At 34.4% G+C, this 72,089-nt stretch overlaps 1 long non-coding RNA gene across 1 annotated transcript; it reads left to right on the top strand.

The window, feature by feature from the left end:
- Positions 1-41,439: 41,439 nt before the first annotated feature.
- Positions 41,440-66,953, top strand: LOC116525238. Its single transcript, XR_004257631.1, has 3 exons — positions 41,440-41,665; positions 57,983-57,988; positions 66,942-66,953. It is a non-coding gene; the product is annotated as an uncharacterized LOC116525238 (long non-coding RNA).
- The last annotated feature ends 5,136 nt before the right edge of the window (positions 66,954-72,089 follow it).

The following is a 72,089-nucleotide window of genomic DNA, read 5'->3' as shown; positions in this document are numbered from 1 at the left end:
GATTCCTGTCTTCCTTTTTCTGGCTAGCTTTGTCACAGTTGAAGGATTGTAAATTTCTCAAAGAAAGTCTTTTGCTGTAAGAAAAGAAAATGACTGTCTTCCTGACAGAATAATATCAGGATCATCAGCAAAGGGTGAGAATACACTATACTGAAATTTTTAGTGTGCTCTGTTTCTCTGCTTTAAAGTACTATTCAGAAATGTAAGCTTTAAAATTGTTTCTTAACTGGAAATTGTAGTGTTTGGGATTTAAATCTTTACTGGTGATATGTTAGCTATTATACCATAGCAGGAGATGAATTTGGAATTCTCCTCTTATACGTTTAAGTAATACATAACAACTTTTCTCAATATATGTGATTAATATATTTGAATTACGAAGCAGAAAATGTCATTCTGATTTCTCCCTCTCTTAAATACTTTGATGTGATTATTGCCAACATAAGCAATCTGAAAAGGATTTCAAATACACGTGGTTGAAAAATAAGATTTCAGGGACAAGGTTTATTTATACTAAGAAAAAATGTGATAATGTAGACTAAGAATGTCAAAAGTAGGACAGAATATCATTTGTTCTTTCATCTCTGTAAGTTTCTAAACAGAAAATAATGTGAAACCATCTTAGGACAATAGTAAGCAGAAATCTAAGATTCTGAGTCATTTCTTTGGAAAATCTCTTCCTCTTGAGTATGGGAAGAGCCAGTGACTTCCTTCTAGCCAATAAAACAAGGCAAAGGGGACAGGATAGTCATTCCATGATCTTGGAGAATTGGAAGAAGGACCTTCCTGCTTGCCTTGAAGAAACAAGGTGCTATATGTTCTTAGAACTGTGCCAAGCATTTCGTAAGGGGTATATATGTTCTTTAAACAAAAATAGAATAAATAACTCAAACTACATTTTAAAACTTTGAGTTTTCTTTTCATTTTCAGTTATTTTCTACTCATGAACTATTTTCTTCAATCACAAAAAAGTACAAAGTAAGGCAAAAGCATTTAGGCATTTTTCCCCTCAAATTTTCTGGTGTTTGTATTACGTTCACGGCTGCCTCGTTTCAGGCTATTACAGGGTATGATATATGAGATTAGGTAATGCATTATGTTTTCAATTTAGTGGCTCTTTAAGCTCTGCGTTTATCATGATTAGTTGCACTAATCACATTTATTAGATAATTGGCAGACATAATTTTATATAAGTGGATATTTTTTAAACCAGGAAAAAGATGATTTTCAGAATTCCATCATACTTTGTCATTTGATTAAGAGAATCTTATATTTTTTTTTATCTGATCATAATACTTTTCAATAGAATTCCCTAGAGAAATTTGAGTTTGGTTGCATTAAAAAATCCTTGTCCAAATCCTTTGTCACCACCTTTGAAAGCCATGGAAATGTTCTGAAAGACATCAAACATTTGACAGTAGTTGGACACTGTGAAGTGAGTCCAAGCAAATGCATCCTGATTCTCTCTTATCTGTGTTGTCTCTGCTAAGTTTTAGAAAAGCAAGCCCAAGGCTGGCTCTGAGCAAAATGTCAAGTTGGAAATATTCAGCCTTTTGTTCAAAGCCTTGCACATTTTGTCCCTTCTCTACATTTTCAGTCTTAAAGCTGATTTTCCCTTGTGCCCCAGGCTGTCCTTATTAAATTTCAGGCTGTCCTCTGAAACGTCATTCCCCTTTCTTGCCTCTGGCTTTTTGCGCAAGTTGTTACTTCTGCCTAAAATACTTCTTTGACTTCATATAATATTTTTTTCCTTGCCCATTCACATTTACAGTCTCCAAGATGCGTTCATGGATATACCCAAGAATTTTATGTCTCTCTTGCTTCTTCATATATTTTTCCATCTCTATTGCAACATCAGTATGATCTTTGAACCTAATAATATATTTACATGTAATGATTTGCTTCATGGTGAGCTACTGAGACTCTGTATCTGTAGTTATCATCTACTGCAGTCCTGTGTGCAATGCTTTGGAAGGGGTGCCTGTTAAATCATGCTTGCTGAATAGGACCATATTGAAAGAACCAAGGTATCTAGATTTGAAAGCCTGAAGGCATAGATTGTTTTTAGTCTTTATCATGACCAAGACAACCTCAGATTGAATTTGCTTAATCGATACAAATGCAAACTGTCTATATTAAAGGACATAATATTGTGAAAGTATTTAGCAAGCTACAAAATGTGATGTAAGCATCGATTACTGAGATTCCACTCGCTGCATTTTTTGGTGCTTTCTCCCTTTGCTTCTATGGTTTAGGGTAAAGTTCCACATCTCAAATTTGTCTTACCTTTATTTACTGAAAACATTTACTTTAACTAATTCTTAATTTGATAATGCAATCTTTAGTTGGAAGTCTATGTCTACACTTCTAGTTTAAATATTATATTTAACATTTAGAAGTCCAATGATACTCCTTAACATACTTGTTTCTGTTAAACAAAAGGGTAACAGCATTGTAACGACCAATATAAAAGTGTAATATGTGCTATTGGAATAGTGGAGACATAGTTGAAGAAGGGAAGAATAAATCTTTTATAATAACTATAGGAAGGTAAAATTTGTGACCATACTATGAAGGGGATGCTGTGATTTCAAAAATATGAACTAAAAGTCACTGAGGTATTTCCCCCTTTCCACCCTCTTGTTTTTTGCTGTCATTTCTATCTCTTTTGTAATGCTTATGAGATTGGGTATTTAAGTCAGCTTACAGTTTGTGTTTTCCTAGTGATGTGAACCCGAATTCCCACCACTCTAAAATGGTAACTGAAAAAAATATATACACCTCATAGACTTGCTTGAAGGATCAAATAAAAGAAAGTCCTAGCACATAGCAAGGAGTGTACACTTGATATTATTATTAATTATTTATAACAGAATTAGACATCTTCTACATACCTTTAAGGTTCTTTCTCTAGGTTCAAATATTTTACAGTTAGGGGAAACCAGTTATTTAGGCAAATAACTCTTAATTATTTGAGGGAGTAATTAAGCCATTTTACATAATCAATATTTCTTTGTGAATTATGCTGAATGTAACAATAGTTATTAAGCAAAATAGATTTTAGAGAAGGAAAATAATACATCCATTGCACCAAAGTGTGAATTATTAAGACTCATATGTATCTCATTTTTCATATTACATTCATTTTCCTATATTACCATTTTTATAATGGTTGCAATATAGTATAGGGAGCTAAAGCAATAGAAGGGAAATATAGAGCAATCACTCAATTTGCTTCTTATATAATTTAGTTTTAAAAATGTTGAGCAAAGAGAAAACAAAAACTGAAGCACAAACCATTCCTGTGTATGATTTCTGTGTATCCTAGTAATGGCTTGAAGTGATTAAATATTAAAAGCCCAAGTAGCAGACAAATATTATTTTAATGATTTTTCAAGGTAGCTATGACTGCCTATTTTGTCTGGGTATCATTTCCAACTTATATTCAATCTGAAGGTCATCTTTGATGCTGAACTGAGGCAAGTATAAACAAAAACTGAAGCACAAACCATTCCTAGATGGTCTATATATTATTTATAGAAAACAGATTATACATAATCTGATTGTATATTATATATAATCATGTATAATATATATAAAATCAGATTATATATATTAAAAAATCTGATTTCCTCACTAGTATCGATAATCACTTTGACCATATTAGTAACACAATAAATACATATATAAAATTATATTATATATATAATATATATACAATCTCTTTTCCTCACTAGTACTGGTTATCATTTTGACCATATTAGATAAAGCAATAAATACAATCTTCAACACTTGTTAGCTGCAGAATCTTAGACTCTGTGTGTTTTAGTTAAAGGTTTATCTTGATTACAATGTGGATAACAATTGTCCCTCCTTCCTGTAGCTAGTTGGGATGATTAAATAAGATAATGATATAGAACAACTGCATTATCTCAGAGTAGGTGCCACATAAGTATTTCCTATAATGATTGTTGTTGTTGTCAGTATTATTATTATACCAAAGTTACATGCTATGTCTCTCAGAAAATGGGAGAAGAAAAACATTTCTAGAAAATTGTATCATGAAAAGTCCAGTTAAAAATATTTCTTTTGGAGTTAATTGCTAGGAATTAAGCTTCTCTAAGAACATACATATTTTCTGTAATGATTGTCTTTTGATTTGCCATTAAGAAACTTTGAAATAAAAATCACATCTGCTTTGGCAAATATGTAGTAATTTACAGCTTACTTATTTTTGTTTTGGTCTCTTTCTCATATCTCTATTTTGAATATTAATTTATAGTTCCAATAGTCCTATATTTTAGTTATTATAGGGGGTTTAATATCTTTATTATATGTAATTATACCATATATCTACTCATTTGTGTAATATATATTGAGTGTGCTATATATAGTATTTTGTGCTAGGTGCTTGGGGTTCAATGGCAATGACAAGAAAAATTACCAAAAAAAATAGACAAAACAAAAATCCCTGAACTCATAGAAATTATAATATAGTCAAGGAGATTGCCATTAACAAATAATTACAGAAGTAAATGTAAAACTCAAATAGTAAGTACTATAGACAGATGCACGGTGCAGTAGGCATATTTAACGAAGTAAATAGAAGTTCACCAAATGCTGACCAGAGTGCAGAGGATGTCAAAGAAATTCCCCCTGAGGAATACTAATTCATCACTGGAGTATAGCAGCCCTTCAACATCTGGAGAAGAGCTATAGCATGAAAGAAATCTCCTCAGTTGTAGGAAGTTGGGAATGGCAGCGGAGAGCAAATAGAACCCCACAGGGACCTCCGGTAGAGGTCCCTTTCCCCTACTTCCCCACCCCCTACTCCCGGTCCCAGAAACACTGGCATTGAAGTTATAACAGCAAAAGTCTCACACAGTTTAGAAAGTCAATGGCTGAGAAATACAGCAAAAAGCACTGGACATTTCTGAATTCTTGTGAGTGCTGAGAAGCCTAGCAAGAGGCATGTATTCTACTTTGAGAAAATTTACACCATGCTTAAGACATAAAAGTGTTATGAGATATATAAAGAAGCAACAAAATGTGATACAATCAAGAGGAAAAAAGTTAATGTAATCGTGCATACAGGTGGCTTAGGCGTTAGAAGGACTAGAAAAGAACTTCAAAAATAATTGTAAGAGTAGTTCTGTTCATAATGCAGACTTAGTCAAAAAAAAAAAAAAAAAAGAGCATTGCTTGTTCCAAGGCTCCAGAAAAATCTAGATAACTCATAGTTTTTCGAACTTACCAAAGAGCTGAGGAAACAAAGAAGCCTAGTTTAATTAAACTTTAGAAACTGACAAGTCAAACATAGGACAACAGAGTCCAACAGTTCTTATCTTCCATGGCAGAATAATTCAAAGAAGAACTTACTATAGATAGAGATTAGTATAATCCAGACAAACTTTAACCAAATTTTATATGTACTCATGAACTGGCAAAAAAAAAAATGCTTAGAATCCTGACACAAAGAAATTCTGAACCCACCAAGCATTTCTTTTTCATGGGGTTTTATGGAGGTCTTGGGAGTCATATCAGAAACATTATCATAGCAAAATGTCTCAAGTGCTTCCTTCCCCTCTTACTACCAGTGTGACCATGATTTCTGTGTATCCTAGTAATGGCTTGAAGTGATTAAATATTAAAAGCCCAAGTGGCAGACAAATATTATTTTAATGATTTTTCAAAGTGGCTATGACTGCCTATTTGGTCTGGGTATCATTTCCAACTTATATTCAATCTGAAGGTCATCTTTGATGCTGAACTGAGGCAAGTATAAACTTTAAGTACCCCTTCTCTCCACAGCACCTTTAAATACCAATTCAGGAAAACACCAGACATTGACACAAAAACAAAGAGACCTGTTCGAACAGATGGTATACTTAAGAGAAGAACGAACACGCATTAAAAAATTGCAGCCTCACATTAAAAAATGCTGTTCACAAACAACTATCGTCAGGCTTTTTAAATGCACATTGAGGAAACAAAATATTCCTAAAATTTGAATCTGTGATTCAGCCACAATTAAATTTGAGCAAATGCTTACAAAGATGTTATTTTCTCTGTAATTATTAGTAAACAACTTGATACAGAAGGATGCCATTTTTCAAATCAGATGTGGGACAAGAACAATGGGGAGTCCAAAAAATGAATAATCAGAAAGTACAGGCTTATGTGTCTCAGGCATTCTGCCTGCCACATTCACTACTTTCCCTAGCACAATCTTAGAAACTGCATATAGCTAGAACACGTAATCAGATTTAACTCTGTATTAACTGCATATATATACTCAAATAAGATAAAACACTTTTTAAAATAAAATTTTATAAGTGATAGCATTGAGCAATTTTTTATATTTTGTAATTTTTAAAAAAGTGGATAGTGAGGTTTATCCAGTATAGGTCTATATAAAAATCCGCATCACTCTATATAAAATATCATTGGATGTAAACACCACAGTAAAGCAATATTTGGCAACTTCTTTCTCTTGCAAATTTTTGATAAAAACAAAATGATTTTCTAGAACAACTGAGTCTGCTTTCAAAATGCATACTGTTATAAATATAAATATACCACGCCTCAAAAGAGATCTGTTACTTGCTTCAGTGCTAATTTCTGATTCCAATTCTGAAAAACGTTTTAAAAATTTCTTAACCATCTTGATTAAGGGAATGCTTTCTGGTTTATATGTCATCCCCATTTTGCTTTTAACATTGTTTCTGCCGTATACATTTTTTCTAGAATATTTTCTACTGGTGTTGAAATTAATCATCGTATCCTTTTAGTCTTTACTTAGCACTTTTGTTCTGGGATGTGTTTGAGATTTTCACTTCTCTCTTATTAGCTATGACAATTATCTGCTGTCTTATATGCTTGCTGATGAGATGGAATGAGTAGAACTGGGACTCTGGTCCCATATTCCTCATTCTAGTTCTCACATCAATGTGAAATACAGTATGTGATGATCACATGGCCCAGGTTACCCACCCATTCCAGGGGACATAGCAGTTTTCACATAACTTGTGCTAGCAATTAGATGTTCTTAGAACTTTTGGGGGTTGGCTCTCCTCAAGCTTTCTTAATTTTAAATGTGAGGAGTGACCTACTTCTATTCTGAAGATACTTTGCCCTCTTTCGTGTCTGCTACCCCATGTTACAGTAGTAAATGTTCTAGAATCCTCAGAGAACCTGAGGTTTCCTGATATCCCATCTTGCATGGCCTCTCTTTTTTCCCAGAAGCTAGTCATGGCACTCCGATGTTGTAAATACCCTGTTAGGATATTGTCTACACCAGGTTTTAAGCCCCCAATTCTCCTCCGCCTTGTTTCAGCCTCTCCTGCTGTTAGAAGAATTATACTGCCTAATATCTAAGGCCTGTAATGTTATAATTTATAACTTCTCATTTAAATAGCTTCCATTCTCCTAATTACCTGAAGCTTAATTGTGCATAAGTAAATATCCAGAGAGATGATGAATATTCATGATGTAATTGTATTTTTATGTCAGTCAGTATCATATACCTTGGAAATAATACATTGGAATTCAGCATATGCATTTTTAGTAGATTTTCTGAACTATACAAAGTTCCCATTTTTTTATTCCCTAGACAAACCTTATCTTTATATTCCCAGTCCTTGTATATGTTATAAATAATCAAAATTTAACAAAGCAAAGTTCAGATTTCTTTGCTGAGCCAATAAGATAAAGCTGTAAAGAAGCCCTAAGTGTTTGTCTTAATGCTAACAGCGTGCTATTAAAGTGACATGTAGCAATATTTATGTATTTTTCGAAAGAAACATGGACTGGATCATTTAAGAACTAATTTGAAGCTCTGCAGCAACTTGCATAAAACCGGTATTTCAGAATATATATTCCTCCTAATATGTCAATGAGGAGATGGATCAACAAGTCCCATGATTTCTACAAAGTTTAATTTACTTTTTATTATAACAATTCTACCTAAGTAGGTGGAAGGTCTCATACTGAGGGATTACCAAGCAACTTAGACAAAATATGTCCTTAGAGCCTGACTGAATTTAAGCAAGTTGAGAAATGTAAGATTTTGCTAAATCTATTAATTTCTATACCATGGGGCAAAGCAGAGAGAACTGCAGCTATTTTCTAGAAGCATGCTGGTTACAGTGGTTTCACAGAAGGTAAAGAAAAATGAATCAAGATATAAAAGAGCTCCTATAGAATAAATATGTTCTACTAAGCAACAGCAACATGAAGTATTATTCTTCTAGGCATTTAAGTCAGGAAACATTAAACTATCCTGGTCTATCATCTCCAAAAGCTTATTATCCTACATCTCTGCATATTTTATTACTTAATTATTATATATTTTTTCACAATAAACAAAGCACAGTCATTCCCAACAAGCAGAGATTTTGCAAAGCCCTTGAGTGCCCACTGATATCACAAGAAAATTCATTTTCACACTTTTCAAAATATAGGTTGTAGGAAATAAGAAAATAGTTCAGAGATCATACATAATTTGTTCAGAGAGGAAGACCATCTTGATTTTTTTTTATAAGTAAAAGTGTTATGTTTGGGGGAAGAAAGCCACGTAATCTATTTTCTTATTTTCACAAATGCCAGCTTTTATGGGATTAAATTAATATTTATTTTTTTATTGACCAACACCAGGAAAAAATAAAAAATGAATGAAAGAAAAATACATTAAAAAATAAAATGCTATATTCATCTTTTTGAAAAAGAATCCAAAATTTTGCTCTCATTTGTTACAGCAAAAATGGGTTGTCAGGTGAATTACAGGTTGGTTTTTTGTTTTTTCCTCATTTAAGTTTATTTCATTGTTTAGGCAAACTATGGAGGGTTTTTTTGTTGTTCTTTGTTTGTTTTTTCTGGTTTCTATAAAACATTGAATCTTGGTTTGGAAGGCAGTAGCAGGCAGTTGGTTTGTCTGAGCACCCCAAGCTCAGACAGTGGTGTCAGTTGGTGGATGTGGGTGGAACCCCTGAGCCCCGCATCCCCGAGGCAGCTGACTGTGCCACCCCTACCCTTGCACAGCTTGGTAGGGCCTGCCCAGGACCGCCTCTAGACCTGGGGCCTCCACCCTGGACCCACGTTGCCCTTCTTGCTGTCTGCTGCTGTGGGGAGGGCAAAGGGAGGAGGTGGAGCTGAGGCTGCGCTTCTGATTAGGGTGGGAAGTGAGAGCAGAGCACACTTCAGGGACCCTCCGGCAGGGCAGTGGGCCCAACTGCCGAGGGCGGGGCTTCCTACAGCTCAAGAAAAGGCTCTGAACAGGGCTGTCAGGGGCCATGTCCCTGGGGTCCACCACAAAGGGTGACTGCCAGTCTTGACACTCTGGAGGGCCAGGCCTGGGGGCCGAAATCTGCTTCCAGAGGCACCCTGGGCAGGGCCACAAGCTGGGTGAGGGGGAGATCCTGGCCACCCCTGTGTGCTAGAGCCACTGGTGGAGCTTGCAAAGATACTACCCCTACCCTGGCTGCCAGCCCAGGCCCAGTGAGGTCCTGGAGTACCCACCCCAGGCTGTGAGGAAACGTGGCTGGGCTGCACTCTCCACAGAGCCAGCAGGAGGCGGGAGCAGGCAGCAACCCAGCTCTCCCAGGAGGGTGCAGCTGCAGTTGCCCAAGTCAGGACTGTGGACCCAGGCTTCCCCATGCTTTTGGGGGTGAAGAGCAGGCAGGAGCTCTGACCTGCTTCCTCTCACAGCTGCAGCTACCCAAGTGCAGGCTGTGGACCCAGGCCTCTCTGCACTCTTGGGGGCACATGAAGACCAGCCCCCATATTTCCCTTCCAGGCTTGGAGGTGCCTGATCCCACTGCCTGACTGTTTCCTCCTCCCAACCCCAGCTCTGATCTCATAGGAGGGTTGGGGCTGAGCCCAGGAGCTGTCACAGCCTGGCTGCTTGTACATATGCTGAGGCCCTGCCACTGTGGCCCCTTCCAGACTTTGGGCGCTGAGAAGCATTGGTAGGGGAGGCTGAGGGCAGGGCTGAGGGCATCTGGGTTAACATTTTTTCTTATGTCTTCATTGCCTGTCTTAATAATTGATCTACAGCATAGTTATTCCTGGGACTGATATACTGAGTCAGCTCCAAAGTCGGGGAGGTGATGGTTGCTGGGCAACCTTATCCACGACTGATAGGTTGCTGGACCTTTTAGCCTCTAGCACATTGTTTGGGAAGAATGAGGGAAGATTCTCTTTTAAGTTATGTGGCTTTTGGGCTCAGAAAACACAGATATTGAGAATATAACTTAAAGTGTTAAAAAAGATTATCAAAGAGAAAAATAATCTACTTTCTAAACAGGAACAAAAATCTATGTTTTATTTTTATTCTTCCACACCAGGTGACTTTCTAAAAACACAAACAATCAAACAAACAAACAAAAACCCAAATACCTGCACAGTCTTTTGTTACATATATAATATTGTCACTGTTTTATAAAGATCTTAAAGAAAATTACATATGTAATTTTTATTACTAGGTTATTCTGGCAGGCTTTTCTGTTTTTCAAACCACAGCCTAATAATTATTTCATGTATCTTAAACTTAAATACAGATTAACTATTCATTATGAGATACTTGGAACCAAAACTGCTTTAAATTTTAGGTTTTTAATTTTAATTTTAAAATATTTACATATACATAATGAAATATCTTGGAGATGGGACCCAAGTCTAAACATAAAATTCATTTATGATTCATATACACTGATAAATGTACCCTGAAAATAGTTTTATACAGCATTCTTCATAATTTTATGCATAAAATGAAGTTGGTGCTAGATGTTTATGTCTGAAATTTTTCACTTGTGGTGTCCCGTCAGCACTCAAAAAGTTTCAGATTTTGGAAAATTATAAATTTTGGATTTTTGGATTGGGGGTGCTCAATGTATAATATCATAATTATAATTATTTGTGTTGTAACAAGCTATTTTTAATTGTAAGATCTTACTGAAACATGAATTATTATAAACAAATTCTGAGAATATTTATTGTTCTATTTTGGATGAACCAATATACTGGGTATTTTTACAGGACCTTAAATTGACTATGAATCAATACAAGGGAGAGATAAAGCCAGGAAAAAAATTAACTATAGAAGTAGTAAATGCTGGTATTTGACTAATAGCCAAATGTTTTTCAGTTTTTAAATATAAGTATTTTCTTAAGGGTGGATGTGTGAGGACTCTCTATTAGTCAGTTTAGGCTGCTATTTGGTTATAGTACAATTATACTATAGTACAAATATGTACAACTCTTATGTATCTGTAAAATGTAATAACTAAAGTATAATACATGGGATGGTTTGATCAATAAATGTTTATTTCTCACAGTTCTAGAAGCTGTAAAGTCCAAGATCAAAGTGCCAGTCCATTTAGTTCTGGTAAGGGCCCTCTTCTGGTTTGCACATGGCCATCTTCTTGATATATCCTCATGTGACAGAGAGAGAGGGAGAGGGTTCTGGTCTCCCTTTTTCTGTAAGGGGAATAATTCTACCATGGAGGCCTCAGCCTCAACACCTCATCTAAATATAATTACTTCCCAAAAGGCCAACCTTCAACTATAAATCACACTGGAGATTCGGGCTTCAGCATATGAATCTCAGGGGGATAGAAACGGAAAATTTCATGTCTTCTTAATAGGACCTCAAAGCTTGAGACTCAAAACCATGACGCAGTGTGTCAAATGTGGTTTGCACACAAAGGCAATAAGGATGCTGTTCTAGTAGTTCTGTTTACTTGCTTGTTTTTCTGAAATTGAGGAGCTGATGAATATGCAGACATGGCAGCAATTAATAGAAAAACAGAAACAGTTGCTAAGAATTATACTTGCAGGGTTTTCTTCAGAGTATTTTTAAGAAAAATTATGCAAATATTAGAGTTCATATTTTGTTGAGGTTTCCTTTATTTTCATCTCCAGAAAACTTACTCCTAAGTCAGTTTTGTTCTTCTGTATTTAAAAGTTGTATGAGAGGCCAGGTGTAGTGTCTTATGCTTGTAATCCCAGCATTTTGGGTGGCCAAGGCAGGCAGATCACAAGGTCAAGAGATCAAGACAATCCTGGCCAACATGGTAAAAAACCATCTCTACTAAAAATACAAAAATTAGCTGAGTGTGGTGGTGCATGCTTGTAGTCCCAGCTACTCGGGAGGCTGAGGCAGAAGTATTGCTTGAATGCAGGAGGTGGAGGTTGCAGTAAGCTGAGGTTGAGCCACTGCACTCCAGCCTGGGTGATAGAGTGATACTCCTTCTCAAAAAAAAAAAAAAAAAAAAAAGTTGTATGAGAAAGCCAGAATCATCAGGCTCACTGCTTGTAATGAAGTAGCTCTTCCTTGACATTGGAAGAGAAAATTGACAGAGAAAATTAGCACATTAATTGGGGAAAAAATAAAGTACTTTGACAGAGAGTCTCCCTGTATATATGTTTTCCACTTGGCAGAAGAGATCTAAATAGAGACATTATCTACATAAACAGGCATTTTGGAAGATATGGTACTGGTTATCTGTGTGGCACCGATCTTTATGTCCAAAATACCATAAATATAAAAAGGTTAACGATAAAAAGGCAAAGATAAATATGAGAGTTTAGTATTTTGACTTTGGCAGGATGTACAGTTATCTGTTCTAAAAATTCTCCGTGTAATAAGAATTTCAAGGCAATTGATACCCTTTTCAAATGCAATATTGTATCCTCTACTCAACATTGCTATAAATGAGATTCAGTCTCCAAGGAAGCAGCTTAGTTTGCAATGATAAAAATAAATTGTTTTCATTTCTGCAGGGAAAAGTAATTCTAGGTAGTGAGCCTGAAATTCTCTTAGCTCAATCTGTTATTCAAAAAACACAGAAAAACATGAGAAAAATGTGACGTTGGCATGAATTATAGCTATATTTATGAAGTTAGAATTTTTATATGAAATATGAACACACATCTATACAATCAAAAACATACATCAAGAGGAAACTAAATAATATATATGTTTTAAGTGTGTTAAAATTTCTAATGTAATGATGTGCAACTTTGTTTCAACAGTTTCCAATATCCTCAGACTTGGGGTTACTGGTGTTGACAATAACTCCTACTAAGAAAAGAATTATCTAGAAGATTGTCCTTTCTTATAAAATTAAAGAGAGGAATAGAACGCTCAAGGAGGAAAGCAAGATAAAACATAAAATAATATGGGACGTAATGTGTAGGGCCCTTCACTTTACAATCTTGCTTCCACGGTTTCTTTATACTTCTTACGGTAAGAGAGTCCTTAGGAAGAACATCCATTTTTGGAAGACCTGAGCTCACCAAGCCAATGCCAGTATTTCACAGAACTTCCTCCCTTTGATCACGAGCTTGTACCATAAAATTACTGACATATCTGGAGTCTTATTGGTAACCAGATGTACTTTATTCACATTAGTTCTGATTTAGTTTCAAATGCCATATTTGAATCCTTTTCATACTTTATTTTTAAAAATTTATTTATTTTAAGTTCTGGGGTACATGTGCAGATCATACAGGTTAGTTACATAGTTATGCACGTGCCATGGTTGTGGTTTGCTGCATCCATCACCCCGTCATTTACATTAGGTGTTTCTCCTGATGCTATCCCTCCCCAATCCCCCCACCCACCCCCTGCTATTAATCCCTTAGCCCCCCACCCAACAGGCCCCTGTGCGTGATATTCCCCTCCCTGTGTCCGTGTGTTCTCATTGTTCAACACCCACTTATGAGTGAGAAGATGTGGTGTTTGGTTTCTGTTCTTGTGTCAATTTGCTGAGAATGATGGTTTCCAGTTTCACCTATGTCTTTGCAAAAGACATGAACTCATCATTTTTTATGGCTACATAGTATTTCATGCTGTATATGTGACACATTTTCTTTATCCAGTCTATCAATGATGGGCATTTGGGTTGGTTCCAAGTCTTTGTTATTGTGAACAGTGCTGCAATAAATATACATGTGCACATGTCTTTATGATAGAATGATTTATAATCCTTTGGGTATATCCCCAGCAATGGGATTGCTGGGTCAAATGGTATTTCTATTTGTAGATCCTTGAAGAATTTCCACACTGTCTTACACAATGGTTGAATTAATTTATACTCCCACCAACAGTGCAAAGGTGTTCCTATTTCTCCACATCCTCACCTGTTGTCTCCTGATTTTTTAGTGATCACCATTCTAAATGGCTTTAGGTGGTATCTCAATGTGGTTTTGATTTGCATTTCTCTAATGACCACTGATGATGAGCTTTTTTTCATGTTTGTTGGCTGCATAAATGTCTTCTTTTGAAAAGTGTCTGTTTATAACCTTTGCCCACGTTTTGATGGAGTTGTTTGTTTTTTGCTTTTAAGTTCTCTGTTGATTCTGGATATTAGCCCTTTGACAGATAAGTAGATTGAAAATTTTTTTCCCCATTCTGTTGGTTGCTGGTTCACTCTATTGAGTTACTTTCACTGTGCAGAAGCTCTTAAGTTTAATTAGATCCCATTTATCTATTTTGGCTTTTGTTGCTATTGCTTCTGGTGTTTTAGTCATGAAGTCCTTGCCTATGCCTATGTCCTGAATGGCATTGCCTAGGTTTTCATCTAGAGTTTTTACGATATTAGGTTTCATGTTTAAATCTTTAATCCACCTATAGTTAATTTTTGTATAAGGTGTAAGGAAGGTATCCAGTTTCAGCTTTCTGCATATGGCTAGCCAGTTTTCCCAACACCATTTATTGAATAGTGAATCCTTTCCCTATTGCTTATTTTTGTCAGGTTTATCAAATATCAGATGGTTGTAATTGTGTGGCACTCTTTCTGAGTCCTCTGTTCTGTTCCACTGGTCTATATCTCTGTTTTGGTACCAGTAGCATGATGTTTGATTACATAGCCTTGCAATACAGTTTGAAGTCAGATAGCATGATGCCCCCAGGTTTGTTTTTAATTTTTTTGCTTAGGATTGTCCTGGCTATGTGGGCTGTTTTCTTAGTTCCATATGAAATTTAAGTTGGTTTTTTCCAATTCTGTGAAGAAAGTCATTGGAAGCTTGATGGGGATAGCACTGAATCTATAAATTACTTTGTGCAGTATGGCCATTTTCACGATATTGATTCTTTTTAACCATAAGCATGGAATGTTTTTCCATCTGTTTGTGTCCTCTCTTATTTCCTTGAGCAGTGGTTTGTAGCTCTCCTTGAAGAGGTCCTTCACATCCCTTGTTAGTTGTATTCCTCAGTATTTTATTCTTTTGTAGCAATTGTGAATGGGAGTTCACTCATGATTTGGCTCTCTGCCTATTATTGGTGTATAGGAATGCCTGTAATTTTTGCACATTGATTTTGTATCCTGAGACTTTGTTGAAGTTGCTTATCAGCTTAAGGAGATTTTGGGGTGAGATGATGGGGTTTTCTAAATATACAATCATGTCATCTGCAAACAGGGACAATTTGACATCGTCTCTTCCTATTTGAGTACCATGTATTTCTTTCTTTTGCCTGATGGCCCCAGTCAGTACTTCCCATACTATATTGAATAGGAGTGGTGAGAGAGGGCATCCTTGCCTTTGCCAGTTTTCAAAGGGAATGCTTCCAATTTTTGCCCATTCATTATATTAGCTGTGGATGTGCTTTTAGCCATATAATTTGAACAGTAGAGAGATTTGCAGGTACATTGGAAGGTTACCTTAGAAATGCCTGGTCATTACTGCTAGGAGCCAGGACTACAGGAAGCAAGCACCAAAGAGTGGTCTTTTTTCTAGACCAGTCAGTACTACAACAATTATTAGAAGGAACTAAAAATGTGTTCTGCTGGGCAATTCTTACCAGTGATCTGTGTCCAATACCCTCTTCTCCATCAAGGTATTTGTATTTCCACCACGGTGGTTTAACTGTTTTATTTCTTCATACTGAGAATCCTTGCAATTAAGAGATGAAAGAAGCAGCATGAAAACTAGTTTTGCTGTTACTCATGTGTAGTCTGAATTCTCCACACAAAAGCCCATTTTTTAAAAATCTTGGTTTAACATTTAAATATAGGACAATACTTTTCAAACAGAAAACATTATGTTAGGTATTTTAGGATTCAAAAGGTAATTGTTAAATATCTTGCTAGAGAAAATTTACAGTGATGTTTAAAAATTTAATATATGTTTTATACATATGTGTGTATATATATAACATATATTAATATGTATGTATAAACATATATTAAATTTTTGTACAAACGTGTGTGTGTGTGTGTGTGTGTGTGTTTGTGTGTATGTTAATAAATGTATTAATGAATTGAATCCTTTGCTTAACTTCTGGAAAGTTTGATATATATATGTGATTATATACATATAGGTGTGTGTATTTATTTATGTTTTTATATAAATATATATTTTTTGCCAACTGAAGAACTACAATTAGAATGAGAGATGGAACTGAGAAATGTTGAGATGAATTGTTTAAGGCCACACAGCACAAAGCCAATTGGAGTCAAGGCAAGGAAGAGGACAAGGCCTGGCTGATGTCCTACCAAGTACTTAGTTACTCTGTAAATAATTGCTAAACATATTGAACATGTAGAAATATTAATTATAAAAATTTATTAGGTATAATTTAATAAGCAAATCTATGTTTCATTCATTATCATTATTTAATTTGTTGTATATTTTTCTTGTTTTCTAATATATTAATGGTTTTCTAATCTTTTTTCCTCCACTATTCGGAAATATATTTATTTTATTGTATACTTTTAGAGGCTACTCCTATATTTTAAAAATATATGCTTAATTAACTTTTTCTAACAAGTCTGAAATTACTCATTATATGATATGAATCTGTCACTCTTTAATTACCCATTTATTATTAAAATAACATTAAGCTGCCTATCTTTCCCTGCTTACAACTTTACTGTACTGCTTGTGTAGAGCAGAGCTTAATTACTGTCACGTATACTGGGATAAGTCAAGACATGGGCTAAAAATATGTTGACCTCTCTATGCTTTCTCACATGATATAGCAAGAGATAGAAAAAGTAATAGATACAAAAAGAGTCAAATAATAATAATCTGTATGTGTATATGTTTACATACATACGTATGTTTACAACACAATAATCTGTGTGTATATACATTTATATCTATGTATCCAGAGCCAGTCTTCACATACATTTCTAAATTATTAAGGTTCCTTATCTGAAAAATAATATAGACAGATAAATGAGAGTCTATTTGTTGCTAATTAAAATTAAATATTATTAAAAGAGCTTGAGAAGTTGGCACTTTTTTCTAAGCTTTATATATATAGGTAAATCTTTTAATATTTGCTATGTTAACATAATTTTGCATTATCCAACTATTGAAAGTAACTGTTTAAAAGAGGAAGGAGACATATTCATAATAAATATTTAAAATTTAATACATTAATTCACTTCCTTTTTCACTTGCTACTTTCTTTCCATTATGCATCCACTCATCTCTTGGGTGATTTGTGTATTCAGATTTCAATTTGAATGCAGAGTATTATATATAAATATTTTTAAATTAATTTTAAAAATCATAAGTTCAGGAAAAATAAACACACATTTGACTTCACTTTTGATATAGTTTTAAAATTGAGATTGATTTAATTTTTCTTTTAAAGGAACATTTTTGGAGGGTATGTTTAGATCATTGAGTAGTGACTAGTAGGTCAAGCTACTGTTAGCTGAGTGATTATGTCAAGGGAGAGATGTTTTGAATCTTTAAATGAGTGGAAATTTATGTAGCTGAATAATAAACATAAGAATGTATTCTAAGAATATGTAATTTGTTTTAAAATTCAAAATAAAAGCAGCAGTCATGAAGCTCTGACTTATGCAGTCTGTTATTCAAACTATTCTATGTGCATATCAATTCACTACTGTAAAATTTGTATGCTTAATTTTGACTAATACAATGAAAATAATTTGAATAGAATAAATTATGGGTAAGTAAATTGAATTTCTAAATGTTTATACCTACAGAGCATTGTGCTTGGTACTGAGAAAGACATGCTGGAGAAAAAGCATTAATAGAGAAAAGTAAAGTGTAATGGTTAAAGAATGAAACAGAGGGAAAGTTTTTTTGTACTCACACCAATTGCATCAGTTACATGCCGTGAGATTACATAAAGATGAATTAAAGATGTTTATCTATTTTTTCACCTGAAAAGTGAGTATAATAATAATAACTACCTCAGAATTGTTATGAAGAATAAATAATTTAATCTATGTAGAGACTTTTATAAGTGCTAAACTAGATGCAAGGACCCAGTCTATAACTCTAGGGTACAGATTTTTCATTTAATGTTATGTGAGTAGTGACATATTGAATACAATCCAGTGTGGATTGTGCAATTTGCACAGCAGTTTTGGTAACAGTTATAGTTGTTACACCTGTTAGAATTTAAACCAGGGATCCAGCGTGGCGGCTCACGCCTGTAATTCCAGTACTTTGGGAGGCAGGTGGATCACAGCAATTCTAGACCAGCCTGGCCAACATCGTGAAACCCATCTCTGCTAAAAAACGCAAAAATTAGTCTGGTGCCCGGAGGTGCCTTGCGTGTCTGTAATTCCAGCTACTCGGGAGGCAGAGACAGGAGAATTGCTTGAACCCAGGAGGTGGAGATTGCAGTGTGTCAAGAATATGTTTTAGCCTGCCAAGGGCTGGCCTAGGATATACTGATTATCATGGAATAATTTCTAACAGGATCACCTTTCACTCTCAGAAATATCTCACATGGGCCGGGCGCGGTGGCTCAAGCCTGTAATCCCAGCACTTTGGGAGGCTGAGGCGGGTGGATCACGAGGTCAAGAGATCGAGACCATCCTGGTCAACATGGTGAAACCCCGTCTCTACTAAAAATACAAAAAATTAGCTGGGCATGGTGGCGCGTGCCTGTAATCCCACCTACTCAGGAGGCTCAGGCAGGAGAATTGCCTGAACCCAGGAGGCGGAGGTTGCAGTGAGCCGAGATCGCGCCATTGCACTCCAGCCTGGGTAACATGAGTGAAACTCCGTCTCAAAAAAAAAAAAATAAATAAAAATAAATAAATAAATAAAAAGAAATATCTCACATGTATATTAAGTTCTAGACTCATTCTATTCAAGGAAACATATTTAGGTTAAATCCTGTATTTGCGTGAAACTCACTTGTACTTGTGTCCAACTTTAAAGAAGAGGATTTTTTTCTATCCAAATTTTAAAATCTAAAGTATCAAACACTTTTAAATCTGCATTGCCCATTCACCAATACAGCTTTTCATAATGAAGGAAACCAAGCAACCAATCAGAATGAATACCAAGTTTGCTTTTTAATATTTTATCTTATTTACTTAGTTTCTTTAGTTGATTTATATTTTTATTTTATGCTAAGATCCAAAGGAAATACTTTGACTTGTTTTATAATACTGTTATTGTCTAAAATTTAGTTATTTATCTGAGTTTTCAGCTTTTCAGGACTTAGTCAACTATGATAATCTCAGAGCTGCTGCTGTTTTCTAGGCAATTAAGAAAGAGCATGCAGCATTTCAGCACTTATGAATAATTCCCTTTTTTTGGTCATATAGAAAAGTATATTTAAATGGAATTTCAGGTTAAATGGAATGGAATTCAGAAGTGTATATGAATGTTGATGAAATAAGTCATCCCATGTTTTAAAATGTTATATAAGTAGAAGAAAAATAAAATATTTTCTTTGCTTAATGAGATATTTGAGTTTGTACTTGTGAACATATCTTTAACAGTTTTATTGTGGTAATTGTTATACAAAACACTGCACATATCTAATGATACAATTTTATGGATTTGAACAAATGCATTCCTGTGAAACCATAACCACAATCAAGGTAATAATTATATTCATCACCTCCAATGTTTCCTCTTGCTCCCTTCTTGGTTTGTGTAAGAACACTTAACAGGGGGAAAAGTGGCTGACCAGATGCAGCCAGGAGGCACCACTCTCACCAACAGAAGCCCAGTGTTTGAGTGAACTAACATAATTTCAAGAGATCTTTGGAGAGAAATCACTTGGGAGTGGATGGAAATGTGATACAGATGCTGAGGCTGAGAAGGGTGCAGGCTGAGAATCCTATGCAGAGTACTTGAGTACTAGGACTATTTCTTTGTCTTGAACAGCTCCTGGGGAAGGGATAAGTGAAGGGTCTGTCAGACCACCTACTCTTGCCATGGACCTCTAAGATCCTAGCTAATGAGGTCCCCCACAGCTCCCATGAAATCCTGAACTGACAGGAGGATATACGCAGAGAGTAGACAGAGACAGAGGTTCAGGGGGTATGGAGCTAGAGGCCTTTTTACATGGCAAAGCTCCTGCAATTTATGGACATAGATTTCAATCTACCAAGGCCCCCCATCTCCCTCCAAGAAGCTCCAGTCACAGCTGACCACTGAGCTAGGAGAAAGTGGGGACTGGGGAACATCTGTTCTGCAGGCTCTTCTCCCTGTTAGCTCTTCCCAGGCCTTTGACCACCTCATGAGAATGTGTGCACAGAGTAGCCTCTGGTGCCCAACCTAAGTGTTTTGCTCCTCCAGAGTATGTTTCCAGCAGCCTGGGAGCACCACTTCAAATCCCCTAGAACCCAACTTTGGAGGTCCAGAGGGTGAAGCCACTAGCTGATCAAGGTGGCCCAGGGCTATGGTGTGCAGCTTGGGAATGCTGAGCGAAAACCTGAGGCTTGTACTATAGCAGGAAAGTCCATAGTCTTAGAGCACTGTGGGGAGTAAGTCGCATGGCTTCATGGGCTGCTGTGAGCCTGGGCCATGCCTCTCTCCACAGGGCTGGCCTAGAAAACGTATGTACTATCTCCCTGCCCCAGCCACTTCCCAAGGGAGCCCCATGGCTCAGAACATCTAACGAAATGTGAGTGCAGTGCTAGTGATCAAAGAGGACTCTGCCCAGGAGCAGACCTGGTGAGAGAGTCACCTCTCTCTCTCCTCTGCACTGCAGAGAATGGCTACAAATATTAAGAAATATAGAGGAGCTGCATGGCAGAGTAAGAGCCTGTCTACTGCCCATTATCCTTAATTGTCATCATTCAGATCACAGCCCAAAGTACAACATCAAAAATACTTTGCTAATATACTCCACTGTAAAACCAAGGGCATGAATTCAGCCACAAATAGACTATGTACAGAGCATTGGCCCTCTGAAAATATTCAGAAAGGGAGACAACTAACTGTACTCAACTTACACTACAGTTAAAGGAACACCAAGCCTTTCAGATGGGAAAGAATCAGCCCAGGAACTCTAGAGCCATTATATTACCCAACTTCTAAAGATAATATAAGGTTAAAATAACCAAAACAGCATAGCACTTGTAAAAAAACATATAGATTAATGAAACAGAATAGAGAACCCAGAAATAAAGCCAACACCTACAGCCATCTCATCTTCCACAAAGTCGAGGCAAATAAGCAATAGGGAAACAACTCCCTGTTCAATGAATGGTGCTAGCTGACTAGCCAATGCAGAAGAATTAAACTGGACAACTACCTTTCAACATATTCAAAAATTAACTCCAGCTGGATAAAAGATTAAAGTGTATGATCTCAAACTTTAAGAATCTTGGGAAAAAATCCTAAGAAACAATTTTCTGGACATTGGACTTGGGAAAGTATTTATGACTAGGTCTTCAAAAGCAATTGCAGCAAAAACAAAAATCGACAAGTTGGACCTAATTGACCTAAGTAAACTAAAGAACTTCTATACATCAAAAGAAACTATCAACAGAGGAACATATAACTGACATAATGGAAGAAAATATTCATAATCCATGCATCCAACAATATATCTAAAATAAAAGTTGAAAATAAAAAAAAATACAACTTCAGGTCTACCGTCTAACAAATATTTAAGTGTACATTGCATTATTGTTAATAATAATAGGCACTATGCTCTATAGAGTTCTGTAGAGTTTATCCAGGTTGTGTAACTGAAACTTTATACTTAGACATTTTTCAAAAGTAGATATAAAAATGGCCAACAATTAAATGACAAAATGCTCAACATCACCAATCACCAGAAAAGTGAAAATCAAAACCACAATTGAGATATCACCTCACACTTGCTAGGATGGTTATTATTAAAATAAACAAAAACTAAAGATAACATGTTGTTGAGGATCTGGAAAAATTGTAACACTTGCACACTGTTGGTGGGATGTATAATAGTGCAGACACTATGGAAAACAGTACAGAAGTTCCACCAAAAATGAAAAATAGACCTACTATGTGACCCAGCAATCCCACTGCTAGATATATGTATTAGTCTTTTTTTTTTTTTTTTTTTTTTTACGCCACTGATAAAGACATACCCAAGACAGGGCAATTTACAAACAAAAGTGGTTTAATTGAACTTAAAGTTTCATGTGGCTGGGGAAGCTTCACATTCATGGAAGGAGGGGCAAGTCACATCTTACATGGATGGCAGCAGGCAGAAAGAGAGAACCTGTGCAGGGAAACACTTCTTTTTAAAACCATCAGATCTCCTCTTTTTAAAATCATGATACTTATTCACTCTCAAGAGATCAGTATGGAAAAGACTTGTCCCCATGTTTCAATTACTTCCCGCTGGGTCCCTCCTACAACATGTGGGAATTCAAGATGAGATTTGGGTGGGGACACCACCAGACCATATCAGTATATATCCAAACAATTGAAAGCAGTGTGTTGAAGAGATATCTGCACTTCACATGTCTTGCAGCATTATTTACAAGAGTCAAGAAACTAAAATTGCTTAAATGTTCAATGGATAAATAGATTTTAAAATGTGGTATGTTTATAAATGCACTATCATTTAGCTTCAAAAAAGAAAGAAATTCTGCCATATGTGACAACATAAATCATCCCATTTTAGAAATGTGAACATAAAACCATCTTGTTCTATTATAAACTAAAATAGCTATTTGAATATAAGTATCAGAAATCCAAATGCCATGAAGTGTTCAATTTGGGAAATCCAAGGATTAGCGAAATAAGAAATAAGAAAAAATTGAGTACTAATTATCTATTCAGAACTCTGAAATATCAGATACAAACTATTTTATTTAGTAATTAATATGGTTAAGTAAAAAGGCATTATCTCAAGTTTAAATATTAGTTAATTATGAATCTGAGAGATGAATCAAGGCTTCCCACAGAATCAGAATTCCAACTCAGGTGTTTCTGAATTCAGAAGTTGTTATTCATTCATTAATATCATCATTAATACCCAGTTATTAATACCATTAGTACAGTGGACTTTACTGCTCTAGCCACACAATACTTGCCAGTCAAGTGAAAATTTTCTGTTCAGCAAAGGAAGAATGTGTATGCTGCTTTTTCTTAAGTATACTATCACCTAATACAATTTCATTGCTATAAACTATCTGGGACTGGGCAATTTACAAAGAAAGGAGATCTATTTGGCTTACAGTTCTGCAGGCTGTATGGAAAGCCTGGCTGGGGGAGGTCTTGGGAAACGTACAATTGTGGTGGAAGTCAAAGGAAAAGCTAGCATGTCCTACATGGCTGCAGTAGGAATAAGAGATAGAGAAAGGCAATGTGCTACACACTTTTAAATAGCCAGACCTCCTAAGAACTCAACCACTGCAGCACTAGGGAGATAGTGCTGAACCATGAGAAGTCATCCCCATGATCCAATCATCTCCCACCAGGTACCTCCCCCGTCACTAGGGATTACAATTCAACTTGAGATTTGAGTGGGGATACAAAGCCAAACCATATCAGTTATTGAAAGTTATTGACTTAAATTCAGTAAGAGATTGAAAGTAATCCAATTGTTAGTGCTTACGTACATGTGTATATCATTCTGCTAATTAATTGGAAAGGTTTGGTTGGTACTTTCTCCAATATAACCTTCATTGGTAATAACAGAAATGAGTTCCAATTTTTTACTGGGCATGAATATAACAGAATTTTTGAACTGAAACATATCTGTGTGTAAACTTCCTGGGTGTAAAATTTTAGGTAATTCTTTTTAATCACACTAGAACTCTGGTTTTTACTGACAAGCTAGAATAATGCAATATTTCAAGGGTTATTTTTAGTATAAGGAATTGCATATGAAAATTACTTAAGTGTGCACATGGCTAAAGGTGTTTGCTCAGTACATTTTCACCATGAATGATTGCTTGTGTCAATTTTGCATTCTACATTTATAAGTAAACAATTCTATCTCTATAGCAATTTTGTAAAGATTTGGCATTTGTCACATTGAATCCAGCTGATTTTTTATTCCTGAGAATAAAAGATTGTATTAACTGGAAATATTTATATTTGACTGTAAGAGATTTAAGAAATAATTTCAGTGTTTTCCAGTCTTCTCCTCAGATTCCATTATCTTCCCATTAAAAATGCAAGACGTGACTGAATATTTTAAAAAGGTAACAAGCACATGACACAGACGCCATAGTAGAATCAATGCCAAATATAGTACATTAGCAAAGAAAAATATTTATGCTACATATTAAGAGGGAATGCAAGTAGTCTATCCCCTCAGGAGTGGCTTCTGTAAAAACAATTAGATTATTTTTTACATATTAAAAAAACGACTTAGGCTTTATACAATCAGACAAAAGACCAAATAAAAGTCTATGTGACTTGGGAATTGATTCGGTCCATACATTTCTCTAGGCTACATTATTTAAGTCATGCAATATAGTGCCATCTAGAATGTTAGAGTAGAAAAGAACTTTGATATTATTTATCTTACCCATACTTCTTATTTTACTATTTGGCAATTGAGATCCAAACTGTCTTCTTTGGGAGAAAAGAGTAAAAATAATCAACCTTATTAAATAATCATACAACTGATACTGCGATCTTATTTTATTTCTTAAACTTCTTTCTTGGCTATTACCAGATTTAAAAGTATTTTCAATCCAGGTTTTTGAAGTCATTTATCCTGCAATTTTGGGTGGCATTTTCTTCAAATAGCCTTGTTAAGAAATAAAATATGCATACATATGTGTTATCAGCCTTAATTTTAAGAGACTAATTATTCACAACCTAAAAATACAGCATTTTACCTCATGTTTTTTCTATCCTTAGTTTCATAGACATTTCAAAGTACTTGTTTATTAAATTCAATATGTCCATGAATTTCCAGGGCTCCACTTGTAGCTGGGTGTCATACACATAACTGACATTCATATACATCTTGCTAAAATGTAATCAATGCTGAGCATTAAATTTTAACCTACTTATTATTATTGGTATGCAAAACTGTAAAGCATATTAATAAAGGCTGGAAAGCAACAAAGGAATAAGAAAGTTGATTTGTTGAGGACGTAGGATTATTCTGAGTTTTGCCCTTGCATTTTTGTTATTACAATGTTGTCTGTATAATCTGTATTTTTAATAAAAAGCTATTAATATGAACATACACAATATACTGTACTGTTTCTCTACTCTCTGGAGCTTGTCTAATATAACTGCAGTGGACTGAGGGAAGACAAATAATTAAATGGCAAGGTTATTATGGGACATAAAAGCAATCAGCAAAAGACTTCTGTGTAGGTTCTCACTGGACTAGGCACAGTGGGAAATATAGGCTTGTAATAAAATCCCCTCAAGAATGTTAACTGCATTAAATAATAACAGTTTTGGTTAATATAAAGCCATTATATAGGTCTTTTGCAAATACTTCTAACCAATAGATTGGTTCTACAGCATTTGATTTCCCCATAAAGCTTAGGTACTAATGACCATGCAGAGATCATGTTACAGTGAGAGGACATAATAAAAACTATACTTTTTTCATGCTTCCTATAGAATTTATACTAAATATTTAGGATTCTTTAGCCTTCATTAATTATCAGATTACTATCTGGCATTGATCAAATGTATGAGTATTTGATGTGGGGGTCCCAGAAGAACAGAAAAAAGGATGGAGCAACAGCAACAAAAAGTCTCTATCTATGTTCCTGTTAAAATACGGCTGACCAATCCCATTTTCTTGTGTGGTTTTTATGAGAGGTGGGTGCTGAATTATGCTAAAGACTTTTTCTGTATGTGTAGAAATAACTATGATTTTTATTTTTAAATCTATTAATAAAGTGATTTATATTGTGGGTTTCTAAACTATCCGTTTCACTAAAACCTTTATAGTTTAGAGGCATAATTTCATATTTTGAGACTCATTAGAGTTGACTACGTTAGAATCTGTCAATGTTACAAAGAAAGCTTTTATGTGATATAACCATAAAATTCAGCTTTTTAAAATATTTCACAATTCTTTTCTGTGTCCTACTATGTTTACCTCTTATACCTGTGATATTGTGACTTATAATAAGAAATATATATTTTGGTTTTTATTTTTAGTTCCTGGCAAAGAGCTCCTGAAATACAATTTCCTAAGTGATAAGAGTCATAGGTGCATCTTTTGTTCTAATATTTAAATTTTTATACCAGTTCCTGATTCAGTGCTTTTAATCCCTTGAAATTTCCTGGACAACAGGAATGTGTTTCTTTCCAATAAAACAAATCTTGGTGAGTTGCTGGGCGGGGTGGGGGCTGATCGCCTGAAGGCCAAATCATGATTAGAAGCTTGGAACTATCAGCCCGTTCCCATCTCCATTCTCCAGGAAGGAGAAAGGTGCTGGAGATTGAGTGAATAACTGATCATGCCTATGTGATGAAACCCTCACTACAAATTCTCGGAATGATGGAATTCTGAGAGCCTCCAAGTTGGAGAATTATATGTATACTTTGAGGGTGGTTCACCGCAACTTCACAAGCACAGAAGGTTTGTGCTTGGGATCCTTCAAGATCTCATGTTGTATATCTCTTTATCTGGCTCATTTGTATTTTCAGAATATCATTTGTAATAAACAAGCAACTGAAAGCACACTATATTTCTACGTTCTGTGAACCAGTCTAGCAATTTACCAAACATAAAAATGGAGGGGTTATGGGAACCTTCGCGCTACATCCAAGTCAGACAGAAGTTGTGGGTTATCTAGAGACTTACTATTTTCTGTTGGGTCTGAAGTGGGTACCAGTGTTATAGAATTTATCTCTTAACCTGCAGTGACAGAATTGAATTGAATTGAGACGTTGGAAACCCAGCTGGTGTCAGAAAACTGATCAGTGTTGGAAAACACAAACACACAAATCTGGTCACAGAAGTGAAGTACTGAGAGTGGCGTGAATGTTAAAGGAAAACAGTTGGTTTTCCTACATATAGGCCCTCATTTTGGATAATTATATTAAAAGTGAATTATATATGAAGGATGGCAAAAAAAGGTAAGGAAAACAAGTCATGAGACAGTAGAACACTAGTATCAATGACCTGAAAGAGGACATCCAATAACTGCTGCTATGTATAGAAAACAGAAATCTTTTTGACTATGGTATGCCTAGAAGAAGCATATGAGCAAATACTACAAAGAAAAAGCTTTCATCACTTAAGTCTAATCAATATCAACCTGGAGCTCTCAATTTTCTCCCCAGCCAAATGTTTTTCTCCAGTAATTGTCATCTTTGTACATGGCAATCCCATTTACTCAAACTAAAAATCTAAGATTAATTCATTCTTTTTTTTTCTTTCTGTACCTACTCCATGACCAAGTCCTTTTAGAGCGAACTCCAAAACATATCCCAACATTATCCACTTCTGAATATCTCCATTTGGGTAGCCCTAGTCTAAGTTACCATCATATTTCATTTGGTATAATGCAACAGATGTGTCTGCTTCCATTCTTTTCTGGAGCTGTTGCAATAAGAAGCACATTTCAAACGATACAAAATTATTTTTAAAAATAAATCAGATTATCATTTTCTACTCAAAACTCTTCATTGACTCTTAAAATTTTTAATTCTGAACAAGTCATGGCAGGTCATATAAACTATTTCCTCTGCTTACTTCTCAAACATTATTTTTCAGAATTTTTACCTTCATGCAGTTTGCTGTAAAGACACAAATCTCCTTTTCTTTATATACTATATGTAGTTCATTGCCAACCTTAGACAATTTGTAAGAACGGCTTTGGGTGCATTAAGTATTCATTCTTTTTTTCCCCATTTTTATATGCTTGGTTTTGTATTATCATTCCTGTTTTACCTTACATGAAATTCCCTTACACAAATTGCTTCTTATAATTGTATCTAAACTAACCACCCATCAATTATTATCCATCACTGTGTTTTATTTTCTTCAAAAACATCATCAATGCTTATTTTTTCCATGATATCTTAGGGCCTAAAATGTAGCTGAAACCTACTAAGCTCTTAAAAATTATATGTATTTACATATGTACCTGTATATATACACAAACATATAATTTTATTTTTAATAATTATAGATTATAATTTTTATATAAATATATGCTTTATATATATTTATGTAATATATGTTTTATAAAGTTATGTAAGCATATATATACATATACAGATATATAATGTCTTATAAGTTTTCAAAATTTTCAAAAGATAGAAAAAGTGTTTTTAAAAGGTTAAATGGAAGTATTTATGCACTGGATTTCAACTTCTTTCTGGAAGAATGGATCAGGTATCTACTGAGAAAGTTTCCTATGTTTCTATGACTTTGTATCTGTATCATTAGAAGCTCCTTATTATGTCATATATCCTGGTGGAGAATATAGCTTTGCAAGTAGACTAATCAGGGATTCCACATTTACTGTCTCTGTAATTGTGGCCTATTCATTTAACTTCTCATAGGAATTTTGGATGGATTATAAAAGAGAACTGAGGTAATTCTGATAAAGTGCCTAGGATAGTCACTAAAGAATGAATAATAGAGTTTATTATTTTTCTTAGATTTATTGCTTTGTGTTGAATTATACAAATTCAACTTTGCCTTGCTGAAGTTATTCTCAACAACAGCTTACTATTTTCTATGATCTTTTATTTGCATGTATTTCTAAATGGAACTGGATTATTATCCCAAGACTCCATCCTATATCTGACCACTTCATTTGTTTCTTCATAGGTCTTATTAGCATTTATGTCTACATACCATGGATCATATAAAATATCTTAGAGACTAGAAATCTTTCATATTTGTACTATCTGAAGATTCACATATTCTGTAGTTTAAAGTGCCAAATATCTATTTTGAAATTGTATTTATGTAATGTATTTGAACAAGTTTTCTGAGAAACAGTAACTGTGAGAAAGAATCAGCACCCTATTTCCTATTTCACCTTGAAATCTATAAGAAGAAATATTTTCTAAACATTAAAATACAACCCTACATTATTCTTTCATTAATAGGGATGCTACAATATCAATTTTAAACCTGGCTGGTTACATAGCCTCTCATTTAGATTCACTAGTCAGGTAGTGAATATCTCTAGTAATCCTCAAACTGTCTTGATGTCATAGCCCATCACTGTCACCCTTAAGCCTCAATTGAGAAATATTTCTTCCAATTTTGGAATGCCACATCCACTAATTTAATAAAGAGGGATTTTAAGTACAGATGAAGCTACTGGATTAAATGTTCTCTTGCTGATCTCTTCTTTGATATCTCTGAGGATTCCCCAATTCATGTGGTTATTAGATGATCTAAATGTTCACTTGCTGGTATTTTTATAAATCAAGCTAAAAACTGAAGCTCGAAAAGATTAGGAGTGCCAAAGTGTTATAATACAATTAAAAATCTCATACAAGTATTTTGACTGAGACTGGATCATTGGACGAAATCTAACAACAGACAAGAGATTTGAAGCTCAAAAGCCAACTGGCTACTACCTGGAAATTATATAGGAATTTGTTAACTTTGTAGATTGGTGCCTCCTTTCAAGATAGTCTCTGACATCCCCCATGGTCTTCATATTAGTTTTACCTCTTGGATGAAAAATAAAATAATTGAATAAATTAATGCAAGGAGAAAAACAGCCTTAATTGGCCCAGCCATTCAAGGGGAAAGCTGAATTGAAAGTTTCCTCACTTTCATGCTTTGCAACAGGCTCAGGAAAGAGGGAGATTCCAACATTCTTTTGCTTAGAAATCAGCAATAGAGCTAAAGAATGCTCCTAGTGCCAGAGCTCTTATTATCCAACAGGATTATGAATTGGACATGTTCAGAATAGAGACATTTTAGATACAATATTAGCCTTTGAGGGGAAGCTCTGCTATTCTATGTGGAGAAAGATGTTACATCCATGCATATCTTTCTGGGTTCTTAAATATTAATAAAAATATTTGGGAAGAAAATAAACACAATTAGGAAAATGAGTTAATCATCCTTAACTGGTTGTGCAGGCTCTTTGTATTGGTAATAAGATCTTTTTATGTAGACAATTTGGGTATTCTTTGCTCCTGGTTGAAAAATGTAATAAAAAGCCCAGTGATAATCTTTCTTCCACTATTTGCCTATGTTGCAGTATTCAGATATGTAATCTCTGGAGTTGTGTATTCTATTGTGCAATTTCCACTTTATCCAATGATCCAACAAATGACTATCAAACAAACAGAACAGAAAAACCTAGGCCTTATTTAGTGGAAACAACTCCCCCAGAAAAACAGATATGTGAGCATCATCCAATAAATATCTGTGAAGTTTGGGATTGATCATGTTCCCAGCTGTTAATGATATATTATTTAGATCAAGATGAGAGTGATCACAAGTGGTAGCTGGTCAGGGCTGGTCGGTGTTAGGAGGAGTTGGGAGTAGAGAGATATTGAGAATCGAAACCATCTATCCTATGTAATTTACCGTGTACATTAACAAAACTTTGGTCTTCTAAGAAACTCTTGTTCCTTGACTGGTAAGTTCAACGATGTAAATAATGATACCATTGTTTTATGAGGCTTCTGAAAACCTATTTAAATGAACATTTTTTAGGAACTTTTAGCAAGTCTTTTTAAACAAACATGAGACTACTCAACTTTTTAATGGCTAGCATCAAATGACAGTTACTTTCTCAGACTTGCTATAAAAATCTTATCTTGCAAGTCTTACCACCCTGAGTCCACCAATTCTAAATTTCATATTATAGTCCTTAACAAGTCCATTCAAGTCCCCACATGAAAAAGCTGCCTTAAACGTGACCCCTAAGAAAAGTTTCATAAATATCCAAACTTTGCTCTCATCATTCTGAGATGCCACAAAGCCTCTGTCAAAAAGGTGACCCCATTTACTGCTATAAGTGATATACTCAGCTTGCCTTATCAACAAATTATTTTAGTAGTTCTTTCGGGGAGCTAGCATTTGACATATTCCAACACAGATAATTTGAAAGAAACTAAAGCAACAAAAAACATACAATTTAAATATGTTCTTTAATAAAATACTGATGCAGCTTTATGAATATATAGCAGGAAAAGTTTAATACCTGTTGAATAAAATATCCCAAAATTTATTGTTTAGTAAAACATATTGCCAATATTCTTAATAAAACTTTACCCTTACTGAAATATGTTCAGTGTTGGTTTCTAGATATTTATATAATTAAAGACACAAGTTTTTAAATTATTTTTCAAAACTAACTTAATCTCACATTTTGGTCCTACAAAGAGGAGAAATTTGTTTTGTTAAATGATGATGAAAATTAGCTTATTTCAGCGATAACCAAATTGAGAGTCTATAGAATTTAACTTATGCAGACAAAAGCAGAAAGAAATTTTTATGCCTATTCAAATGTTGAACTCAATTGAAATAACAACATTAAAATGTCAATTGAAGACATTTTAAACAAAATACTATGAACATAAACTTCAAGGATGTAAGATAGCTATTTCTATTTCTCAGTTCACTTTATAAATTTCTGTTTTCAACATCATGTGTTATCCTGAGCAGTAGACAATAGTGTTAAAGGGAAAGGAATTCATAACAGTAAGAATTGCCCTTCCTATAACAGTAAAAGGAAATCACACTTCAATAAGTTTGTGCTGAGGCCCAGAAATTGTTATGTATATAGTCTCAGGATCAAGGGAAACAAAAAGATTGAGAACACTGAAATGCTACATTGGCCACATGAACTTCAAGTATGTACAAAAGTATATGCTGACTCATTGGACCTTAAGGCTCTACTACAGGTTCTAAGGCACTGAATGAAAATTATTACAAAAGGATTTTATTTTTTTCCAATTGTATGCTTTAAATTCTTCATATAGATTGTCATGTGGCTATACTTTAGAAATCTTTTATTTTAAATGATATTAGGTAAAATTACAAATGTATAAAATTAAAAGTTTCATACAAAGTGAGACTCTTAAATATTATGTGCATAGGTAAAATTATTCCAGGATATTAAACCCATGAATTTGCAAAGAAACTGAGCTGATTTTTGTCATACAGGAATTAAGCCATTGTTGTCATTTTGTGATAATTCAAATTAGTTCCTAGTAAAGTTTTATCTCACGCAAATAGGTGACTCAGCTTATTTATACAATGCAATGAATGTCACTAAATTTGAGAATATGGCTTATATTTAATGACAATAATTACACAGTACAAATTGCCCAACTTACAAACTTAAATTTTCCACTAGATTTGCTGATTAAGTTTAATTCATACAAGGGAAATATCAGCAAGCATGAACATTTCACATAGATTCCACTGAAGTTTCCTTTTGCTGCTTCATCAAAGAAAAGCTGAATTATATAGAGAGACACAAATTGATATTATATGCATCAGTTTTTCCTGAGGAAACTAAAGTACTTATCTTTAGATCACTAATTACAGTCATTAGAATTCTGCTAAAAATGAAATAATGCAAAATAAAAGTTCAGATGTGACTTATGTGAGGGGTGATTGAATTGAATGATTTCCAACCAGGCGGACAAATCCCAAGGCTTCATTACTAGTGCATTGTTATCTGAACAATGAGCAGGAGGTTCATCACGCAAATAAATCTCAGCATAATGAAGCCACAACTGTAACTGATTATTTGATAACATGACATTTTAAAACCATTTCCTCTCATTTAAAGTTACTTCAGTGACCATACATTTAATGGAAGGAAAAATTGACATTGCACATGTACTCCTCATCACTACGCCATTGAAACTGTGCACATGAATGGCACAGTTAAATGTGCGGAATGGCAACTGAAGTAGCAAAATTGCACTCTTTTAAAGAAATAAAAAAAACTTATAAAATTGAGAATGTAGAAACACCCAAGTTCCTTGCTTTTAGGATCATATAAAAGGCTTTTAGAAAAAGACATGGTTTTTAAATCATATAACTAACCTATTCACTTCCTTTTAGAGATGCTCCTACTGAAGTGTATAGAGCCACATCCTCGTGGACATCAGCAAATCAATGGTATACTTGCATCTAACCTTAGTCTTTGAGGCCCTTTTCAGTTAACTTTTGATGAGGCCGTGTAGCTTCACATCCTGAGAAAGATTTATTAATTCCTAGAATAGTATCAATATCTGTGCTTTATTTTTTAGTTGAATATGATGATACAGAGTGTTCACCTTTCTTGAGGTTGATCCTCATTATAAAGAGAAGCAATTGCTTTCTTCTGTAATTCAAAGATAAGTTAGAAAAAAAGAGGGAAATAAAAATAGATTCAGCTTCCTTTTGAACTGGATTACCAAGAAATGAACACCTATTTAGTTTCTATTATAAGCAGCAACAAATTTCAAATCCACACATTTTTCTGGATTTAACTTTTCTGAGAAAAGAAATCAGCGTCTTAGAAAATTGGTGCTGACACAATTATAATCCTTTTTAAATTCTATTATCACAGATGTATTTATGGAAAGGAAAGTTCGCTCCTTGGAACATACAAGCTATATGCTTGTGCGTGTTACTTCATGAATAAAGTAAGAAAAGGGTTGCACATCTAAAACCCATAAGTTGAAAGCAAATCCCTATAGTTGTTAAAAAGTCAAATTGTTGCATTAACTTCTGTGTCTTATTTATTGCTGAGCACGCACAGAAAACTAGATGATTATTTGTGATAGAAGCAGTGAAAGAACCAAGTTGCTTATCAGACATCTCATGACTACCACAATATTTTTCTATTATAAATGGACTAATATTTTCTCGACTCTTTCAATGAAAATATTTTTTGTTTACATTCAAAATGCTGTGATAGATTTAGGAATAAAATAAGGACTTCGTCTCAGTTAAGTCTGTATTTCAAGTTTCATGTGGACAAAACTTATTTCATATTCCAGTGTTGTAGCAATACAGGTTTCTGTTTTACCTTATTTTTTTTGTTTGTTTCTGATTTTTATTGGTATATAGTAAGTGTATTTATTTATGGGGTATACGAGATATTTTGATACAGGCACACAATGTGAAATAAGCACATCATGATGAATGGGGGTGTCTATCACCTCAGACATTTATCTACTGAGTTGCAAACAATCCAATTACACTCTAAGTTATTTTAAAATGTATCGTTAAATAATTATTGGCTGTTGTCACCTTCTTTTACTATCAAATAGTAGGTCTTAGTCATTCTAATAATTAATTTTGTACTCATTAACTCACCTCCCACCCAATCCCCCGATTACCCCTTCCAGCCTCTGGTAACCACTCCTGTACTCTCTGTGTCTATGAATTCAATTGTTTTGATTTTTAGATCCCACAAATAAATGAGAACATGTAATGTTTGTCTTCCTCTGCCTAGCTTATTTAACTTAACACTTCAGTCCCATTATGTTGTTGAAAATGACTGACTCATTCTGTCCATGGATAAGTAGTGCTCCATAGTATATATGTACCACAGTTGCTTTATCCATTCATCTTTTGATATACACTTAAGTTATTTCCCAATCTTAGCTTTTGTAAACAGTGCTGCAACAAACCCAGAGGTGCAAATATTTCTTGAATATACCGATTTCCTTTCCTGGAGTATATACCCAGTAGTGGGATGGCTGAATCATATGGCAGCAAAATTTTTAGTTTTTTGAGGAACCTACAAGCTGTTCTCCATAGTGCTTGTAGTAGTTTACATTCCCACTAAGAGTGTACAAGTGTTCCGTTTTCTCCACACCCTTGCCAGTATTTGTTATTGCCTGTCTTGAGGATATAAGCCGATTTAACTGGAATGATATGATATCTCATGGTAGTTTTGATTTTCATTTCTCTGATCATCAATGATATTTGCCATTTGTATGTCTTCTTTTTTAAAAAAAGTCCATTCAAATATTTTTTCTATCTTTTCATCAGATTATTCAATTTTGTCCTGCAGGGTTGTTTGAGCTCCTCATATATTCTGGTTATTAATCCCTTGTCAGATGAGTAGTATGCAAATATTTTCACGTATTATGTAAATTGTCTCCTCACTTTGTTGATTGTATCCTTTGCTTTGCAGAGCTTTTTTTTTTTTTTTGGAGTCTTCCTCTGTCCCTGAGGCTGGAGTGCAATGGTGCAATCTTAGCTCACTGCACCCTCCACCTCCCAGGTTCAAGCGATTCTCCTGCCTCAGCCTCCTGAGTAGCTCTGATTACAAGTTAACGTCACCATGCTTGGCTAATTTTTGTATTTTTGGTAGAGACAGGTTTTCGTCTTGTGGCTCATGCCTGCAATTCCAGCACTTTGGGAGGCTGAGGCGGGTGGATCACTGGAGGTCAGAAGTTTGAGACTAGCTTGTGCAGAGCTTTTTATCCTGTGATTTTATTTGTTCATGTTTTCTTTGGTTGCCTGTGCTTGTTGGGTATTGCTAAAGAAAGTGTTGCCCAGATCAGTGTTTTGGAGATCTTCTTCAAAGTTGTCTTGTAGTAATTTCATGGTTTGAGATCTTAGAATTAAGCCTTCAACTTATTTTGATTTGATATTTGTATATGGAAAGAGATAGGAGTCTTGTTTTATTTTGCATATGGATACCCAGATTTTTCTGGCCCCATTTATTACAGAGACTATCCTTTCCCTGGTATATGTCCTTGGCACCTTTGTTGAAAATTAGTTCATTGCTGGTCTGTGGATTTTTTTTATTGGTTCACTATTCTATTCCATTTATCTGTGTATTTGCTTTTATGCCAGTACCATGCTCTTTTGTTTTTTTATAGCTCCATAGTTTAAATTCAAGTCAGGGTATGTGCTTCCTTCAGTTTTTTTATTTTGCTCAGGATAATTTTGGATATTCTGGTTCCTTTGTGATTCCATAAATTTAGAATTTTAAAAAATCTTCTCTTGTGCAGAATGCTATTTGTATTTTGAAAGGGATTGAATTGAACCTGTAGATTGTTTTGGGTAGGATGGACATGTGAACAATATTGATTCTTCCAATTGATGAATATAAAACATTTTTCCTTTTTTGGTGTCTTCTTCAACTTCATTTCTTGGGGTTTTAAAGTGTTTATTACAGAGATCTTTCACTTCTTTCGTTAATTTCTAGGTATTCAATTGTATGTCTGGCTATTGTAAGTGGAATTACTTTTAAAATTTCTTTTTCACATTGTTCACTGTTGGCATATAGAAATGCTCCTGTTTTTTGATTATTGATCTTGTATCCTTCAACTTAATTTGTTTATTAATTCTAACAGTTTTCTTGTGGAATCTTTAGGTTTTTTCAAATATAAGATCATATTATCTACAAACAAGGATAATATGATTCTTTCCTTTTTAATTTGGAAGCTCTTTATATCATTCTCTTGTCTGATTGCTCCAGCTAGTACTTCCAGTACTATGTTGAACAGTGTTGAAGATGAGCATCCTTGTCATGTTTCAGATCACAGAGAATAGGTTTTCAAATTTTTTGCCCTTCAGGATGACTCTTGCAGCAGTTCTGCTATATATACTTTTTATTATATTGAGGTTTGTTCCTTCTATCATCAGTTTTTGAGGGTTTTTATCATGAATCAATGTTGAATTTTATCAAATGCCTTTTCAGCATCAATTGAAAAGATCATATAATTTTTATTTTTCATTCTTTTGATATGATGTATCATATTAATGGATTTTTGTATGTTGAACCTTTCTTGCATCCTTGGGATACATTCCACTTGGTCATTGTGTCAGTCTGTTCTCAACTGCTCATGGAGACATACCTGAGACTGGATAATTTATAAAGAAAGGAGGTTTAATTGCCTCATAGTTCAGCATGGTTGGGGAGGCTTCAGGAAATTTGCAATCATGGCAGAAGGGGAAGCAAACACATCCTTCTTCACATGGCAGAAGGAAAGAGAATGAGTGCTGAGCAAAGGGAAGAAAGCTCCTTATAAAACCATCAGATCTCATGAGAATTCATTCACTATCATGAGCATGGGGTAATCACTCCATGATTCAATTACCTCCCACCAGGTCCTTCCCGTGATACACGGGATTATAAAAACTACTATTCAAGGTGAGACTTGTGTGAACACAGCAAAACAATATCAGTCATGATGAAAGATCTTTAACGTATTCTTGAAGTTGGTTTACTGTTATTTTCTTAAGGAATTTTGCATTAATATTAATCAGAGATATTGGCCTGTAGTTTTCTTTTTTGAAATGTCTTTGTTTGGCTTTGGTATCAAGGTAATACCAGCCTCATACAATGAGTCTGAGTTTGGAAGTATACCCTCCTTCCCTTTTTTTTCGGGAGTAGTTTGACTAGGATTGGTATCAGTTCTTCTTTAAATGTTCAGTAGAATTTCACAGTGAAGCCATGAGGTCCCAGGCTTTTCTTTACTGGGGGACTTTTTATTAGGAGTTTTACCTCATTGTCTGTCATTGGTCTGTTAGTAGGTTTTATGAATCTATGAATTTGCCCATTTCTTCTAGATTTTCCTATTTATTGACATATAGCTGCTCACAGTAGCCACTAATGATCCTTTGAATTTCTGCACTATCAGTTATGTCTTCTTTTTATTTCTGACATTATTTATTTGTATCTTTTCGTTGTTATTGATGTTAGTCTTGCTGAAGATTTGTCAATTTTCTTTAACTTTTCTAAATAACAACATTTTGTTTCATTGAGCTTATATATTTGATATAGTATGGTTCTTTGTCCCCAATGAAATTATATGTTGAATTGCAATCCCCACATGTTGAAAAAGGGGCCTGATGGGAGGTGATTGAATCATGGGGACAAATTTTCCCCTTACTGTTCTCATGATAGTGAATGAGATCTCATGAGATCTGGTCATTTAAAAGCGTGTAGTGCATCCCACGTCAATCTCTCTCTCTCTCCTATCACCATGTGAAAAAGTACTTGCCTCCCCTTTGCCATTCTTCATGATTGAGTTTTCCAAGACCTCTCTAGTCATGCTCCTGTATGTCCCATGGAACTGAGTCAATTAAACCTCTTTTTAAAATAAATTACCCAGTCTCAAGTAGTTCTTTATGGCAGGGTGAGAATGAACTAATACAGAAAATTAGTACCAGGGAAGTGGGACAATGCTATAAAGGAAGTACTAGGAAGTGGGACATTCCACATACCTGAACATGTGGAAGTGACTTTGAAACTGGGTATTGGGCACAGGTTGGAATAGTTAAAAACAATCAGGAGAATACAGGAAGATGAGGGAAAATTTGAAACTTCCTAGAGACTTGTTGAATGGTTGTGACCAAATTGTTGATATTGATATTGACAATGAAGTTCAGGTTGAGGTGGTCTCAGATGGAGATGAATAACTTATTAGAACTGAAGCATAGATCACTCTTGCTATCTTTAACAAAGAGAATGGCAGCATTGTGTCCCATCTCTAGAGATCTGTGGAACTTTGAACTTGAAATAAATGATTTAGGGCATCTGGCAGAAGAAATTCCTAAGCAGCAAAGCATTCAAGAAGTGGCCTGGCTGCTTCTAAAAGCCTATGCATAAACAAATAAATGATCTGAAACTGCAACTTACATTTAAAAGGGAAGCAGAGCATAAACATTTGGAAAATTTGCAGTGTTCATTGTGTAAAACTCATTTTTCTGGGGAGGAATTCAAGGCTGCAGAAATGTGCGTAAGTAAAGAAGAGCTGGTGTTAATAGCTAAAACAATGGAAAAAATACCTACAAAGTATTTTCTGAAATACCTTCATGGTAGCCTCTACCATCAAAGGCATGGAGGCCTTGGAGGGAAAAATGGTTTTGTTGCCCAACCAAGCCCAGGATTCCCCTTTTCTGTGCAGCCTTGGAACATGATAGCCTGTATTCCAGCCACTCCATCTCCAGCTGTGGCTAAAGGGGCCAAGATGCAGATTTTGACATTTCTTCAGAGGGTGCAAGCCCTAAGCCTTGGTGCCGTCCATGTGGTATTGGGCCTGCATGTGCACTGAAGGCAAGAATTGAGATTTGGGGACCTCTGTGTAGATTTCAGAGGATGTATGGAAATGCCTAGATGTCCAGGCTGAAGTCTGCTGCAAGAGCAGCAGAACCTTTACCAGGGCAGTGCAAAGGGGAAACGTAGAGTTGGAGCCCCCACACAGAGTCTCCACTGGGTTACTACCTAGTGGAGCTGTGAGAATTGGCCACAGTCCTCCAGATCCCAGAATGGTAGACCCAGCAATAGATTGGAATGTTTGTCTTGAAAAGCTGCAGGCACACAATGCCAGCCTATTAAAGCAGCTGTAGAGGCTATTCCCTGCAGAGTCACAGGGGCAGAGCTGCTTAAGGCCTTGGGAGCCCACCCCTTATATCAGTGTGCTTTGAATGTGAGCCATGGAGTCAGAGGAGATTATCTTGAAGTTCTAAGGTTGAATGACTGCCCTACTGGGTTTTGGACTTGCATGGGGCCTACAACCTCTTTGTTTTGGCTGATTTTCCCTCCTGGATGAGGTCTATTAAACCAGTGTCTGCTACTCCACTGATTCTTGGAAGTAGCTCACTTGTTCTTAATTTTAGAGGCTCATAAGCAGAAGGAACTTGCCTAGTCTCAGACTTCGGAATTGAAATGCTGAGTTAATGCTGAAATGAGTTAAGAATTGGGGATTCTTGAGAAGGCATGATTGGTATTGAAATATGTGAAAGACATAAGCTTTGGGAAGTGCCAGGGGTGGGATGATGTGGTTTGGCTCTGAGTCCCTCCCCAAAATTTATGTTGAATTAAAATCCTCATATGCTAGAGGAGGGGCCGGGTTAGAAGTGATGATTGAATCATGGGGGCAGACTTCCTCTTAACTGTTCTCATGATGATGTATGAGTTTTCACAAGATCTGGGTTTTTAAAAGTGTGTAGCACGTCCCACTTTGCTCTCTCTCTCTCCTGCTGCCATATGAAGAAGCTGCTTGCTTCGCTTTGCCCTGACACCATGATTATAAGTTTCCTGAGGCCTAACCAGCCATGATTCCTGACTTGCGACTCAATTAAACCTCTTATCTTCATAAATTATCCAGCTTTATGTAGTTCTTTATAGAAGTATAAGAAAGGAATAATACATTTTTTTCCCTACATTTTTATGTCAATTTTATTTATTTATTCTCTGATCTTTATTATCTCTTTTTTTCCACTAATTTGGAATTTGGTTTTCTCTTATTTTCCTAATTATCTAGGATGCATCATTAGACTATTTGAAGTTTTTCTTTCTTGTCTTTTTTTTTTTTTTTTGATGAAGACACTTGCAGACTTATAGCTATAATCTTCCTTCTTACTACTGCTTTTAGTGTATTCTACAGGTTTCAATATTTTGAGTGTCCATTATCATGTTTTCATGTGTTTCCAGAAATTTTTTAAATTCCCTTCTTAATTTCTTCATTCACCCACTGGTCATTAAGAAGCATATTGTTTAATTTCCATGTATTTGTATAGTTTCTAAAATTTCCCTTTTTGTTAATTTCAAGTGTTATTCCATTGTGTCTACAGAAGATGCTCAATATTATTATTTAAATTTTTTGAATGTTTGAAAACTTGTTTTGTGAACCAAGAGATGGTCTATCTTTGAGAATAACCTATGTGCTGCGAATAATAATGTATATTCTGTAGTTCTTAAATAAAATGTTCTGTGAATATCTATTAAATCTATTTGGTCCATAGTACAGATTAAGTCTGATGTTTCTTTGTTGATTTTCTTCATCAAATGCTGAAAGTGGGGTGTTGAAGTCTCCAACTCTCATTTTATTAGGGCCTATCTCTCTCTTCAGTTCTAATAATATTTCCTTTATATATGTGGGTGCTCCAGTGTAGGATGCATATATATTTAAAATCGTTATAACCTCTGGATGACTTGATCCCTTTACCATAATATACTACCTTCTTTGTCTCTTCTTGCCATTTTTCTTAAAATATTTTTTGTCTGATACAAGTATAGTGACACTGGCTTTTTGGGGGTTCCACTGGCCTGCAATATCTTTTTACATTGCTTTATTGTCTGTCTACATGTGTCTGTATAGGTGAAGTGTGTTTCTTGTTGGAAAAAGATCAATGAGTCTTTTTTCTTTATTCATCCATTCAGCCAATCTATATATTTTGCTTAGAGACTTAAGTCCATTTACATTCAATGTTGTTATTAATAACTAAGGACTTATTCCTGTCATTTTGTTATTTGTTTTCTATTTTTTTGTGGTCCCTTCCTAATTTATTTTTTTCCTGTTTTCAATTTGTGAAGATGATTTTCTCTAGGGAAATGTTTTAGTTTCTTGATTTTTATTTTCCTTGTATTCATTGTATGTTTTTTCCTTTGAGCTTACCATGAGACTTGCTAATACTATCTTACAACCCATTATTTTAACCTGATAACAACCAGACACTACATGCATAAACAAACAAGCAGAAAGAAAACAAATAAAAGCTCACCCTAACTTCTTGCCCCAACATTTTAACTTTTGTTGTTTCTATTTATATCTTACTGTACTGTCTTAAAAATTTGTTGTATTACTTTGATTGGTTTATCATTTACTCTTTCTACTTAGAATAAGTCTAATTTACACACCACAGTTTCAGTGTTTTTATATTCTTTCTTTTACTGTATACTATTACCAGTACATTTTTGCCTCCAGGTGATTATTTATTGCTTATTAAGGTTCTTTTCTTTCTGATTGAAGTATACCTTTTAGCATTTCTTGTAGGACAGTTCTGGTATTGATGAATCCCTTAGTTTTTGTTTGTCTGGGAAAGTCTTTAGTTCTCCTTCATGTTTGAAGGATATTTTTGCTGGAGAAACTATTCTAGGATGAAAGGTTTTTCTTTCAGTACTTTAAATATGTCATGCCACTCTCTCCTGGACTGTAAGGTTTCCACTGAGAAGTCTGTTGTCAGACATATTGAAGCTCCATTGCATGTTATTTGTTTCTTTTGTCTTCCTGCTTTTAGGATCTGTTCTTTATCCTTGACGTTTGGGAGTTTGATTGTTAAATGCCTTGAGGCAGTGTCTTTGGGTTAAATCTCTTTGGTGTTCTATAACCTTCTTGTACTTAGGTATTAATATCTTTGTCTAGGTTTTGGAAATTTTCTGTTATTATCCCTTTGAATAAACCTTCTACCCCTACCTCTTTTTGTACTTCCTCTTTAAGCCCAATAATGCTTTAATTTGTCTTGTTGAAGGTATTTTCTAGATCCTGTAGGTGTGCTTCATTTTCTTTTTTTGTCATTTGTCTACTCTGTATTTTTTCAAATAGCCTATCTTTGAGATCACTAATTTTTCTGTTTGATCCATTCAATCAAAGGACTCAGATGCATTCTTCAGTATAACAACTGCATTTTTCAGGTGTAGAATTTCTGCTTAAGTCTTTTTAATTATTTCATTCTCTGTTAAATTTGTCTGATTTTTTATCTGTGTTACCTTGAATTTCTTTGAGTTTTCTCAGCATGGCTATTTTGAAACCTCTGTCTAAAGAGTCACATATTTTTGTTACTCCAGCATTGGTCCCCAGGATCTCATTTCGTTCAATTGTGAAGTCATGTTTTTCTGGATGGTGTTGATCCTAGTAGATGTTCTTTGGTGTCTGGGTATTGAAGAGTCACATATTTATTGCAGCCTTCACTGTCTGTTCTTATTTGTAGTCATCCTTCTTAGAAATGTTTCCAAGATATTTGAAAGGACTTGGTTGTTGTGATCTAACCTGTTTACATTTTAGCTGATATCCTAGCCCAGTAATGCCATGGTCCTTGAAGATTCATAGATGTACTGCCTTCATGGTCTTGGAAAAGATCTGGGAGAATTCTCTGGATTACCAGGCAGAAACTCTTGTTCTCTTCCCCTGCTTTCTCCCAAACAAATGGGATCTCTCTCTCTTCTTTAAGCCACCTGTAACTGGGCTGGAATGACACAGCTCCCCTGTGGCCACCACCATTATAATTGTGCTGGGTCATGCTTGAAGCCAGCAAAGCACTGTGACTTGCCCAACACCTATGGTAAAGGCTTCCTGGCTATTATCTATGTTTGCTCAAGGCCCTGGGACTCTACAATAAGCAGGCAGCAAACCATTCAGTCCTTTGTCTTTCCCTTTAGGGTGGTGAGTTCCCCCAGGTGCTGGGTTGGTCCAGAAGTACCATCAAGGAATCAGGAACTAGAATCAAAAACCTTAGAAGTCTACTTGGTCTTCTATTGTATTGCAGCTGAACTGGCACTCAAATCACAAGACACAGTTTCTCCTACTCTTGCCTCCCCTTTCCAAAAGCAAAGAAGCCTCACTTTATAGCCATCACCACCCCAGCCAAAAGTACTGCCAGACTACCACTTATTTTTGCTTAAGGACTCTTAAGTCATCCTGTGATGAATGCAGTCTGGCCTAGGATCCATCCTTCAGAGCAGTGGGCTTCCTGCCAGCCCAGAAAGTCCAGAAATGCTATCCAAGTGTCAAGTCCTCAAACTGGGGACCCCTCTATGGTGGTGTTGGTACCTAAGGTGCAAGACAAAGTCCTCTTTATTTTTCCCTCTGCTTTTCTTAAGCAAGAGTTTTGCCCCATAACTGTCACAGTTGGTGATGTGCTGAGTCTCTTCTGAAGCCAGCAAGTCTCAGTGGTTCACCAAGGCCCTAGATGTACTACTTGGGTATTGCTCCTGGTTATTCAGGGCCCAAGGGCTCTTCAGTTAGCAGGCGATGAATGCTGGCAGGACAGTGTCCTTTCCTTGATGGCAGCTGGTTCTTTTCTGGCCCAGGTGTATGTCTGTAAATGTCATCAGCGTGCTTGTACCTGGAATGGAGCCCTCATAAATCTGATCAGTGCTCTATCCTGTTGTGGCTGAGATGGTATCCAAGATGCAAGACAAAGTCCTCCCCACTCCTCCCTCTCTTGTCAAGCAGAAGGAAGGAGTCTCCTATGGAGTCACAAGTTGTACAGCCTGGGTTTAGGGAAGGAGTGCATGCCCCTCCCCCAAGGGGTAATGCCAGCACTGCCTTGCCTTCCCTACTTGGTGTCTAAGCATGTCATATGCCTCCACAGTCCACTGCCACTAGTCCTAGTTTAGCCCTAAGGCTTGCCTGAGAGTTTCAGTCCTTACAGCCTAGACTGCCTTTCAAATTTACTTAGAGATTGGGAGCATTGTGGCCATATGTGGTGAGGTTTGCAGGCATTCATTTTCCAAGCATGGAGATGTGCGATTCCCTCCTAGCTAGTGCTGGTTTAAATGCTCCCGCTGTAGGAAGGTGGCAGCTGAATGTGGTCTAGTTTTCCTGCCTGCTTTAACAGAATAGCACTGAGTTCAATGCCTGACAATTGCTGTGTTCTCCCTCCCTCAGCACCCACCCAGCCAGGGGTTGGGGAGGGGTGATGTCAGTGATACATTACTGTCTTTTTCTATTTTTTCAGTGCCTCTTTGAGTAATATGAAGTTAAAGCCAGGTACTGTGAATGTTCACCTGATTTTCAGTTCTTATAAGGGTGTTTTTTTCTATGTAGATAGTTGTTAACTTGGTTTCCTTGTGGAGGGGACTATCAGTGGAGCTTTCTATTCCACTACCTTGCTCCACCTCCTTGTGAGTTATTTTTAAACAATTCTCCCACCACTACAATTTTAGCTAAGTTTAGTAGGTTCCTAATTCTGACAAACTGCGCTATTGGGTATGCCTGATTTTGTTTATGTATGGAATCTTGAAAATTTCAGAGCACCAATTTAAATCATACCCTCCATTTATACATTTCCATAAACCAAAGGGACAATAAGTCTTTGAAGTTTATTCCTGTGTGTCTACTAATGAAATTGCAGGCTATTGTCCTTTAGTTTCCCCCTGCTACTTTCCCTGAGCTGGAGAAGTATATTTTACAAACTCTTTTTGGTGAGTTTCCCGTATTTCTTCTCTAGCATGTTATCTCTTTAGTGTGATTTATCCATTTTTTCTAAACCTAAACTGATTCTTTAGTCTACTTAATATTCTTTCTCTTACTGCTAAACTAACATCCATAAGCAATCCATGTCAGCCAAAATATCATTTGCTCAGTATGGCTGTCTTTGTTAAAAGAACTTATATCTTCTCTTATGATTCAAATAGTGCACTAATTTTGCTTAAGGAAATTTAAGAGGGTTTTTCCCAATGTTGATTTATTGGCCAAATATTTTGTTGTTTTTGAGTGCTTATTTATTGAGCATATTTTGTACTTCAAAATGTTGAGTTCCTTGGGATAGCAATATGTATAGTACTCAACCCACACAGACTTTTGTTTGATTTTGCCAGAGAGATTCCCCAAGGCAGTCTGCAAACATTGGTGCTATAAGTGGCAGGTATGTGAGCCCACAAAATTGCTCAAAAATTGACATTGATGTCAGATTTTCAAGTACAGTATTTTTTTTCCTTAGCTTTGCCCACCGTTCACCACAAAAACAAATGCTTTCTATGGTTGTCAGGTTATGCAATACTATCAAATTTGGACACACAGAAGATATTTATGTTCATCATGCAGGTCTGTCTTCAAAATCTTATCACCTAGGTTAATAGTTACACAGTAATCTGTAACTGATTTTGAACTAAGTTGTTTGCTTACATATTGGAGTCCATAGTTTCTGTGCTACCTTCCAAAGGGGGTCAAAATGAGGACCAAAAACACAGTAACATTAGAATTATTCTAGGTGTCCATTTACAAATTATATAACTGTAATCAAAAGACACCTTACAATTGACTCTAAATTGAAATCTTATCTGCTGAGTTCCATTCAAGAGCTTCAGCCTCAAAGTAGCTCTCTACAATCAAACATCTCTGTCGTTTATGGGCATACATAAATATATGTAAGAGATAATAGCATTTTCTTAATCACATTTGTTACTGACTTTCACCCAGACTCTCCTGTACTTTAGATTTAGTCAGAGAGGTGACCCAGATAGTTGGCATCAATTTAAGTTTGGTCATTTTCTTTTCATTTTTTCATTCCCAATCCAATGAAATAGAGTAGGTGAGGTACAGACTGACAATTTCTGCCTCTTCTATAGCCGGTGGATAAAACAATTGTGGAATTGTTTTATCCACCGGCTATAGAAGAGGCAGAAATTGTCAGTCTCAATCTAGACAGGTAAAAAGAAGGTCCAACCCATATCATTATTCTCCCCTTCAACACTGGGGGTCAAGTTCCAACATGGGATTTAGAGAGGTCAAACATTCAAAACATAGCAATGGACATGCCCAGTGCCTTCTCTGTTGCATGTTTTTTGACAAGGAATCACTTCTCCGCATTTACCTTTTTGTGGGAATGAATTTTTCACACCTCTTAATGAATATTCAGGATCTCAAATGGATATTTTTTTTGTAATATAACTACTTTTTAAAATTATTTATCATTTTTTCCACCCCCACCCTTTCCCCTGAGTCCCCAAAGTACTATGTAGCATTCTTATGCCATTGCATCTTCATAGCTTAGCTCTGATATATGAGTGAGAACATACGATGTTTGCAAATTGTGCTGCTAAAAACATGTGTGCAAGTGTCTTTTTTGTATAATAACTTTTTTTCTTCTGCATAGATACCTAGTAGTGGGACTGCTGGATCAAACAGTAGATCTACTTTTAGGTCTTTAAGGAATCTCCACACTGTTTCCCACAGTAATGTAAAATGTAGGTACAGGCCAAAATTTACCTTTTAAATAGGATATATTTTGAAGTGTCATGAACTTTCTAGTTTAAAATGCCAGTAGTCACAATGGGTAAGGATCACAGCCTTCTGCAAAAAGTCCTGAGTTAACATAACTGCAGATTACAGACCTTTCCAACATAATTTGAGCATGGGAATTGTAAGGTACTTAGGACTTTATTGTGTTATGATTCTTTGGCATTCGTTTCATAGTAACTTGATGTATTGGGACTAATAATGTAACAGAAGCAGTACATTCTCTCTCTAGAAACTAAACAATTCCATCAATTTATGCACCTTTTGCTTTTGTTTTTGAGCTGGAAGATAACTCAGGCTTTGGTTGAGAAATGTCTCTAGTTGCACTGGCTCAAGTTATGACTAAGAATTTTAATGTTTTTGCTAGGCTTTGTATATTAGTTGGATTAATTAGCTACTCTCCAGTGGTTATATGATAAGAGTTTGTAACTCATTCTTAGCTTGGTATTCATGTTGAGATGTTAACATTATATTAATACCATCAACTTCATGATAACAGTGCCTTTCAATAGAATCACATTTAAATTTTTTCTCACTAAGTTTACAATAAGCAGCTTACAATAATATAAATATCTCTAATGGAGCATGGAAAATGTTACTGAAAGCTAACAAAATGAATGAAAATTGACATTGGCTTTTTTGAAAGAAAGTATTAGCCAAATCAATCATAAAATAGCAATCTCCCTTAGATTGATGCCCGACTTGTATTATTAATACAGTATCTGGCATACATAATGCTGTTGTCTTTATTTCATCCTCTATACCATATATATTACCAGAATCACAGTATCAATTCATAATGATAAAGACGGGTGTCTATTATTCAAGAAAAAATACCAATTCTATCTATATGCATATAACTTAAAAATACATAAAAATCTAATAAAACTGAAAATAAAAAAATATAAATCTGAAATTATACATGGAGATGTCAGTGCTCCTCTCAATAATTAACCAAAAATGCAGACAGAAAATTAATAAGAACACAAAAGTCCTAAAGAACACTACCAACTAACTTGAACTAATTGGCATGTATAGGATGCTTCATAAAACAAGAGAGCATACATACAAATAGCATTTAAGATTAAATTTCTTACTTTACTCATAAATTGTTGCACATTCTGCACATGTACCCCACAACTTAAAGTATAATAAATTAAAAAAAATAAAAGTAAACATAAATTGCTCATGGAATGTTTCTTTCTTTTTACATTATGTGTGAATGTGTGTGTAGCACACTCTTACAAATATATATGGACATAAACATAAAAAATCAGAGTATGTGATAGAAAACATATTGGAAAAATCTCATTTAAAAAAGCAAAAAGAACATGAAACACTTAGTCATAAACTTATCAAGAAGCTTCCGAAATTGTATTTTTCTAACTATAGGATACATTAAAATATATCAAATATGCTATAATATTTTGTTACTGAATAATCTGATTATTAAATTATTAGTTTTTCCTAAATTAATGTATATATTTAACACAATTAAAATAGTCTCAGTATTTTTGTTTTTAAAAGTAGACAATATAATCATAAAATATATTAAAAGAACAATCAAGCAAAATAGCATTGAAAATTCTGAGGAAAAGGGGAAAACAGTAGAGATACTGAAAGGATAGACAGACAGTGAAAGGAACCCAGAATAGAAAATTTAAACATAAATCCAACTCCTTATGGGAATTAATAAACGCAAAAGGCTAACTTGAAATTGGTGAGGAAAAGATAACATTTTTTCACAAATGGTGATGGGATTATGTGATAGCCATGTGGAAAATGGAAAGTGACAAATCCATGTTTTAAACTATTCAGAAGGCTAAATCCCAAATGAAATCATGTAAACAGTAGAAGATGAGTACTAGCAAATAAGTACAGTGAATTAGTAAAATCCAAACATATAAGAGAAAAATATGAGCTTGATTGATTTAAAAATATTTCATAACAGCATTATAAAAATAAAAGTTTGATGAGAATACAGGGGAAATATCTATAGCATAATTCACAGCAAAATTGTGAATAATCTTATATTTAAATTTTATAAAGGTTTCTAAAAATAAAAATATAGTAAAATGGGCTACAGATTTGACAAATTTGTCAAAAAAAACCCACAAAAATATGTTAGCCATATCAGCACAGGATTTAAGATTTTCATTATTTCAAAATGTATGTGATTTTATTTTTATAACTCATATTCTTAAAATTACCAATTGCACCGTTTACTGGCTCAGTCCCATGGATATTAGGCAAATTGTTGTTATGTGGGAAGGCCATGTCTAAGGTTGCTTATTTAATAAGGAGTTAAGGTGTTTTCTAGCATGTCGGGAGTTTAGTGAAGTCTCAGAATAAACATGGAGAACTTTTCTGTAACAATATTTATTGTAAGATTCTTTTTGGGGGGCAACTTTGTTGGTATAATTTAATAATACTTAATTTAATTAAACTATTAATTATACATAATAGTAAGCAGCCAGGTTACATAGCAGAATGCAGGATTTGCTTTCCTGAATAATAATTTGAGAGTTCAAACAAATGTACTTGAAATGGGTCACTTGCAGGGGCTCCCATAGACCTACTAGAGGTACAACCTTATTATTCTTCTCTGACAGAAGCAGTAATCCAGAGAGAAAAGTAGTTTTTTGCTTTTTTTTCTCTTTTTTTCCCAAAATGGAGTCTTGCTCTGTCACCCAGGCTGGAGTGCAGTGGCACGATCATGGTTCACTGGAACCTCTGCCTCCCAGGTTCATGGGATTCTCTAGCCTCAGCCTCCTGAGCAACTGGGATTACAGGCACCCACCACCACACTTGGCTAATTATTGTATTTTTAGTAGAGACAGGGTTTCGCCCTGTTGGCCAGTTTGGTCTCCAACTCCTGACCTCAGGTGATGGGCCCACCTCGGCCTTCAAGTGCTGAGATTACAGGCATGAGGCACTGTACCCAGCCAGAGATAAAAGTTTCTAAAACACTGCTTTAGCTATTTGTTCCCATTTCTTCAACTACTCTTTCTCATTTTTATTTCAAAGTAGATCTTTCCAATTTTTTTACTCAAGTTTGCTTTGGAGGAAAGCACATTTTATTATCCAGGTTATACCAAAGTATCTAAGTGAAAAAAAATTGAGAACAAAAAAGGGAGAGAAAGAAAATAATGAAAGAGAGAAAGAGAGAGAAGGAAAGGAAAGAAGGATGGAAGGAAAAAAGAAAGGAAGGAAGGGAGGGAGGGAGAAAAGGGGGAAGGGAAGGGAGGGAGGAAGGACAAACTTGTGGCATTTTAAAATGAACTCCTTCATAAAACCAAACACAAATCCATTTATGTTTTAGAATGTACATATGTCTGTTTATCCTAATCTATCTTATTTTCTACTCAATTAAATTACTTAGCTAGGAGTGAAATAATTATATAGGCTATTTCTATTTTGGATCATTAATCCCCTATTCTATTAACTTAATGAAAAGATAATGCATTAAAAGGAAAGATTAAACTATTTCTCACTTTTCTATCTTTTGCATTTAGAACTCAGAGTTTCAAATTTTTTATAGCCTAAAACCTTCTAATGACTGAGCAATCATTTAAAAATTATATAATTATAATAAAATATGTATATTTATATTCCATCTGTGTGTGTGTCTATATATAATTTTGTGTATGTGTATATACATATACACACACAAATGAAAAAGGAAGAAAGAAAGCATGATTGGAAAGAAAAGAGAGAAATGGAAGAGGAAGAGAGATAAATAAATGAAAAAGAAGAAAAGAGAATAATGCAGAATGGAAGAATTTTCTTAGTGGAAGAGATTTTAGGGATAATCTTCCACAGAAGGAAACTGAGACTGAGTATCAGTCTGTCCAGGAACATACAGCAAGCCAGTGGCAGGCCAGATGAAGAAAATTCCCTTGTTTTTAATATTCCCATTCTTCTACATTCATGGAGTTTGAAGTTGCATGGTTTTATGTAAGCATCAAGTTGTTTTGCTGAAACATTACTATTTAACTGCTATCTACTCAATCTATATTTAGTTATTAAGTCATTGACAGTAAAGTCAATTTGTCACTATCTCCACAAAGTCTGACAATTGCATAGCTATAAGACACACTCTGACTTGAATTTGGAAAAAAAAAAAGATTACTTAATATCTGTAATTTTTAAAATACTTCACTTACCATATTCAGAATACAAGGTTGATCTTTTTTATAAGCATTAAACATACTGGATTCTGCCATTTTTTTCAATTTTGGAATTCCATAATATATTCATTTTTCAATGCCTCTTTATTTTAAGCTTTAGATCCCATTTAATGGTTACTCTTCTCATTTAATTTTGAAGAGATATTAGGGCTCATGACATTGGGTTATCCTAACAACAGAACATTTCCAAGGTCTCCCTTCTTCCTGTTCTGTGTAAAACTATTATGACTGATAACAGTAATGTATAATAAGGAAAAACAAATGCATATAGTATCTGACAGGAGTGATTCTCTACATTCAAAGTTGCATCCATTTTCAGATTTGTATTATAGGTAAGTCAGATGGACAGCCAGCTAATAAACTGTCTGATTTTTTATTTATTGTCCTAAACATCACAATGTATTCATAATAATTTACATTTAAAATTTTGGGAGTGAGAGCTAACATTAACCTGTATATTTTTTTAGGAATGCTATTGATACGAGGTGCTATATAATTCAGAAAAGAACAAAAATGACAAAAATGGCTAAAATATAAAAGTAGTATAGTTTATTATAAATGAAATAAAGTAATATATAAGTTTAAAACAAATTTAAGATATATGACATAAAATATCATAACTCATTTTGTTTATTTGTATAATAGTCAATTATTTTATTATTAATATTACAATAAAAATGATAGGAAGATAGATTTTGCTGAGTGAATACCATGTATGGAGTTCTGTGCTAATTGCTATAAATGCATCATTTACTCCTCTGGAAGAAAATGGTATAGATATCTCTCATTTTACTGGCAAGGAAGGTGAGGCTCAGAGAGAGGACTTGACATGCCTATGGCCAACTGCTAATGTTTTAGACACTCAGAATTTGAACTCAAACCTGGGAGTTACTAACTTTTATGTTGTTATGTGAATCTTTTTCTCTGTATATTTTATGTTTCAATTTTCCCTCCAAGCATTTCCAAAACATCTTCCTCAGAGAAGCATTAACAATTTTCAGAAGATAAAAAAAAGGCAATCAATGGAGGGTGAATACATAATTTAATCATTTTTTCCCTGGCTAAGAAGTAAACAACATTGGCCTTCAAGCTCACTGACAACTTGATAAAGTTCAAACTTATAATTCTTGCCTTTGGTGCTTCAGAATGTAGTACTCCTAATTCTAAAGGTTATTGCAAAAATGCACTCTGTATCATAACTAGGGGGTGCTGCTTTACTCTCAAGCACATTTCCTCCTTGTCTCATGCCTCCCTCATCTTATCTATGGGAAAACCAGATAAAAGTGCCTCAGAAATATGCACCAATACACATAATGCAATGTTTTTATTTTAATGTTCATTTTAAAAACAGGAATTCAGTTACATAAATTTAAATTCAAATAACACTACATCTTTACAATTAAAATTAGCAAATTATGACCCATTATATTTAGCCAACAATTTCTGCAGAAATTGGTTCCTATAATATAAAGTAATAATATATAGCAAAATTAAAGGTGAAGTGGAGAAACAATTGCTGACTATCTTCAAATCATAATGAATTAATAAAAAAATCAATAAATAACTGAATAAATAAAAAAGCAAAATACATGCTTTTTAAAAAACCTCAAGTAATACATTACCATATTTTGCTATTAAGTTATTCACTCAGATATGTAGACTGAATGCCTACCTTCTCATGCCAGGCATTGCTCTAGCACAAGTGGGCTAAATAATCTAACGGGAGAGTAAGAAAATAAGTAAATGTAAATGATAATATTAGCAAATAGCAAATATATGCTATGAAGAAAATGAAATGCATAAAATAGGGGAAAATGACCTGGTATAAAAGTAGATAATAAGACTTGAGTCTTGTCTTGATCCACTCCTGGTTCATATTGGATATGCCATTTGGGGGGTTGAAAGACTGGTTAGAATGTCCTAGATGGATAATAATGATAAATTTCTACCCATACACTTCAAAAATATGATCTCACACCTTGCCTGAGCAGGAGCCTCCAAAATCTTTCCCCTTCTTTTACTTGCCTGCTCTGACTAATCTTCAGAAACTGCTTTTTCCAAACTATTTCTCTTGAAATCACTAGCCTTAAAGTTATTAATAGAATTATATTAGCAGTAGCTCACATCCATAATTCTATCACTTTGGGAGCCTCAGATGGGCATATTGCTTGAGGTCAGAAGTTGAGACCAGCCTGGGCAACATAGCAAAACCCTGTCTCTACTAAAAATACAAAAAGTAAACAGATGTGGTGGTGTGTGCATGTGGTCCCAGCTACTTGGGAGGCTGAGGAGGAGGGATCACTTGAGCCCGGGAGGTCAAGGCTTCAGTGAGCCATAATTGTTCCACTGCACTGTAGCCTCGGTGACAGAGCCAGACCCTGTCTCAAAATAGCAACAACAAAGACTTTTATGAACCACTACATGGTAAATCTTAATCCTAAAGCTTAAATTACACAACCATATGATGTGCAATCCTTCAGGAATGATGCTTGTTTATCTTTGCCTAACTTAACATTTCCCAAACTTTAATTATTGAATGCCCATCTTAAATATTTGTTAGCATTGTCTTGGATTTGTAGATGTTACTATGATGACATTATAGCTCACTTGGCATTTTATTCAGCTCATTCTCCATAGGATGAAGTTAATAAAATGCAAAGTAAGCTATAATGAAGAGAATGAATGGTATTATAATGTTCTAAAATATTTGTATGCTTATAGAGAGAAGCCTTGAAAATTAAACAGAAAGTGACAGTCAATGCCAGTTTCTAGTATTCTTCATGTAAAATCTCACGGTGTGTCGATGTATACATTTTTAAAGATGCAAATCAAAGAAGTATAGAAATAAATATGCCATTAGCTTACAGAGTTATTAATAAAAATGTTCACTTTATATGTGGAAAGTTAAAGAAAATCACAGCTGGATGGTTGCAAAAGGTGATTACCAAAGCCACCCACCTATGTTTTATTAATACTTATGTTTCCATTGTTCTTTGTGAAATTTTTCTAGTGTCTTTGTGAGTGTAGTTTCTAACTTTCACTGTCAGCACAGAGAATATTTTTAAAAATTTTTTAAACTTCTCACAGGAAATATAAGGCACAATAAGTTCAAGCTGCTTTATACAGTGTTAAAAGTAATAAATAATTGTTACTTCAATTTGTAAAAAATGTAAGTACATTTTTATTTAGCAGTGCATTTTAAATGAAAGTAAAACAGCTTGCCTAATAAAAATACATTATTATCTAGGACAACAAACATGTAAATTGCTACTAGCCCTACACACAAGTGCAACATCTGTCTCCAGCAGATGTGTCTGAGATATTGAGGACATCTTCTAATTAATGGCTGTTGTTCATAAAAATAGCAAGAGCTTAGTCTTTCTGAACGGTGATAGCACAATTTCAATAACTAGAATAGTTTTAGATATGCTAAAGTTTCTGAAACTCTTCTAATACTGTTTATATAAACTTTAAATGTTTATTTATTTTACAGGTAAACTTTAATTGCAAATTATCAGTTCTGCTCCGTTTTCTTATATATTTCACAAGCCCACATTCTATAAATGATGCTTAGGAAAAAATTAACACTGCATGTTTTGTGTTTTGAGAATGATAATATTTTCATAATATACCTAATTAAAGTCTCATCTGGAAATTAATGAAATGATCATCTATTGATTTTCTTTAGAACCTCTTTGTAGTAACATTATTACAAAATAATGTTATTACTTTGGAGTAACGTTATCACTCTAAAATATATACCTAGCCACACATGCAAGTAAGCATAATTAAATTTTTTGTAAGCAAAAACTATAAATTCTTTATCCTAAATATTGGATTTCAAGTATATAATATTTACAGAATGATGTTTAACACATATTATAATTCACATAGATTTTCCAATTTTCCATTCATTACACTGTCTATGTTAAGAAGAAAATGACTTCAGAAAATTTACATGATATTCTGCAAACAATAAAACAGTCTCCATTTACTTTTTTTTTTTTCTTTTTTGAGACAGAGTCTCATTCTCTCACCCAGGCTGGAGTGCAGTGTAGTGATCTCTGCTCACTGCAACCTCTGCCTCCTAGGTTCAAGCAAATCTCTGCTTCAGTCTCCCAAATAGCTACCATGCCTGGCTAATTTTTGTATTTTTAGTACAGACTGGCTTTCACCACCTTGGTCAGGCTGGTCTTGAACTCCTGACCTCATGATTCACCTGCCTTGGCCTCCCAAAGTTCTGGATTACAGGCGTGAGCCAGTGGACTTGGCCTCCATTTATTTTTATCAAAGTTGTTATAAGAAATCACTAATATGCATATTTACTTCCATTGAAAATGGAGAATCAAATTTAAAAAAATTAATCTGTAAGTATTATAGATATATAATTAGGGTGCATGTGATATTTAGAATACAATGTGTAGTGATCAAATTTGGATAATTGGGATATCCATCCTCTCAAATATTTGAGGTAAAGATGATATGTTGTTTAATGTTGCCACTGTTAAACTTAAAAAATAATCATATTAAATACTATCTCAAGGTTCTTTCATTTATTTAGTCAACATTACATTCTAAAGATTTATCCATGTTCTTACATATGACAGAAGTTCATTTTTCTGTATTGTTAGTTAATATTCTATTGTGTAAATATATTATTTTCTTCTATTGTTAACACATGGTTATGCCTACATAGTTTTGCTATTGTAATCATCTGTTGTGAATATTATTGAATACATACACATACATATTTCTTTGGTGTATAATTATGGGATTCTAAGCATGTTCAATTTTAAAAGACAGTGCCAGAGGTTTTGTCAAAGTAAATGATGAATTTATGCTACCAGCAATAATGTATAACAAACTGAATTGAAACAAAACCTATCCAAATTTTTTTTAAGATTGTTTATTGAATCACATTGAATGATTTAAAAACTGCATGTCATTATGGTCTTAATTTTCATTTTCTGAATTTCTAGTGAGATTGAATACCTAATTTGTATTTTTCTTTTTATGAAATGCTAATTTTTATATCTGGTTTTTTTTTTGCCTTTTTCTTATAAAGTTTAACCTCATATATTGTGATATGAATCCTTTGTAAGTCATAGATGTTGGAAAATACTTACTTTCTGTTTATAGTTTGGATTTATAGTTGCTATCTTTTGAGGAATGTTGTTCTTAACCTTAATGTAGTCAAGTGACTGGGCGAAAGCAAATAAATTATAAAGATGAATCTTCAAATAAAAGTTTTATTTTGGAAAACAGATTTGCAATTCAAGGCATATACACAGACCTGGATGGTCTTTGGTATGTCCAAAAAATATAGAGAACAGGGGTTTCATTTAAATAGAAATATTGCCTATTGTTGTATAAGAAAAGTCATTGATATTAGCCAAGTTTTTGGTAGCTGATTGATGAGTGATGATAGCAGGTGAAACCAATCTTAGAGTTGTGGCATTTTGTTTCAGCAGCTACTAGGTAAAATTGGTCTAGAGGTTATAGTAGGTCCTTTTGGCAGCTGGCTTGCAGATAATCTGTGGGCAGATGCTTGTGCTCCACATATTTCTCTTTTCCACAGTCTTGCCTTTGAACTCAAATGTAATTGGTTGTGATAAGATAACTTCAATTCATGTAGTCAATTTCCACAAAACTATTGTTATTAGCATATTTTTCATCTTAATTAACACATCTTTTGCTTATGCCTGTAAATGTTAGCATCAAATTGTCAAGTTTTTCAAAAATATTGTTGGAATCATTATTCAAATTGCATTCAACCTATAAACCACTTTGAACAGAATTGATAATAACGATCCTATCATTCAGGTTAAAGTAAATGTTTCTACAAAAATAAGAATGCTAATATAACAACATTTTATTTCTCTTTTATGGGCTCAGATACTTCTTTATGGCCACTGAACTCTGTCAGGGATTCAGAACTCCAGGCTAGATCTGTTTTTGTAACACCTCCACCTCAAGATGGGGTTTCAAGATTTACCAGAGCAAGAAAAAATAATAAAAAAGAGGGTAGAAATTGAGCATCAGTCCTTACATATTTAGTCCCCAAAATGATATGTTACTTCTTAGCTTTTATAATGCCTGGTCACATGTATCTATCTAACTTTGAAAGCGGAAAGGAAAAGAAGTTCCCTGTATTTTCAGGATCTGTGGGACTATATACATATATAGTCCCACATATATACATTCACACACACACATACACACACACATATATGTGTGTATATCTATATAACTGCTATTTCTCTCTCTCTATATATATAATATATATAATTGGGGATATTATTAATTGGGGATATATATATATTATATATAATTGGGGACATTATTATAATTGGGGATATATATAATAGTATATATATAATTATAATATATCATTGGTACTATATATATTTATATATAATATATATTATATATTATTTTATATATATGATATATTATATATAATATATATATTACTACATCTCTATATAGTCTGTGGGACTATATATATAGCTACTGTATATATCTATATCTATATAGATATATACATATAACTACTACCTCTACATAACAGGATACTGAATTACTCTATTACTAAATGTGGCCATGACCATTAATTTTAGTTTCCTTTAATGTCATTCAGTAAATTGAATCAGAATATCTGCAGGCTTGGGTATTCTCTTAAAGCTTATATTCTTATATTCTTATAAACCTTCCCAAGTTACTGGAATGTCTAGCAAAGAGTATGAAGCATTAATAGAGATACTTATGTAAAGAATGGCAGTCTGAGGAGCTCCAAGAACACATATTGCAACAAAACAAACATAACTGACAAAACATCAAAATCACAACAAAAATTTAATATATTTGGAAATTGTTCTAAGAACATACACCAAATAAAGAGATGTTTATTCAAGAAAAAATTAAAACTAGGTAAGAATGGAGTTTGTGGGATTTGAGCAACATGTTTCCCTCTTCCCAAGCTCAGTGTAATGTAAGTTCTGCTCTAGGCAAGAGTTACCAAAAAGATGAAACTCGCTTTCCTCCTAGCTCTGGCCTATAGCTATGGCATTTTCTCAAGATGCGAAGACTGCCATCATTACTCATCCTCCCTTTCTTCTTCTTTGAGTGATCAAATTCTAGGCAAGAAAGGGTAAGAACTGAGGGACTCCTTTCCTCCACTCTGTCCTAACTGTTAGGGTGGAGGCTCCACCCAGCAGACTCTGAATACTGGTGCCCCAATTGCTCTTGCTCAAGTTCACTCATAGAGTGGAGGTTCCATACCATAATAAAACCAGAGCCAAGAAAACCAGAAGTTACTATTCCAATTCTGCACCATAGTTTGTAAAGTAAGTGTCAGTCAGAGAAAAGACAGCTACTTTCTGTCACCTGAACTCCACAGTAATGGCAGATATTTTGCCACGGAAAAAAGACTATAAGAACAGAAAGATTCAAAGATTAAAGGCAGGCTATAAGAACAGAAAGATTCAAAGATTAAAGGCATACTATAAGAACAGAAAGATTCAAAGATTATAAAATAAAATGAACTTAAAAGATTAGCCTCAAAAATTGTTCCTGCAAGCCAGCCCAAATTTAATTGGATCAGAATGTGGACCAATTTATGCCCCAAGGCACTGCCAGAACAATAGACGGCAATCAGCTGGCAGTAAGTGGAGGCTAACAGCTACTTATTATATAGAGGCAGACATCTTAGTGAAGAGATGAAAGAAAGATGCAAAAAGGACCTTGCTACAATCGCTGTCATTCCAGGATGACCGTGCCCATACACAAGTCTGCATCTTCTGAACAGCAACATCAACAGCTGCATAATATGCAGGGCACGATATTTACTAAAATAGTCTAGCAAAGTCACTAAATGAATAAGTAAGCAGTAAGAAAAACAAGCTCTGAGAAGGACGGGGTAGATAATCAGTGTCCTGAATTGCTACTGTATAATTTGAAAAATATCCGGTATTACTGATTTCACAGGAAAAAAAAAAAAAAAAACAGGCAACAGGTATCAATATCTCATCAAATAGAAATCAGAGATGAAGTGATGAGATAATGGAGCCACAAGTTCTAGGCACCTTCAGCTGCTTAGCTACTTATTGAGGACAGCTGCCCTATAGAATCACCTGGAACCACAAAGGCCTGTGCACACATGGAATATAAGTCACTGCTACTTTTGAGTGGTTATTTGTTTCATGCAGCATGACAGCCTATTCTAATTACTTCAGAATCTATTAAGACACCATAGAGAAAAGAACAAGAGTATTTCTTAATTGAAAGTAGAAAATTTCATAATCGTTTTAATAGGATTAATACAAATACATAAAAATGATTACAATTATCCTAGAGATTTAAATACATACAGATTAGAATTTAGATTCTTTTTGCTTGATATTATTAAATTTTGGATTGTTTCCTTTATTGCATTATTTGTGTCTGAATGACATTTCACAAAGACACATGGTTTATCAGCTTACTGACCCATCTATCATGTGTAGGATTACTGTAGTAGGGCCTATGATTTCATTTAGTATTCAATTAATATGTCATTGCACTCATTAGTTGAATACCTTGTTCATTCACTCAGTCGGTTATTCGTTCAGCAATCTTTATTGATCACCAGCCATGTATCAGATGTTATTGTAAATACAGAGAATAGAAATGTAGCAATAAAATAACACTTTTGAGCCCCCTTTTTCTTTGTACTTGATATAATTTTAATGTATAATCATAACAAATTATAAGATCAATCAGATTCCTTTTTTGGTTTTTCAGATAAGAAAACTAAGTCTCAGGAGGTTAAGTAATATACATAAATTCACAGAGCCAATAAGGGGCAGAAGTGGGATTTACAGGCATATCTAATAACAGATTTCATATCCATTCCTTATGCTTACATTGACATATAACTCAGATTGCAGAGGACAGTCCTGTAACACACCTGCTATTCTAGTGTAAATACTAGTAGTTCTCTTTTATGATTAAAAATGGGTTGGTTTGGAAAATGGAGTATGTGGCCCCCTGACTTAAGTTCTACTGGTTATAACTGCTCACAGCATAGAAAAAGGGAGTGCTGGTGAGTTTAGAGATATTCTGAACAGTGATTAAATGTGAAATGAATAGCAAGCTCAATAGCTTTCTACCTCATCTTTTTCCTTTGCAGCAAACTAGATTAACTGGAAAAAAAAGTATTAAAATAAAAAGGAAAGGTTTTCTGTAAAGAAATTTATTGACAATCAAATAATATCCAGGAAGTAAAAACTAGAGAAAAGTCACACAACTGAAAGTCACACAAAAAGAGTCCATAGTAATTATTTATGACTTTTTCCATCTTGTTATACACTGAATTATGCAATAGTTCCAACTGCAGAGGTCATTTCGATAAGTAGAAAAGTACAGGGTATTGAATGCAAAGAGGAATATCCTAAATAAACATAATTGGTCCCTGAACATAGTGCTCATTGAATTTATGGCCCAACAAATGGATCAAAATGCAGCAAAGTAGAAATTTATTTATCGAATGATACATCCCTCAGAGGGTCAGTTTGGTAGATTATATATCAATTCCATGGCATCACCGTGAGATTAATTTGTGTTTCATAGAAAAAGACTGAGATTTACATAGTTGTAGTACTGAGATATTGAAAGCTATTTCATTTTGAGGTAAATTCAATAGTTATTCCTTTCTCTTAAAAGTTACACAATGAGAGTAATTGTCCAGAAGAGAAAGTGTCCTATTCTAGGAACTTAACTGTAGTGTAAGGTTTTAATCCTTTTTGTTTAAAGAATACAAACATGAAAAACATTATCTAATTAATAAAGCAATATTATCTCCAAACATTTTCTGAAATGATGAGTTATGCTGAAAACTGGTGAATTAACTTTACCATCATTTTCTATAATTTGTAATTAAAATGTTTACATAACAGAAATAGTATAATCTAAGATAAAGAATAAATCTATTGAAGCTACATTTTTTTTTTTTTTTGAGATGGAGTTTCACTCTCTCGCCTAGGCTGGAATGCGGTGGCGTGATTCCAGCTCACTGCAACCTCTGCCTCCCAGGTTCAGGTGATTCTCCTGCCTCAGCCTCCTGAGTAGCTGGGATTATAGGCACCCACCACCATACCCAGCTAATGTTTGTCCCAGCTAATGTTTGTATTTATTTTTTTGGTGGAGTTGGAATTTCACCTAGTCAGCCAGGGTGGTCTCAATCTCCTGACCTCATGATTCAACGGCCTCAGCCTCACAAAAGTGCTGGGATTACAGGCGTGACCCACCATATCCATATGCTATGCCAGTACTATTTATACCTAACCTAAAGAAACATAAGAAACAAAATTCTAATTAAAATTAAATTTAATAAAATGTTAATGATTAAAATTTTTTAACATTTAAAAAATGATAAATTTTTAACTTGAAATGATTTTTTTTAACTTTTCCTTTTAGAATTTACATTTTACTTTTCTTAATACTGATCCCAATCTAAAAAAAACGCTCACAGTTCTAGATAAATGATACATAAATGAATTAAATAATTATCTAGTTCAAAGACAAACATGGTTTCAAATATTTAATCTTCTACATAACAGTCAACTCATTTGGGAAAATTGTTTATTATCTTACATTTTCAGTTTCTTTATAAAATAAAGATAATATTTCTATTTTAGAGCTCTTAGGAAAATGGAAGGTAATTCAAGAGAAATACCTAGTATAATTCCTAGAACACAATAGGTGTTCAAAAAAGTTTTTGCTTTATTATTAACAAGTAATTTTTATTTATGTCTATGTCCCAGAAAATGTATTAGACATTATAAAATAACTAATTTATACATACATGTATCATTTGGATGTCAACTTCCCAGATACTTGATATAGTAGTAATTTAATTTTAATAATTCTAAGGGCTATTACTAAAGTCATTTCACAAATACACAAATTTAATTTCAGAAAAAAAATTTCCAGACTGCAATTATTAATTATTGAGGGCACAATGTTAACCCACGGAGCTATATAATGCTGTCCATAAACATATTTTATTTAAAAAATTTTCAAGTGATGACAAATCATGGAGATGGTAGAACAAGATGATCTGAAATAAAGTGACTATGAGACAGCAGAGAGTGAGCAGCATGCTTTAAAAACGGTAGTTAAAGAAGGCCTCTCTGGAGGTGAACTGAAGCCAAGACTTAATGATGTGCATACCCAGGGGAAGAGCACTTTAGGCAAAGAGAAGTTCAAATATCCTTATGAAGAAAATTCTTCTCATTTCAGAATATAAAGAGACTGGAGCGTAGTTCAATGTGGCAATAGAAAGAAATATAGATGAAGGCAGAAAGATGGCACACTGAGCTATTTTTCTAAGACCATAGTAGCTATTCTAAGTTGAGATACTAATCTATGTAAAATGAAAGGACGATAAGCTAGAGAAAGATAAATTTAGTTTCATTTTTTTAATATCTGGTAGAGGTTGGTATATGGGGCATGAACTAAGAGTGGGTGTCAGATAATAGTGGATCATATTAATGCAGAAGAAGAGAAAGATGATCACAGATTGGACCCTTGTAATGGAAATGTAAAGGAGTGTATAGGTTTGAGGTACATTGAGAAATATTTTGGAGTTTTTCAAAAATCTACAGAACTTGCTGATGGATTGGACATGGAGGGAGTAAAATGAGAAACATTCAAAGATGACACTTGATATTTGACACTGAGCAAATAAGCATAGACTTTTGAAATTTAATTTGGATAGATAATACGGCTTTAGACGGTCAAAATGGGGGGCAGATATTTCAGCGGGAGCGATCATATGAAATAAAGGCTTTTGGCAAGAAGGTAAAGGAGGAGGTTTGAAAATTAAGCGAGACATTTTGGCACTAACTTGGGATTATAAAATGCCTCCGTAAGTGGCAAATTTATTAACTTTCCTAATACTAAAGGTTAAGTTCACAGGGACATTTAATGAGAGTTTCTAGTCCCCAAAACCACCACAATTCATTATGTTCCATTACTCAGATATCTGTTCATTAACAGTGATGATTATAATAGCTAGCATTTTTAACTTACACAATGACAATTACTATATTCAGCACATTGTGACATTTAGGAGACAGGAGTGGAAAATTAATAACCCAAGATAAACAGTAGAACTGATATTTTGTTATTACAATCCAACATTTTCCTTGCATTTAATAACAAACTAAAGCTTAGTGTTTGCAAATGTCTCTGGCAACAGGATTGAGAAAATTGAACAATCTTTTAGGGAAAAAAAACTGGTGAAAATATTATAGGTAAAAAACAGGGTGAATATCAAGAAACAACATGAGATAAGCATACCAAGAAGGAAACATTGTTAAAAACATATAAATGCACTAGGGCAAGATATGAGACTTGTACATAAGCCAAGTTTGGGATTATGTGCCAATTAATGTATCATGTAACACAGTCAAGCAGGATTTGAGATTATACACTGATGAACATCACATTAAATTTGAGAAAGTTAAAATTATGTCAAGTAATCTCTCAAACAATAGTGCAATTAAATTGGAAATCAACTCCAAAAGGAACCCTCAAATCCATGCAAGTACATGAAAAGAAAATAACCTGCTCCTGAATGATCATTGAGTCAACAATAAAATCAAGATGGAAATCAAAAAGTTCTTCAAACTGAAAACTAATAGTGGCATAACCTATAAAAACCACTGAGATACAGCAAAGGTGGCACTAAGAGAAGTTTATTGCTTTAAATGCCTACATCAAAAAGTCCAAAAGAGCACAAATAGACAATGTAAGCACACCTCCAAGGAACTGGGGAAACAAGAACAAACTAAACCCTAACCCAGCAGAAGAAAAGAAGTACAAAAATCAGAGCAGAACTAAATAAAATTGAAAACAAACAAAAAAACAACACAAAAGATATGTGAAACAAAAAGCTGGTTCTGTAAAAAGATGAAATAAAATTGATAGACCATTAGTGAGGTTAACCAAGAAAAGAAGTGAGAATATCAAAATAAGCTCAATTGGAAATGAAATGGGAGATATTACAAGGGATACCACAGAAATGCAAAAGATCATTCAAGGCTACTATGAACACCTTTACATGTGTAAACTAGAAAACGTAGAGGAGATGGATAAATTCCTGGATATATACAACCCTCCTAGATTAAATCAGGAAGAAATACAAACTCTGATCAGACTAACAACAAGCAGCAAGAATGAAATTGTAATAAAAACATTATCAACAAAAAATTCCAGGACCAGATAGATTCACAGCTGAATTTTATTAGACATTCAAAGAAGAATTGGTATCAATCCTATTGACACTATTCCACAAGAAAGAAAAGAGGGAATCCTAGCTAAATAATTCTATGAAGCCAGAATCACCCTAATATCAAAACCAGGAAAGGACATAACACAAAAAGAAAACTACAGACCAATATTACTGATGAACATAGATACAAAAATCCTCAACAAAATACTAGCTACCCGAATTTAACTGCATATCAAGATAATCCACCATGATCAAGTGGGTTTCATACCAGAGATGCAGGTATGCTTTAACATATGGAAATCAATAAATGTGATACACAACTAAAACAGAATTTAAAACAAAAATCATATGATCATCTCATTAGACACAAGAAAAATCCAGCTTCACTTTATGATTAAAACCCTCAGCAAAATTGGCATAGAAGGGACATAACTTAATGTAATAAAAGCCAGCTATGACAAACCCACACCCAACATTATACCGAACGGGGAAATGTTCAAAGTATCCCTCGCCGAGAACTGGAACCAAGCAAGAATGCCCACTTTCATCATTTCTATTTGGCACAGTACTGAAATCTAGTCAGAGCAATTAGAGAAGAGAAAGAAATAAAGGACATCCAAATAAATAATGAAGAAGTCAAATTGTCATTGTTTGCTGATGATGTGATTGTGTACCTAGAAAACCCTAAAGATGCATCCAAAAAGCTCCTAGAACTGTAAGTGATTTCAGCAAAATTTCAGGATACAGGATTAGTGTCCACAAATCAATAGCTCTGCTATACATCAACAGTGACCAAGCTGAAAATCAAATTAAGAAATTAAACCTTTTTTACAATAGCTGCAAAACAACAAATAAATACTTAGGAATATACCTAACCAAGGAGGTAAAAGACATCTACAAGGAAAACTACAAAACACTGCTGAAAGAAATCATAGACGACACAAACAAATGAAAACACATCCATGCTCATGGATGGGTAGAATCAAAATAGTATAAATTATCAAATTGCCAAAAGTAAGCTATGAATTCAATGCAATTTGCATCAAAATACCATGTATATTCTTCACAGAACTAGAAAACACAATCCTAAAATTCATATGGAACCAAAAAAGAGCCTGCATAGCCAAAGTGAGACTAAACAACAACAACAACAAAATCTGGAGGCATTACCTTACCTGACTTCAAGCTATACTATATGGCCATAGTCACAAAAACAGCATGGTACTGGTATTAAAATATGCACATAGACTAATGAAACAGAATAAATAACCCGGAAATAGAGCTACGTACTTACAGCCTACTGATCTTTGACAAAGCAAACAAAAACTTAAAGTGGGGAAAAGACACCCTATTCATCAAATGGAGCTGGGATAACTGGCTAACCACATGTAGAAATATGAAAATATGACACTGGATCCTCATCTCTCACCTCATACAAAAATCAATTCCAGATAGCTCAAGGACTTAAATTTAAAACCTAAAACCATAAAATTTTAGAAGATAATGTTGGAAAAACCCTTCTAGACACTGGCTTAGGGAAAGAATTCATGACCAGAAACTCAAACGCAAATGCAACAAAAAGAAAGATAAATGTATGGGACTTAATTAAACTAAAATGCTTCTGCACTGCAAAGGAAACAATCAGCAGAGTAAAAAGACAACCCACGGAGTGGGAGAAAATCTCTGCAATCTATACATCTGATAAAGGACTAATATCCAGAATCTACAAGGAACTCAAATTAGCCAAGAAAACAACAAACAATTCCATGAAAAAGTGGGCTAATGACATGAATAGACAATTCTCAAGATATACAAATGGCCAACAAACATATTAAAAAATGCTCAGCATCACTAATTATCAGAAAAATGCAAAACCACAATGTGATACCAAGTTACTCCTGGAAAAATGTTCATAATCAAAAATCAAAAAATAATAGATGTTGGCATGGATGTGGTGAAAAGGGAACACTTTTACACTGTTAGCAGGAATGTAAACTAGTAAAACTGTGGAAAAGAATGTGGAGATTCCTTAAAGAACCAAAAGTAGACCTACTGTTTGATCCAGTCATCCCACTACTGAGTAACTAGTCAGAGAAAAATAAGTCATTGTACAAAAAAGATACTTGTACATTCATGTTTATAGCAGCAAAATTTGCAATTGCAAAAATATGGAACCAGCCCAAATTCCCATAAATCAGTAAGTGGATAAAGAAAATGTGGTACAGATATATACCATGGAATATTACTCAGCCATAAAAAGGAACAAAATAATGCCATCCACAGAAACCTGGATGGAAGTGAAGTAACTCAAGAACGGAAAACCAAGCATTGCATTTCTCACTTATAAATGGGAGCTAAGCTAGGAGGATACAAATGCATATGAATAATGCAATGGACTTTAGGGACTCAAGGGAAAGGGTGTGAGGCCAGTGAGAGATAAAAGACAACACATTGGATACAGTGTACACTGCTCAAGTGGCACCAAAATCTCAGAAATCACCACTAAAGAACTTATTCATGTAACCAAACACCACCTGCTCTGCAAAAACCTATTGAAATAAAAAATAAATTTAAAAATGAAATAAAGTAAAATTAAAAAAGGAAGGGCTCAAAGAGTACATATTATATGCTAGCTTGTGTGGGGAGCAAATAAGAATATATAGTCACATTTTCTTGTATTTGCATAAAGCCACTTCGGACTAATATGAAATAAACTAAAGAAAAAAAATAGAGTAAAACTGGCTGCCAGGCATATGACATCCAAATGAGGAATGGAGTATTTTACTGTTTAAAAAAAAATGACCCCAAACAAATTTCATTTAACCTTCCATATCCTGAAAATTCACATAAGGTAATATCTCATCTCTAAATTGCAACGAGAGACTGTGGCTAACGCACCATTCTGACCTTCATTTCAGGGTGAGGATTGTGTACATATACGATATTCTCTGCTTCTATATATGACTTTACAAATGAGAAGAAACTTCTTTGTTAACAATGACAAATAAGTACATTACCAAGAAGTCCTTTGAGTTTCAGGTTGAGCACCCTTCCAATGAGCTGGAGCTTCTATTTACACTTTGGGCCATTTCCCTGAGCTGTGTTAATGTAGGAGGCCAGACGCTGAAACACTTAGCTGAGTAGCTTTGCCATGCAATGAAGCAGAAGAGTTCTCTCATGCTCTGGGTAATTATTTAATATAATAATTTCTGTAGGTATCTTTAAGGAGGGGAAAACTGAAAATTGGTGATTTTGTTGCAGAACAAACTTGCTTTTCTTCATATATACATAAAGCCAATTACTAAGAATATATTTAATTAAAATTTAATAAGAATGGTGACTTATAAATATTTTTCCACAAATAAAAGCAAAGGATATTTCCTGTAAATTAATCTGTTTACTAATCAGAAAATACACCGACACAAAAATCAACTAAATATTTATAATTATTTTCATGTTAACATTAGTTTCTTGTTAGTATTATATTACTTTCTTGAGAGTCAAGAAACCAGATTTTGGTGCTAAATAAACTTATAATGAATTAAGTGATTATTTAAATAACTATTTTAAAGTCTGTATTCTTTCTGTGCCTCAAATTACTTTTTTTTCTAATGGTACAGTTAAGTAAAAATCCGCTCTTCTGGCTGTCAGACTATAACATTTCTAATAAAATATAAACAAGTGATTTTTCTGTTTTGTTTTCTGGGGGTATTTTTTGGACAGTGCCGGGGCCATAAGAAAACCACGTCTTTAAGAGGATAAGACAAAATGACAAATAAATCCTTTTTTCTGAGTGATTGTTTTCTTCACCAAGGGTATTCCCAGCACATCACTCATTCTTCCTGCTGAGTAACAATTACTAAGCTGCTCCTGTTTCTTGAGTGTTCAATTCAGAGCTGGTTTCCACTTTCCTCTCTCTCTCTCTAACCTCTCCCTCCCTCTCTGTCTCTCTTTCTTTCTTTCTTTCTTTCTCTCTCTCTCTCTGTCCTTCCTTCCTCTCTCTCTCCCTTCCCTGCTTCCTTTTTCACTATGGACATATTTCTGGTTACCCTTGGTCAGTGGGCTTTAAAAGAACTCATCCTAGCTATTTCATTTATATTGGCAGAGACAAACAAATAAAAGTAAAGACAAACATGGCTACCAGCATGCTTTGAAGGATGATATAGGGTAATGATGTTTTGCTTTCCTATTATGACCAAGTTTGTTACAAGACAGATGATCAGCAAACACTGATTAGCTGTTACTGTATCTGTGCTTTAAAATTATGTTTTCCCATCATATACCATGTTTACTTATTCCCTTCTTCCACTTAAACGCTTCATTTCTTTTTCTCTCCTGCTCCTTTTTCTCTATATATAGATTCAAAGGGGAATGTAATATGTTTAAAGGCAAAATTGTATGTCTACATTAAATAACCAATAGGACAAAATTTAGTTGATTTTTTTTGTGTCAGTATTCTTTCTGATTAGTAAATAGATTAATTTATAGAAATTAGTCTTTGCTTTTATGTGGTATTATTTTTATAAATCACTATTCTTATTAAATTCTAATTATTCTTAATAATTGGGTTTAATTACAGTAGCAAAATCAGCCATGTTATGGAAATCTAGTTTAATAAATAATCTTATATAAGACTGAATTTGAGTTTGCCCATAACTTAAACCTACAGTAAAACAGAAAAAAATAGAGATATAAAGTGATCATTTCAGAATATTTCAAATAGACATCATCATATCATCAAAGCAAATGTAAAAGTAGAGAAGCATATTCCACAATTTGATGTTATTACTAATTTCTATTGATCTATTGTACATTTCTTTCTTCATGTATATTTTCTCTCTCGTTCTCTCTGTCTCCTTCCCTTATTTTTCCTCTCAAATGATGTTCCTCCCAGATCTTTTGACTGTATCTTCTGGTTCCCTTACCTTCTGGTTATTTTATGGGATGAATCCTCCTTTGTTCCTTTATCTGCAACTAAGGCCTGACTCTCTCCTCTTAGGATATAACTTCACTTTAAGTTTCTCTGCCCGAGATGCAGGCTTACTTCAAGGATCTCTACCTGGGGTTTTTATTCTTTTGGACTTCTTATATAACAGGAATTACATGTGGGGCTTCCCACTGCCATTTTGTAGACAGCATTTCTGTGTTTTTAAAATTACAATATAAAGAGCAGAGCTGGGATGTGGATTTCAGTCGGCTTCACTCTTGAGCTCAATTTTTAACCATAATATGGCATATGGACCTTTGGCATGTGAACTGAGGCCCTGATGCTCAGAAGGTGCAACACTTACTTTAATGTTCAGAAATGATGTTGAAATTCCTAAGCATTTTTGAATATTTTAATTTTGTACTGTGCCCCACAATTTATGTATTTGGTTCTATCTTTAGGTGATGCTATAATCATACCAAACTGATTATGGTGCCTCATACTACCATGTAGCACATTTCTGTTCTTTTTCACGTTGTTCTCTCAGCCTTGAATGCCTAATAATGTACAAAATATAATACTTTAATAATGCTTCCACTGCTCCTCTATCTGAAATGTATGGGTACTTTACTCAGAATCCTAGTTAAAGGGGGTTCTGAAGCCCTGCACACACGCCTATCTGATTGTATGTCTTTTACTTTAGGAAAACATTTACTTCTGTGTTGTTATCACATGTTCTCAACTATTGTGCCCTCTAAGATGAAGCTCATATCATATTTATTTTTGTACCATGGGTGCCTGGCACATTAACTAATACAAATAAGCACTAAATTCATTTTATAAAGTCGGATGTGAAGGCACAGTGTTTGATTCTTCCTGTTTTCTGTTGCAACTGGCCTTAGAGATTCTAATCTTCCCTAAGATAATGACAACAGCTTTTTTTAAAGATTGTTTTTCTATATGATTTAGGGTTTTAATAAAAATGATTATACTGTTATTTTGGTCATTGCTTTGTTGTGTTAAATTACATTGCTGCTAAATAGATTTCTGTTGTTTGCAAAGTTTTTAAAATCCTTTCAATGGGTTATCATACATTTACATATATTTAAATATATTTTAAGCATGAATGAGCAGTTTTCATTTTTTTTCCAGGTTCACTGTTACGGGATTTTAGTAGTAATTTTAGATGTCTCTTCTGAAGTTCTAACAATGTAGATTCTATCTTATTAAATCATGAGTGTGACTATTTTTTACTAATTCTTGTATATAAATTTTGCTAATTTTTGGTACAAAGTATATTTCAACTCTTAATACTAATTACATAATATTAATTTATTCCAAGCTTTAAAAATGTTAAAGGTTTTATAAGATATAATGAATCAAGTACAAAAGCACTTGCTTACCATTTAGTTCCCTTCTCTTGCCTCAAACACAGTGTTTAGCTTGGGCTTTTTTAGAGGTGTTTGGTCGTCAAATCCTGTTCTGTGATTTGTGTAGGTGCATAACACAATAAATACTCTATAAAATCCTTGTAAATTGTATTGTCAGTGTCTTCGAAGAGATTTAAAAGGACAAAGTTCTATCATTATTAGGTAATTCTTCATGTGAAAAGTGACCTTTAAAGATTGAAAAATTAACAATATTTAGAAGTCAGAAATGTGTGAGTTATAGGCAAGGGAAAATATTCCAAGTAGAGAGAATAATACAAAGAAGTACGAAAGCATGGAATTAATTTGAAGAATATCAGTCATCTAGTTTGACTGGGGGCAGCCTCTATTAGTGAGACCATATCAAGGTTACATGATTACCTGATAACATTAAGCCCTATAATTCTTTCCTCACAATTGCCAGAGGGCTTCTCCCTAGGTGTGGGAAGAAAGTGGGGAGCATACTTTTTTAAATAATTTTTTATTTTACTTTAAGTTCTGGGATACATGTGCAGAACATGCAGGTTTCTTACATAGGTATATGTGTGCCATGGTGGTTTGCTGCACCTATCACCACATCATCTGGGTTTTAAGCTCTGCCTGCATTAGGTATTTGTCCTGATACTCTATCTCCCCACTGCCCACAGGCCCCAGTGAGTATGCCTTGTTCCCCTCCCTTCATACTTTTAATTGAAAAGAGGATTGACGGGATTGCCAGTTTGCAGAGCTGAGCTCCTCTGTCAGGAATTATATTAGAGCCTTTCTCTTTTGCCTGTTAAGTCTGCTCCTTTGGTGTTTGTATCTATCTCAGCTTGAATTTTGTTGGAAAGTATATAATTGAACAACATATTGGGAGTGTTACTTATGCCACTTTCCACCACCATTTATTTCTTTGAGGATGTCTTTTTGATTATTTTTCAAACAGGAAAAAAAATTACATTGGCGGTAAAGATCACTTTATGTCCAGTGAAAATGTTTAGTAATTGTAGTAGAAAATATTTTCTCTTTCAAAATACTTTGTAAAGAAACTAATTATTATTTTTTTTAAAAAAATGAGGTGGCAGTTTGAGATAGAGGACAGTTTTCTTTACCTAACACACAACTGTGTAGGCAATCTGGCCTTTAACTTTTAAACTCGGACCTGCTTAACTAGTTACTCATGACCTCATTATTTTTGCATTTCTCAAAGATATGCGACATAGAAAAAAATACGTTCTTTCATTTCGAATGGTGGAATCTTAGTTTATTTTTTAGTCTAGTTTGTGTATGAAAATTTCACAAAAATGTTAGAGAAAACAATTATTTTATTTCTGATCTCCTTTCCTCCTTTCTGTAAACATGTAGTATTTGTTATGTGATACTAGGATGACCCCTGAAGAAACAGACTTAAAGGAAACATACTTGCCTTCGCATTATAGCAATTTATAAATTATCATACTGCAATATTATAATTGCAA

Source organism: Sapajus apella, unplaced genomic scaffold (assembly GCF_009761245.1).
Source record: "Sapajus apella isolate SASKATOON/1434 unplaced genomic scaffold, GSC_monkey_1.0 scaffold47, whole genome shotgun sequence".
NCBI classification, from domain to species: domain Eukaryota; kingdom Metazoa; phylum Chordata; class Mammalia; order Primates; family Cebidae; genus Sapajus; species Sapajus apella.
Note: the sequence above shows the minus strand (reverse complement) of the source record. Positions and strands in the feature narration are given on the sequence as shown.